The sequence below is a fragment of the Amblyomma maculatum genome, chromosome 7 (assembly GCF_055883805.1).
Source record: "Amblyomma maculatum isolate TAMU_Amacu chromosome 7, ASM5588380v1, whole genome shotgun sequence".
Lineage (NCBI taxonomy): Eukaryota > Metazoa > Arthropoda > Arachnida > Ixodida > Ixodidae > Amblyomma > Amblyomma maculatum.
Genome location: NC_139350.1, coordinates 130,821,650 through 130,893,738, shown reverse-complemented (window position 1 = coordinate 130,893,738; position 72,089 = coordinate 130,821,650). Strand labels below are relative to the sequence as shown.

Here is a 72,089-nt window from a genome sequence, read left to right as displayed (position 1 = left end):
GAAAAAAAATGGTATTCGACTTCTTGTCAGGGGGCTTTAATATTTAGACACAGTGGGCAGCAAAATATAACTGAATAAAATACTGAGGAAAAGCAAAGTAGCCTATTACGTGTGTATGCAGCCTTCACGCCATGCCAAGACTGGCGTTCATCAAGCAAAGGTATCATTTTCGTGAAAGAAAGTGACAGAAAATATTCTTGAATCAATGTCTCTGTGCGCTGGAGGCGACAGCGGTAGAAGAAAGACAAACTCAAACAGCGTGCCCTCTCTGTGGCATGCGAGAAGCGCTGTTATATTATAGATCACAACAGCACCACTGCAAAGGCCGGCAGGTGTTCTGGCCGCAACGCTCTCCGCTGATTCTGCACATTGAATGTCACCCCCCCCCCCCCCCCTTCACACGTCGAGCAAATCGTCAGTCTGTCGTCGCTGTGCCAGCAAAGCGCAGTGTTCAAAATAAGTCATATAGACAGGTCTGATGGCTGGTCAGATTGTTGAAAACCAAGCTTGAAAAAGACAGCAACTCATCAAGCATTTGAACCTTGGCCCTTCACAGGGGTTTGTTGGAGGTTTTCAGTTCATAGTCTCCAGCGGTAATACAAAGCTAGCCATATGCCTAAGTGCATTACTGTACACCAGATGGTCTGGGCTTGCTGATAGCTGGAAGAGCTTCATCCGGTGCAACTCTGTAATTTAATAGGTGAATATACACGCGGAAAATGGGCCATGTGTGGGGCATTACTTTACCTTGCACTACACTAGCGCAGCCCACATATGGCATTTCGAGCTTTAAAACAAGTGAGAGCGGTGTCTGACTGCTGCTCTTCAGTCACCAAGTGGAGTAATTTAACATATTCTTTTGTATCGTTCGACGTGGTCGGCACGGGTCTAATTCTTTACATCGATTTGATCTAAAAATTGCGCATTCAAGATTTATCTCATTTAATCGTCAGAGATTTTTAAACTCTATCAAGCTTTTGCGGCTATTTCAGTTGCGAGATGTTCCAGTCAACAGATGAAAGAGAAAATCATACTCACTTTTGTCTTCGAACTTTCTCATGTGAGAAAAATAAAGCTGTACTAGACACAAAAAAAAACTAGAGCTATGTTTCTGGGGCATGAGGTCTCAAACAGGTCACGCTGTGAGGAAGCCGTTGCACAGGCCTCTGAATAACTTCGGCCACCTGGGGTTCTACAGTGAACACTGACACTGTTAAGTACATGCCTGCCATACTTTCTGCCTCGACCGAAATGCTGCCTCCCAATTAGAATCAGTCTCGGGTATCCCAGCTCAGTACTGAGAGCCTTAATGACTAAGCCACCGCACTGCGGTAATAAGTAAATAGGTCAAAAAGACCTAGCTTTTTCTTAGCATGTACCATGGTTATTTCACCTGTTTCGCAGCTGCGACGTTAGAGATGCATATTTCACTCTGAAAAAGTGTGTATAAATTGGTCATCGGCTCTCCGCGCACAAGATCGAGTCTGGCCCGGGCCCGCATATTAAAGCCTGGCCCAGGTCCAGCAAAAATGCATGTTGTTTTATGGCACATAGGCAACTAAGGCCATCATGCACCAAAAGCAAGGTTTAAAATCTGGACTTTGTTAAGGACTTTAAGAAGTGATTACTGGTTCTATAACTTATTTAAATACTTTGCTTCTTTTAGGAATGAAAATATGCAGGAAATATCAATGAGTGACCTTTCTCCTAAAAGTGAGCTTGGGTGGAATGGTATATGTTCATTGTAAAGTTGTGGGAAGTGCTTCTGTCGTAGATCTTCAAGTCTTGTACAACTAATTAGAATATGGTTGATTGTGAGCATGTCTCCACATTCTTCACAAGCAGGCTGATCATGTTTCATTAGTAAAAAGTTATGTGTAAGGTGTGTGTGACCGATACGAAGATGACATAGAACCACTTCAATGAAACGCTCTTGGTGGTTACATGTTTTCCATTCCTCTACCACGGGCTTCAGTACGTGTAACTTATTGTTTTCTTTGTCCCATGATTCCTGCCATTACTCTTTCAACTTTCTATGTATATATTTTATGACATCTCTGTGAGGTACATTTACTTGTTCTATTTTTGCATTCTGGATGGCTGCAGCACACGCATCAGCTCTATCATTTCCATTTATACCTATGTGACTTGGCACCCAGCAAAATTTAATTTAGTATTCTTGTGTTTCAACTGTCTTATCAGTCAGTTCAGGCGTTCAGTCGTGTCCGACTCTTCGTGACCCTATGGACCATGTCACGCCACGCTTTCCGGTCTCTCACTATCTTCTTAACATCACATAGCTTCATCTGCAATGCCTCGAGAATGCCATATAACCATCGCGTTCGCTGCCTACCCCTTCTCCGGCGACCCTCCACCTTTCCCAACATCAAATCTTTCTCCAGCGACTCCTCTCTTCTCATCAGATGATCAAAGTAGCTGAGCTTTAACTTTAGAATTTGACCCTCCAATGAGCAGTCAGGGTTTATGGTCGACAATATCGACTGATTTGATCTTCTGGCAGTCCAAGGAACTCTTAAGAGTCTTCGCCAGCACCACAATTCAAACGCGTCAATTCTTCGGCGGTCAGCCTTTTTCACAGTCCAACTCTCGCATCCATACATCACAACTGGAAAGACCATAGCACGGGTTATACGGATCTTGGTTGGTAGACTAATGTCTCTGCTCTTTACTAGGCGGTCAAGGCTAACCATTGCTCTCTTTCCCAGAAGCAGGCGTCTCCTAATTTCATGGCTGCAGTCTCCTTCCGAGGTAATCTTGGCGCCCAAGAATAGAAAATCTGTCACAGCTTCCACTTCTTGTCCATTGATGCTCCAGGACTTGATAGGGCAAGACGCCATGATCTTCGTCTTTTTAATGTTCAGTTTAAGCCCAAACTTCTCACTCTCTTCTTGTACGCGCATCAGAAGTCTCTTGAGTTCCACTTCACTTTCTGCCATTAAAGTGGTATCATCCGCATATCTAAGGTTGTTGATACGTTTTCCAGCAATCTTCACTCCAGCTGAAGACTCGTCCAGACTGGCCTTCCTCATGATGCACTCTGCATATAGGTTAAATAGGCAGGGCGACAGTATGCAGCCTTGCCTCACCCCTTTCTCAATCAGAAACCAATCAGTAAGACCATGCCCAGTTCTGACTGTGGCCTCTTGCCCTTCATAAAGGTTCCTTAGGAGACAGATGAGGTGAATTGGAACTCCCATCTCTTGGAGAGCTTGCCACAATCTGCTGTGATCTACGCAGTCAAACGCTTTCGCATAATCAATAAAGCAGAAGTAAATGGGTTTCTGGAACTCTCTTGCTTTTTCCATGATCCAGCGAAGGTTGGCAATTTGGTCTCTAGTTCCTCTGCCCTTGCGAAACCCAGCTTGCACGTCCGGAAGCTCCCGATCCACATACTGCTGCAGCCTACCTTGCAGGATTTTTAACATCACCTTGCTAGCATGCGAAATAAGCGCGATCGTGCGGTAGTTGGAACAATCTTTGGCACTGCCTTTCTTTGGAATGGGGATGTAAACTGACCTCCTCCAATCCTGTGGCCACTGCAGGGTTGTCCAAATCTTTTGACATAATGTATGCAGTGTGTTAACAGCGTCGTGGTTGAGGTTTTGAAGCAACTCAGCTGGAATACCATCAATTCCGCTAGCTTTGTTCTTAGCAAGGCTGGCTAAGGCCCATTCAACTTCACTCTTCAGGATGCCCGGCTCGAGATCAGAAATCACAACCGTCCTATGTTGGGTTTGCACATCCGGGTCCTTCTTGTACAGTTCTTCTGTGTATTCCTGCCACCTCTTCTTTATCTCTGAGGCTTCAGTGAGGTCCTTGCCTCGTTTGTCCTTTATCATGCCCAGCTTAGCACAGAAGCTTCCTTTGATATCTTTGATTGTCTTATACAGAGCTCTTGTGTTCCTTAATTGGCTGTTGTCCTCAACTGCTTGACACTGTATGTTCAGGAAGGCATTCTTATCTCTCCTTGCTATTTTCTGAAAATCCGCATTGAGCACCTTGTATCTTTCTCTTTCCCCCATACCTTTTGCCATCCTCCTTTCCTCAGCTATTTGCAAAGCCTCTTCAGATAACCAGTTTGCTTTTTTGCATTTCTTTTGCTTTGGAACTACCTTAGTAGCAACTTCTTGTATTATATCACGAACATCAGTCCACATCTCTTCGGGCTCTTTGTCTTCTAGATCTAATTCTTGAAATCGATTCCTCACTTCCACAGCATATTCTAATGGAATCTGATCCAGATCATACCTGAAAGGCCTTCTAGTTTTATGCGCTTTCCTCAATCGAAGCTTAATTTTGGCAACAAGAGCCTGATGATCGGTGCCACAATCGGCCCCAGGCCTTGTTTTTACTGCTTGTATAGCGCTTCTCCATCTCTGCCGGCAAATAATATAATCGATCTGATTCCTGTACAGACCGTCCGGTGAAATCCATGTGTACAGGCGCCTCTTGTGCTGTTGAAAATGAGTATTCGCTATGGTCAGGTTGTTTTCTTGACAGAACTCTACTAGCCTCTGCCCAGCTTCATTTGGCTCACCAAGACCGAACTTGCCTGTAATTCCGGATATTTCTTCACTCCCGACCTTAGCATTCCAGTCTCCTATGAGAAAAATGACGTCTGATGATGGGGTGCGGTCTAAAAGGCATTGTAGGTCCGCATAAAATCTCTCAACGTCAGCTTCTTCAGCAGCAGTGGTCGGTGCATAGACTTGGATAACTGTTATGTTGAAAGGGTGACCTTGGATCCGAAGTGAAATCATTCGGTCGTTTTTGGGGTTGTACCCTAGCACTGCTTTGCCCATTCTTCTGTTTACTATGAGAGCGACCCCATTCCTTCTCTTGGATTCGTGCCCACAATAAAAGACATAATGGTCGCCGGAGTTAAATTCTCCCATTCCGGTCCACTTGAGCTCGCTGATACCCAAGATATCAATGTTCAATCTGTCCATTTCTCGCTTGACGATATCCAGTTTACCTTGCGTCATAGATCTTACATTCCATGTTGCTATGTGATATATCTCCTTGCAACATCGGACTTTCCGGTCGCTTCCCGACACATCCACAACTGAGCGTCCTTTTGGCTTTAGCCCAGCCGCTTCATTCGTCCTGGAGCTACTAGGAATCGCCCTTTGTTCATCCCCAGTAACATGTGGGACGCCTTCCAACCTGGTGGGCTCATCTTCCGGCGCCATATCGATAATGGTATTGTGACTGGCCATAGGGTTTTCTTGGCAGGAAATACTGGAGTAGGTTGCCATTACCTTCTCCAGTGAATCACATTTTGTCAGAACTCTCTGCCGTGACCTGTCTATCTTGGGTGGCCCTACACAGCAGAGCTCACGACTTCATCGAGTTTCGCAAGCCCCTCCGCCACGACAAGGCAGTGATCCATGAAGGGGCAACTGTCTTATACAATGTATTATATTTCCTAATAAGGGTTGGTGTTGCATTTCTGGTGTGTAGTGCTTTGATCACACTAAGCGAGTCTGTGTAGATTGTACTTTTTAAGATGTTGGACTTTACTATCTTTTCCGCAGCTAAGGAGATGGCATAACATTCGGCAGTAAAAACTGTTGTACACAGAGGTAGCCCGACTGTTTTTTCAAGTTTTTCTTCCACTACACCACTACTGACGTAAAAAGCTGCTTTAGAACTGTCTGTATAAAATGCAGTTTGGTTTTTCTACGTTTCCTTCAAGGCTAGGAACTCTTGTATTATGTGATCAGGTGGTGTCTGCTTTTTACGAAACTGCGTTAGTGAGAGGTCGCATACAGAAGGGAAGCTGTACCAAGGGGCAATTTGTTTGGGACTATGGACAACGTTTGGAAGTTTATCATATATGTTTAGTTCCTGGCATATCTGTTCATAGCGGAGAATTAGGGGTCTTATTGCTAGCGGTTAATTGTTAAAAAGTGTTCTAGATGGGCACTTTGTGACTACAGAGTGGCAAAAGTGTTTTGGGATGGACCTTATTTTTAGCACGTAAACACACGTAAGCATTGTTTTTCTGTCTGCAAGGGTGGTTCATTTGTTTCAACATGGAGGCTATTTAGGGGGATGTTCTGTATGCACCAGTTGTAAGCCGCAGGCCAAGGTTTTGCACAGGATCTGGACGTTTTAAGTAAGATGTTCTTGACCCATACAAAACACATCCATAGTCCATGGAAGAGCGTACTACTGAGTGATAGACATGCATAAGACATGTTCTGTCAGAGCCCCAGCGTTTGTGTGATAGCACTTTCAGTATGTTCAGGGATTGGGAAGCTTTCTTTTTGAGGTTGTTGATATGTGGTAGAAAAGTGAGTTTCTTGTCAAAAATTACACCAAGAAATTTGTGCTCGTTTTTTATTGGCAGTATTGTTTCATTTAGGTGCAGGTTAGGGTCGGTTTGTAACCCTTGTCGCAGAGAGAATAGAACAGCCACTGTTTTTTGTGGTGAAAACTGAAATCCATTTCGATCTGCCCATGTAGCCAGCTTGTTTAGAGTAAGCTGCACTTGTCTTTCACATGTTGATACATTGGAGGATGTGTATGCTATCTGTAGGTCGTCGACATATAGTGAATACATTACAGATTTTGGGATTATTTTATTTAAAGAATTCATTTTTACCACAAAGAGAGTTGTACTTAATATCCAGCCTTGTGGCACTCCATTCTCCTGCATAAAGTAAATTGAAAGAGTTGAGCCTAGGCGCACACGAAATGTACGATTCGAAAGGAAGTCTTTTAGACAGTTCAGCATTCTACCACGGATGCCCAAATCCGCTAGGTCGCGAAGGATGCCGAATCTCCATGTCATCTCGCATGCCTTCTCCATATTGAAGAAGACTGCAAGACAGTGCTGCTTATGAATAAATGCTTCTCGGACCATGTTTTCAAGGCGGACTAAATGGTCCGTTGCAGAATATGCTTTTTTGAAACCACACTGGTGATGTCTAGAAGTTCCCACGATTGAAGGCCGAAGGTTAGCCTAATATTTAAAACACTTTCAAATGATTTTGCAAGGCAACTTGTAAGGGCTATAGGTCTATAACTACTGGGGGCAGTGGGTGGCTTTCCTGGCTTCAGGACAGGCACAATAAATGCTTTCTTCATTTCAGTGTATTTCGTCCGGGACAGGTGCCGTCTTTTTACCAGCAGCTAAAGCGGTATTTATTTCTCGTACTGTGAGCAAAGAGTTGTAAGCTTCATTTCCACTCCCACTTGTTGGAAGTCTTTGTTTTTCAGCTGAAGTTTTGTATTTTAAGAAGCATTTTGTGCAGTGTAATGACCTTGATACTGAAGAAAAGTGTTCGCCTAAAATGTCTGCCTGTTCTTCTATGCTTGTTTGCTTGCTGGGATCTGTAAGAAATGGAATTGTGAAAGGAGAGAAGGTTCCGTCAAGTTTATGAACTTGCTCCCACATGCTTTTAGATGTGATTGAACTATTTATGAAAGATATATATTTTTGCCAGGAAGACCTTTCAGCACTGCGGCGGACATATCCTGCTTTGGCTCTTGCCTGCTTAAAATTTATGAGATTTTCATCCGTGGGGTGCCTGCAAAAAATTCCCCACGCTTTGTTTTGTTTTCCTTTTACTTCTTTACATTCTCGCGAATACCAGATCTTGTGATTTTTTTGCACAGCTCCTGAGGACTGTGGGATAGCTAAGTATGCCGCAGCTATGATGCAAGTTGTAATCTTTTCGTTCAGCTCATCTATGCTGAGGTGATCTGAATAAATGTTTTCAAGGTTAGCTTTTGATTGAAATAATGGCCAGTTAGCTAGGTGAAGCTTCCACTGTCGTGGTTTGTTAAGTGTGATGGCTGGTGAAGGTGTTAAGCTGATTGTGACAGGGAAATGATCACTCCACTGTGGGTTGTCCTGAACATCCCTTTTAAAATCTGTAAAAATTGATGGTGAACTAAAAGACAGATATAAGCAACTCATTGCTCCAGTACTTGGCGAGCAGTAAGTAGGTTTGCCAGTATTGAGCAGGCAAACATCATTGCACAAAATAAAATCTTCTAAAATGCGGCCCCTGCTATCGGTTTGTTTACTTCCCCAAAAAGTGGAATGTGCATTAAAATCTCCAACACCAGATATGGCTCTGGTAGCTGTTTAAAAAGTGATTCCAGGTCATGAAGTGTGACATTAGAATGGGGTTCAAGGTATACAGAACAAAATGTTAGAGTTTTGTGGTGCAGAATAGTGACCGCAACAGCGTCATAATTAGTTTTGAGGTCAATTTGATGAGTTGCAATTGAATTCTGAATGATAATAGCAACACCTCCAGATAACCTATTTGCTTGCTGTCGATTACAGCGAAAGACTTTATACTTTATTTAGAATGTTTGTGTTTTGGCTCTAGGTTTGTCTCCTGTAAACATAAAGCAACTGGGCCAAGTGAATTTAAAAGATCGGTTACATCACTGTAGTTTCTAATGAGTCCACGGCAGTTCCAGTGGACCAAAAATGCCATGTTTAATGATTTGTGAAGATGGAGCTAAAAACTTAGGTTTCCGGATTATCCGGTCCTGTTATTTTATTTCGCTCTCTTTTTTTCATTCAAGAGAGTGCTGCCGCTGGAGCGGGGGCGAGTGAGGGGTAGTATCCATTGCCTGCTCGGAGGCGCTGGAGGTTCGCAGACGAGCTGTGGGAGAAGAGATTTCAGGCTTCTCCTGCGAAGAAGCCTTTTGGGCAGCTAGTTGAGGAGCCGGCGGGTCCTGTTTCTGCTGCTGTCAGATGCTGCTCCGGTCCGCCTTTTTTGAGGAGGAATCCATAAAATGGCATGCTGTTCGGCCATGGTGCCAGCCACCCACCATGAAGCCCAACAAGGGGACGGGACAGAAAACTCCGAACAAGTCCTTTCCTGCCAGCTGTACACCATAACTATAACCTAATATAGGGTAACACAGGGTAGTTACTCCACACACGGTTAACCCTTGCCACCAGGAAGTAAGGAAAAACAAGAGAGTAGAGGACAGGAGAGTTGCCAGCAAAAATGCTCACGTCTCGGCCCAGACAGGCCTGTGGACTGGGCCGCACCTGGGCTTTTGGGCCAACCCGTGCACATGCAGTGCCATTGTGCAAAGCGCGTGCTACCTTCACCTGACGCTTCTACATAAGGCTCGGCTACCTTCTGTGTTTTTCGGCTCCGGGGGCTGCCTTTCCGTGGGTCGCTTTCTACTTTATGCAGTCTTTGAAAGGTTGGCAAGGCAGGCAGAAATATAGTGGGGACCGCTTCCTTTGCCAGCAACATGCAATGTGGCACACTTTGCAGCACACTCCCATTTTACTCTGCCGGCCATGTTTTGGACATAAACCTAGGCTCGAAATGCCTCTCACAAACATAGTCTCTTGATTGTATATCTCGGTACCTTCTTGGTATGTAGGCTGCCACAGATGAAGCCGTTCGCAGTCTTTTGGCACCAAAATAAGCGCAAATTTTCTTTGCAGGATTTTTAACGCACGTTGCAGCGAGAAGAAAGCACTTTTTTCCATATTACATGAATGCAGAACATACCATGATCAAAAAAAGACATGGAGTGAGGCATCAGCCAATTGCACCATGCAATGAGTGAGGAGAACAAAATGCGTGCCAATGCATGTCGAAAACTGACTGCCATTCCTTACAGCAAAGAGCGAATCTACAGCCACCAAGAGTCATCGCCATTTCTCGGCAGCCTGCGGAAATAAAAGCATCGGTGTCACCACTTGCCTTTCGGTGCGAAGCCCATTCACACACTTCTTTTATTCTAACACCATGATATTCCCATGGATCACTTGATTTCATTTCGGATGAACGCCTATATAGTTGTAACTTCTTTTAGTCTTGGTTTATCTTAGCTGGGGAATGCATAGTGTTGTTTCCTAAGAAATAGTACCGAATTTTGGCTGCAAATTTACTAGAGCTGACATTTATGAAAATTTTTTATTGTGGAAAATATTGTGTCTAAACCATCGATTGTCCACCTGCTATCCTGCTTTATCCTAATCATATCTTCCATTGTGGGTATAATTATCATGCATTGATATCTTTTGTAAATGAATTTACCATGATTTCTTTAAGCTGGAATTTTTTTCTGTTTTCTTCTAAAGTAATAATATTACAACAGTTTCTATAAAAGCTTCTAGTTTAGACATTTTTGGAGTCTAATAAGCCAGTAATATTGTTACGGACGAGGAAAAAGAAGCGGGCAATGGTGTGGGCAGGAGCGCTCGCGCTAGGCCAGCCAGCATTGATCAAACTAATCTCATTGCTGTCATGGCTATCCTGTTCATCACTGCTTTGCCGCCCCGTAATATTACAACAGGAATTCTGACTTAGAATTTAGAATTCTGACAATCTTTATTAAGCATTTGTTGCTTCCAGCACAGGAATAAAATGTTCAGTTAGTACGGATGCATATTCAAAAGGGGCCGAGGAGGTGGAGGGGGCCTTCTCAACAAGCCATTTTTTGTGAGAAACGATAGAAAAACAAGAAAAACACCACTTCAGTGAAAAGGAGACATCACCCCCAAACTGCTCCCTGGAAGAGCTGACCACACTTCAACTCCGGTTAAGCGAGAGCTGCAATCAAGTAATATAAGTGCAAGGCTGCAGAGTTTCACAGGCAATTAACCACGAGTAGTTAAGAAAACGCCATGTCATGTAACTTCTGCTGCATTTAGCTGCATAAAAAATTCATATCATTAGAAAAAGCTTACCTTCAGCAGGAAGCACGTCTTCTTCAGATCCGCTGTTGCTAAGCACGACCCTTTTTCTTTTTTGTCTTGACTGCTTATCTACCTTGCAGTCTTTTGTGTTTAAGTGAGAAGACACATTCGCAGTTTTCAGAACGTCTTGAGTTTTTGGGTGACTCTGTAGAAGATATGCCCCCGCATGTTTTATACATTTAATTTTAAGCAACTGCATTCATTAGAAATTAGTATTAAATTCAAATTTTGCATCCATAATACAAAATTCATGATAACTCATTTGGAACTGCAAATGATTAACCCAAAAAGCAGTGTTCTCAACCTGGGCATGAGATATTTTTCTTTAGATGTTCTCTGAAAGCTTTAAATTGCTTTTTCTCTTTTAATTTGCTTGCAGTGACACAACCCATACTGTGCTCAGCAGTTCTGATAAACGTCGGTCCTAGCTGGGCACGTGATACCGCAGAACTTCACTAAATCCTGTACAAAACTATTGCTGTAAAAGAGGAGGTGAGGAGCTGCTAAAATGCACAAAACAAAGCTGATAGGGTAAGACAGCCAGAAGGGAAAGTACAGGGAAGAAGGAATATCAGGACTGAGCAATATGTTTATGTCACAATATCACCCATGAGTACTCACAGTGGACACGAATTTGAACAGTTTGCTGGCTTGAGCCAAGCTGTAAGTACAGAGAGTATCTGCCAACACAAATGATCTTGGGCTCAAAGGCACAAAGTGTGTTTACAAAGTTAAGCAATGCTTGCACGTTTATGTCAGGCTTTTTCACAAATCAACCGAAATTGGACATAAGCTGCCTAGCATTGTTCCCAGCTGACGGGGACACACACAACCATATCCACACTGCACTTCACAGACATCGAATTAACATTACGGATCAAGAAAATGGCGAGATTGTATAAACGCACATCAAAAGAAGAAATCGGAGAGAAATTTCTTTTGCAGACCCTGCAAAAAGGAAATAATTTACAGCCTGAAATGTGAAGGTGATGGGGTACAAGAAGAGTTGTAACAAGAATATAAGGAAGCCTTTCTCTTCTGTTATCAATAAAAATTTATGAAAGAGATGAGGCTCAAATATGGACAACCTGTTTCAAGCCCACGAGTGTGCAAAGGCCTACAGTTTTTGCAGTGGCGACCAGACTACAGGGGGACCTGATTGCCGCAGTCGATACCAACAGCCTCCTGAGAAACCCAAGATCGAGAGCAAAACAGTGGGCTTTAACGCCAACACAGAGACGCCGCCCAAAGCAACCACTGAAAGTTGCCCTCCTTAGCTGAACAACCATTCCCCTCTGAGCCATACCAAGGAGGTGGCTGCCACAAATCCAAGAACAACCAAGCCCGGTCGCGCTCTGAATCCAAACCCAGAGGAAAAGGCCGCTCTACCTCTCATAGTCGGGCCAACCAGGCAGCACCTCTGCAACAGAAGCCGCCTGCATGGGTAAGTGGGCTTCCTTTGCCTCCCACTGCTGTGATGGCCATGATCAAACAGGCCGTATCCGCGGCTACGGCTAGCTTTACCGCTAGGTTTGAACAACTTAGCAAACAGTAGGAGGAAATTATATGCGAAAAGGACGCATAGAAACACCGCTATGAGGAATCCGCGAATAGAATAAGTTCTACCCCTACACCCGCGCACATTCCTCAACATGTGGAAGTTTCTAAACCCACGTCTGAGGACTGCGATGCTTAAAATCTTGTTCTCAGGAGGTGCGACTTGCTTGAATTTTTCACATGCTGGGCGCAAGACCAAAACAAAAACAAAAAACCAACCAGATCGTCACTAGCATCCAACGACTCGGCACTCAATTCGGACACCTCATTGCCACGGTGAAGAAGCTTGATGAAGACTACTGCAATCCCTACAAACGTGAGCAATCGCACAGTCACGACCCGGAAAACACCAAGAACGTGCGGCGAGCTTTCGGTACAGACCCCCAACGTGGCAGGCTGTAACCCATCCATCCGCCCGGTGGACACCATAGGCTGCTGTGTGTGGCAGTGGAATTCCAGAAGCTTCAGTAACAAATACGACTTTGGAGTTCATATCACCCACTTAAAAAGCAAACCTGGAATCATCTCCAAGAAGTGAATAACACCTCCAAATTGATTGCCTACGATACTCATGTGGATGACAAATTCAAAAAGATGGCCACACTCAGAAGCAATTGGTCATGGCAATCAAGCACAACGCTCCCATCACTGCAATCGAGCACATTCTCATTGAAATTATTGCACACGGGCGATGCCGACATAGCAGCCTATTAATCATAAATCTGTACAGCCCCCACGCGACTGACATACAGATTCGAACCCCTCATCATGAAGGCGAAAGCTCGGGCCAGAAAAAATGACCTGCTCATTGCAGGGGACTTCAATGCAACGCATCGTATGTGGGGGTACCCATGAAACACCACCAAGGGCACCTTACTTATTAAGGCAGCTGAACAAAACCACCTTATACTGCTCACAGACTGCTGCTACCCTACTCGCCAGGGAAATAGCGTTAACAGAGATACTTGCCCCAATCTGGCATACGCGACGGAGGGTCTGGATGTCAATTGGCACAACACAGGGCTGAGCTTCGGCAGTGACTATTATGTCTGTGAAATCACTACTGGAACGGGCATCTATAAGCGAAATCTAAAACAGTCGAAAATCACGGATTGGCATAAATTTCGGCAAGAGGAAACCTCAGTAGCTACTCGGGACCTTCAAGAATAGATGTAGTGCATGAAAGAAAAATACGACCAACACACTAAACTTATCACATCGCCTGATGAAGCACCCAAGGTGGATCACCACCTCCTGAATCTATGGGAAGCTCGACGGAGCCTCACTAGACGCTGGAAACACCAGAAGCATAATCACCGTCTCAAACTCCACCTAGCCCAGCTAAACAAAATTCAAGCCTATGATAAAGAGCTTACTATAGTAGTAACTGGTGTCAGATTTGCAACAACCTGAACGGACAACTTGGAAATGGCCGAAGCTGGAACCTAATCTGATACCTCATCAACCCCGGTCGCACTAAAGGCGAGAACAGCAAGATGATTGAATGAATCCTACACGCTGAACCTGCCACAGACGCAGAGATCGTAGACAAAGTGTGGGCCCAATATGCTGGTGACCCCACTTCGCCCCAAGTTACTCTCCCCGATTACTCGGGGCCAGACAACCCCCAGCTTGACGCTCCCATAACTGAGGCGGAGGACTTCAAGGCGGTTCTATCCTTCCACAAGAATACTGCCCCAGGGCACGACCAACTCACGAACACGGTCATTCGCAACATGGGAGACGAACGGATCAAAGAAATGACTCACTACTTCAATGAGATCTGGGTGACTGGAACGATACCCCGGGAATGGAAGCATTGCAGATATAATAAAAATCTTCAAACCAGGCAAGCGCCCACACCCAGAGAACCTCTGGCTCATTTCACTCCTGTCATGTGTGGGTAAATGGTTTGAATGAATCGTACATACCCGACCGACAGAGCATTTGGAGCGCGAAGAATTATTTCCAGACACAATGTTCAGCTTTTGGAAGCATCTTTCAGCACAGGATATGCTTCAGCTCAAGAAGGAAATCTTAGACCATATTTCATCCAAAAATGAGAGAATTATACTAGCCGCAGACCTCAAAGGAGCCTTTGATAATATCAATCACGAGGCTATCTTCAGCAGCCTAGGAGACCTGTGATGTGGACAAAAAATGTTCTGCTATGTGCAAAATTTCCTCACTGACCGAACAGCCATCATCAGCGTGGGCGGGCTGAAGTATGACAAACGGCCCTCCCCGCGAAAAGGCCCCCCGAAGGGTTCGATATTCTCGCCCCTGCTGTTCAACGTTGCCATGATCCCCCTAGCGTGCATGCTTGCTGATCAACCTGGCATCCATCATGCACTCTATGCTAACGATGTCATGGTCTGGACAGCCACTGGCTCGGAAGGCAAGAAGGAAGTAAAATTATAACAAGCCCATCCAGGACTTTGCCCAACACTGCGAGATGAGCTGCACCCCAAAAAATCAGAATACATCAGCGTCCATGAAAAGGCCTTCAAAAAGGAACAAATCAGCCTTCACCTGCAAGACCAGGAACTCCGAGAGGTCCAGACTATCTGTATTCTTGGCATGTGGATCCAGAGCCGTGGGGAACGCCAATACACCATCAGAGAGCTCACCCATGCCACAGACCAGATCTGCGGGATGATCCGCCGCATCACCAACAAACGGGGCGGTTTAAGAAGCAGGACGCATTAATGCGTGGTGACAGAGCTCATCATTCCACAGTGGACATACAACCTACCCTTCCACAATACGACCAGGATGGAAGAGAAGATAGAAGCCCAAATCCGTAAGGTTTACAAAATCGCACTCGGTCTTCCGAGCTCTGTGCCAACCGATGCCATCCGTGCCATGGGCGCCTTCGGTACTTATGCCGAGCACAAGGAAGCCCTCATAACTGCTCAAGAACGCCATCTGCGCCTCAGCTGTACAGGCATCAGTACCCTTCCCTGGCTGGGACGTCACCACCACACAGAAAACGTTGACACACCATGGATCAGGCTACCCTTGGCCACCCGCAGAGAGTACCATGTCCTCTCAATTCTAACCAACATGGACCCCCTACACCACGGTGGACAATGAAAGGCCCGAATCAAGTAAATTCAGCAAAATGTCATACGATGCAGAACAAACATTCTGTACACTGATGCCAGCCCCTACCAAGGTCGGGCGGCTGCAGTAGCAACCGTCACAACCAACCTCGGAGACGACATAGCCAGTGTCATGGTCAAAGCTGAAGCATAGGGAATGCTGATGAAGTCACAATCGCACTTGCCATCAAGCACGCTCACACCACCGATAAAATAAATACAATCTTGAGCGACTCTCAGCAAGCCTGCAAAGCGTACCTCAATGGAGAACTCTGCTAAGCGGCCGCTCACATCATGAGAAATCGCATTCCTTGTAGGCACACTCACCACAGTATTGGATCCTGGCGCACGAAGGCATAGAGGGCAATGAGGCGGCTGAACAGGATAGCTCGAGGTCACACACTCTGAGCCCCGTCGCCGTCCACCTCCGAACCATCGTCTCTACTAACATACAGCGAAATAATAAACTACCATTGACTTTATCGCAGAAAATATGCAGATCCCCACAAAGACCTCACTCATCAGGAAGCCACTATAAGGCGAAACATGCAATCCCGCACACTACCAAATACATCCTGACACAATAAGATTTGGCTCACATAATACCCCACAAATGCATGTTCGGCCTGCGGAGAGGTGTCCGACATCCTCCACATGGTTTGTAACTGCCCTGAGCAACGTAAATTATACGGTTTACAGAAAATTTGCCACAAGCAGTGGGAGGCGAAGCTGGCTTACAGAGCTCCCCCTTCAGTGTCAGCTGATCGGTCGGGCCTGGAGGGCCGTATTTGATAATGGTTTCCTGGACCTGGGTGAACCACCCGTGAATTACTTTGTATAAATAAAGTTTATTCTCTCTATCATGCTTGTATGCTACCAATATAATACCGAACTATGCTTTGCCCCTTTTTCTGATTGTTGTGAAGACCCCACATGATTACTCAACAAATGGAGCTTTCATTGTTCAGTTTGAGACAACCACTTGCATTGAAGGAGTACTCATGAGACTTCGTGCAACGTAATCCAAGATTAGATACCGTATTTACTCTATTCTAAGCAGCCACTTTATTTCAAGATTGCAATGCCTAAAATGAGGAAAGGAACTAAGATTAAAAAAATCTAAAATATTTCCCCTCCTCCCCATTTTTTCGTGTCAATACTTTGACGTGATGGGTGCAAAAAATAATTTAGTTGACAAACTTGGTAAACATGTTCTGCAAACATGATCACAGTGCACTTGAAGTTCAAGCTGTGAAAGCCATCATCAATTTCTTCCAACTTCCGTCAAGCATACCACAGAGTCTATAGTGGACAATGCAACACGGGCCACGACGCCTGCAAAACATGCCAAAATCCATCAAACGGCTGCCGTTCTAGATCCATGTGATAAAAAGCTGATAAGAGTAATCGGGGTCAGTTTCAGTCGGCTTTCGCCATCCAGTGCATTCAGCTGTTGTGTAGTGTCAGAATGCAGCTACACAAGAAACTGGAGACCATGTCGCAGACACTGCATCACCTTGGACAGGTGGCTCAAGAGAAGAAAAAACCGTGTGCATTTGAAAGGTGCTTTACTCTTAGTCCTCTGCCAACTCAACTACTGAAAGGCAAGGGCAATGGAACATTGACGACATAAAGGACTAAGAACAGTGGAATAACTGACAAGATACGCAGAAAAGTATTGACTGAATGCTGTAGAGATACGGATGGTACCTTACAGGCTAGATTTTAACGTTATAGAAACAGCAAACACGAGGTACACGGTCACAGAACAGACGTCGAAAGCACAAGTATTTGAAAAGTAATAAAAAAAGAAATAAAAAATCCTGACCACATTAGTATCGGTTTCTTCAAAAAAAAAATTTACAAGAAAAGCAACAGGACTGTGTCATCATTAACAGGGTTTACAGACACTACAGTAGAACCTTCTTAATTCAGTCACTAGGAATGCAAAATATTTTTAAATCAGCCAGATTTTACAATTCGTCAAACATATGAAAAAACAGAATAAAGGTCACTCCCAAGTATAAAAAGTCACTGTGAAAAATGTGCTGCCCATAACTCCCCCCCCCCCCCTCTGTTTCCCAGATGGTATCATCGAATGAATGGATCTTCAAGCAATAAAATTTACAGTCGAGCGTGGCACGAATAGCAGTCGACAAATCTGCATGGCTGCATAGTTTTGGATTCCACAGTGTATGCACACCCCCTATATCCCCTTAGATTATAAATGGTTGTTGCTCTCACTGCTGGTTTGAGGCAGCCACTGCCATCAAGAACCAGCCATGCAAACTGTGCACAGTTTAAATTTCTGGCATGAATAATTTGCATACAACATTTTGAAGTATAGATCCCCCTCATAATTATGAGAACAGGCACTATCATGGGGCAGATACTTCCCACCAATCACTCAAAAATACTGTACATCTTGCAAATAGGACGAATACCAAATTTTGGATTTTCAAGATAGTTCGACTTTTTGCGACAGTACCTATGATAATCAACATGCCGTTAACCTAACTCTCAGCCACAGCACACTATTAAATGAAATAGCACAGGCCAGTGTAGCAGGCAGCCAAGCCCCCCTGGGCAGAATCCGGAGCAAGAACGGCTGCATCATGGAACATGCACTGTCACCGATTTGGGTGACAGTTGTCGATGCCAGCGCTTCTGTTATGCGCTGCTTTCACCACGATCGGGACAGGGAGGAGCAACAAGTGTGTACAACGCTACTCTGGTTGTGTCCTGACATGGTGCCAAGAGCATGCTACCGTGAAATTGGTATCTATGTTGCATTGCAGTGAAGCATATCTTCTCTGCAGGCATGCACTTTGGCTGTCCGCAAGCCGCACCACAAGTATTTTGTTTTTCTTGCATTTTTAGGGCTTGGATACTAAGCATATCAAGCATTGGCATCACTACATGATACCACGTATCAGCTCCAAAAGGCTTCAACTGATTTATTTATTACTAAATTCGGACCTGTCATTTCGGCACAGTGCCCCGATTTTCCAATTAACGGGGCTGGAATGCACCCCAGCTTCACAATTTCCACACAAATTTACACCAAAAGTATAGGATTGCAGAAATCCACTGAATCATTCTTAATTTCAAACTAACAGAGTTTGAATTATTCAAATTTTACTGTATCACATAACAGACCTTCCTCTTTTGTCAAACGCACGGCGCAAAGCATTATGCAAAACAGGAATACAAGCAGCACAGACGTGGTTGGGCAGTTGACATTGCGATTGCAATCTTCCTCTGTCTGGCACATGGGAAATACGTTTCCACCATAGTGTACGTACATGGACTCCAAGGTGATCGAATTTCTCCATAGGCACTTCTTTGCTGTGTTCCAGCTAACAGGAAACTCATTCCAATGATTCCCTGAGAGCTATTTATATAGAATGTATATTTCTGTAGCAAATATGCTCGCTGCTTTCAAACCAGGCACTCAAGCAGAACATGAAGAGAACGACTAGCAAGAGAGTGAGTGACCAACCAAAGCATAACAGTCAGGGTGAGGTATCAGGGCTCACCACAGCCTCATGCTCCTTCAATCACTTAAGAATCAAGCAAAAACAATCTTGCAGCCTTGCAGAAAAGTTTTCAAGCCTTCTTTACTACTGCACCGACTCTTTGGCTTTGAATGGGAAGCTTGAGGCAGCTTGTGCTTCTCTGAATGCACTGATTCCTTCAAGTAGCTTGCATGTCCAAAATTATCCTACAAAAGGTTATTCAAAAATAGGCCACATTCTATGCAAAAAAGCAGATGCTGAATAAAAACTAAGATTTCTACTGCCAGCAGAGTGAGTAGTGAGCCCCTGCACACTAGGGGTCGCCCTGACAAACATGCTGAGCACTTGCACAAAAATATAAACGTTGAAACTTCTCTGTCAGCAAGCAAATGAGGTGGCAGAAGTAACCAGGAAATGCATCACATTACGATGGTCAGGAAGTACTCAGAGGAGAGTGTCAACATTTAAAAGTGGGCATTATGAGGAGACATTACTAACATAACTGCTGTACAGTATAACCCTCAATTCAAAGAAACTGCGTGTGGCTTAATTAAATATGTGAAGTTATCCGGTTTCACAATTAACAGCTGAAAGGTTGACTGGGCTGTGTTTTTTTAGTTCAGAATACTAAGACGAAACCTATTTGCATGGTTAATTACTTATTATTGTTTTCATGTGCAAAAAAAAAATGGCGTGGGCTGTTACCCTTCTTGATCTAATAAACTCAGTTCATGCTAAACTACATGTTAAACATGAATAAATATGCATGCGAAACACTGCTGTGTGTGCCAAAACTTGCAGGCATCCACCTGTTAACCTAAGAAACTACAGCTTTCCCTACCGACTTGTTTTTCATTTGATGTAGCACACTTGGAGCAGAACACTGACTGCAGCAGCGTTCTTGCCTGGCATCCATTCATTACGGAAGCTTATGTTGTTCCAATTTAACCTAATATTAATGATGCAACATTTCACCATCTTTCCATGATGTTTTATTTTGCAGCTGCCAAAACAACAGCTGCAGTCACAGTAAATGCTGTCCCGACTGCACAACCTCATCATCAAATCTGTGCATAAAATAAAATGTACACACTACACAACAGTGATTTGTGGATTTTGCTAAACTATGCATGCCTTGAGAGCATCTGGAACGAGTAGAGGAACTAGGATGCTCCTGGATGAATTCGCCATGCACGGCCTGTGCTATCACTTTAACCTACCCCACAAAGTAACCTTTAATTTAGGCGATTGTGTGGTATATTTTCGACAGCAGTTGGAATCAATGCAAACATTCTGTACCAGCATGGATGACGGAACTGCAACTTTTTTGAAAAACTGGCTGCGAAAGTGTAGAGAGCTCCAACACCTGCGCTATAAGTGTTTTTCCATCGTAAGATAGAAAGTTGGATGAGTTGGTAATTAGACATGGTTGAAAAAATGCACTGCGCTAAAAAAGACGATGAAACACTCATAAAGAATGTGGCTGATTGTTACAGGATTAGAGTGGTTTTTTCTGCACCCTTCAAATTGGCCAGATTGTGTCCCAGTGTCCAGCGAAAAATTGATTCACACCAGAGTACTGACCCATTTCAGTGTACTAGTACTAAGCACAGATCACGGTATGTCCCCTGCGTGTGCGCGGTTGTGAATGAGTTGCCTTTCTCTTGCAGTAAGGTGTATGTTGGCCAGATGGGTCGATGTATAAATGTACGACTGAAAGAGCATTTGGGGGCCATTTCATCCGACACTTATTCACACGTGGCTGTGCATTGCAGGAAATGCAACGAAAGAAAAAATCAAGAAGGTAATAAAGATAGACAAAGCTGCTACCCGCTGTTCTCACAAACTAGAATTCTTTTCCATCATAGAGATACAGTAATGCGAGAAGTTAAGGAGGCCTAATGTATCATGAAACAGGGTGATAGGTGCATCAGTCTCCCTTGCAGAGTGTGAATTTTTATACCTTGATAAAACCTGAAACGTAATAGTTTTTTTTTACAATCTGGTGCTTCCATGCAGGTGCATCTGTTAGCTTATCTGTATATATATCTCTTCTGTTTATTCGAATAAACTTAGTTGTGAGACTGCACTTGTCCAGTTCTTTAAGTGTTTCGTTGTCGTCTTGTTTAGCGAAGTGTATTTTTTCAACCATGTTTTTCACCCCACTCCAATGGCCACCAGAGACACATTGGCACTAATTGCTATTTGGCTGACTGTAGCTTTTTTGCTGGTCCTTTAATGAACACCAGCACGCTTTCAACCTTGTCTTTTGCTTCGCTTCAAGTTTTGTGCTAGTGATGGCAGGATTGAATCGGCAAAGTGAGCGCCTAAAAACAGTTTAACTCTTTCTCATTGTCATTTTAATGTGCGCATTATGACAATGGTGTAATATTTGCGCATCATCATAACTGTTTATTATCAAGTGGACCGAAATTGTGGTCAGGTAATGAGCAGTTATTGCATGCAGAATGCACATGTGTATCGAAAGGAGCAACACCACGTTCACTGCAGTATGCTGTTTGTGAGGCTGGGTTAGCTGCATAGAGCTAGTATTCCTTCAAGTACAGCGTGCAATGCACATGGGCTTTTAGAGACCGGTGTTGGTTTGTGCTATTTAGCTTAATTCTAGGCCCAAGTGGATATTATTCAGAATACTTCAAGCAATGCTGCATTTGTTTCTTTCATTTACCTCGTAGTTGTAATATTCTCGCAATCTTCCCTACTACTATGAAAAGCATTCTTGACAAATTAGCATGTGGCAGTTGCTGTGTGAGCTTAACCGTGCGTGCAGGTGAAGTCTTAACGATTTGGTTACTCCCTACATTTCACTTGTTCACTACCAGGGTTGCACAAAGCGGGAATGGCTTTGTTGTGGAGCAAGCCATTACTGCTTACCGCAACAATAATAAAACTGAATGGCTTGGAGCATTTTCCCTATACTGTTATACTTTACAACATGTCTCAAGGCCAGCACGTTAAAAAACCAATTAACCATTTTCTCAACTAACTTGAACCAAAGAATTAGCGATTCTAGGAACTCTAAAAAAATTAAACGGCAAACATGAGTGTTTTTGCACCAAACACATAGCGAACTAAGCCTGACTCAGTGTGTGGTTGAGTCCTCACAACATGACCGATCGCGATTTGTGGCTGGAGCGCACTGAGAGCATACCAGCCTGATATGGCAGTAAACTAATGATAACACTTTTTTGGGTCTGGACTGCAAGCTTGAGCAGTACCGGCATATGCCAGCTAAAAAAAAAAAGAAACTTCAGTGTGTTTACATGTACCACTGGGCAAATATGCTATACCAGAGAGTTGACAGGCAAGTTGACTCCTCTTTTGGTTACATGTAACAAATACGTACGCTGTAGCATATTTTTCACGTGAACACCTACAAAGGTTTGTGGAAAATTAGCGCAGGGAGTAAATGCTGCTTTTTGGATGGCATGTTTTACATGTGATAGCTCGCAATGCATTTGGTAAACGGTCGAGCTCAGTAAAGAAATAATAAATGCAACATTCATCATAACGTAGCATTCTCACAGAGTGCACAGCATTGCATCTGGATTTGCTTTCACATGAAGCATAGCTGTTTACCTGGCGTAGGGCAGCGGTCTCCCCTTTTCACCAAGCCAAGATAACAGGCGTAGTTTTCGGAGCTCCGCATTTTATGTATTGTCTATTGACCAGCTATTTGAATCTTTCCCTGGGAGGCATACAATACCATCAGGACCAGCTGTATTTGAGTAGAGTTCTGGCTAGAGGCAATGACACAAATCTGAAGCTGGAGTATTGACCACCTCATGCAATATACGGCTGGCGTGTCACTCTGACGGCTGCTCTCGTAATAGGGGAAGGATTGTGCCAAAATTCTGCCTTGAGTTCTCACTTCTCATCTGTGAGGAAACCAGATGAGCTCTGTGGAAAGGATGCATGGCTGCACTGAATATATGAATGGGATCCAGTTTGTTGCACTAGCAGAATTCACATCAGCTTTAAGAGAGTGATCAGCCTTGTGGAAAGTGCCAGGTCTTAAGAACCTATGCACGTTGGCATGCCTGTTGGAAGTTGGTTCTGTTTAGTGAGCACACGACCTTGCTGAAGAGGGGCCAAGGTGCCATGTTCCCAAATGACACCAGGTGCTCACCAGTGTCAACAGCGCCAAAGGAACTCATTTATGGGAAGAAAATCTGAATGCTAACCCTACCTGCGGTGGCTGTCATCACTTTTTGGAAAACAGAGAGAAAGAATGCTACAGAGACAAGTCAAGGAAGCAGCAATGAAATTCCTCAAATGAAGCCCTCCAACCAATGGCATCGACAGAGATGAACGTTCCCACAACTGAGGCACAAAAGAATTTTTCCCATCCCATGCCAGTAGAATGACATAGGGCACTGTGTGGGCAATAGTGTTTAGACCCTACAAGAAAAGAAAGAAACTGCTCAGTCTATGAAGATATGAGCAAGGCTGGTGTCCTTTCTTTCGGAGGGGGACCATAGCTCTGCACTGATTCGGGTGGCTGAAGAGCCTCCCCTTTGATGGATATCTGCTGCCGCTTTCTCCATCTGTAAAGTACCATAATAGAAAATAGGCAAGGGCCAGTACCAACTAAGGTCTCTACACTCCACAGGATGGGTAGGGAGTATAAATAAGGTAAGGAAAGAGTAGCTCGTAAGAGTTGGTTCCAACACACTGCCAGGACAATGGGAAAAAAGTCGACAGAAGATTCCAGGTGAGTGCAGTACAGCACGCAACTTCGGCACTTAGGCCCTTGAACCCAAGCACTGCTGAACGGGGGAAGAGAAGAACAGCTACCTGTCATGAACTCATGCTGGCAATGTCAAGGCATCTTTTTAAATCAGGCACTACCATCTCCACTCCAGTTGGTTCTCATATGCCGTCTGAAAAAGGGCAGACGTTAAAGAGACCTTCAGACTGTATTTAACAACAGACATTCAAAGCTCACATGTTTCTTACCAACCTTTGTACTGCTGACATGAGTCAATGGTCTGTGTTTGCTGCAGTTGCTGGGCCGGTCCGTCTTGCATTCATTGCAAACTGCAAGAAGAGTATCCAGATTGATGTCTCAGAAAAGCCCGGGAGTAAAGCCATATTTTGAAAGCCATGCTCGATGATTGAAGGGAATGGTGCAAGGCACAAAAGAACGAGTATACATGCATGTGAAATAGCTGAGTCTATGTGTGTCCACGTTTCATCATGTCATGGTTTCAAAGTATTCGTATTCATGTGTGTCCACGTTTCATCATGTCATGGTTTCAAAGTATTCGTATTCAACAATAGACTCCTTCAGAGCGTGAGACATAAACGTGATGACAGAGGTCCCTGACTTCACCCCTGGCTGCGACAGCAGTTGAAGGAGTGATGTAAAGCAACTGTCACGCTATGCACTTTTCTACGGTATGCGACTGAGTTTGAGAGATTGGCTACAGTAATGAGTTGTGACTGTAGTGAAGCTAGCGAGTTGGTTAGACTTCACCACTTAGGCAGGCACAGCGTACGTGCCCTCATACCCAGAGTCACTTTGGGACATTAAAGGGCCCCTGAAACGCCATTTACGGCCGTATTTTGATGCTACATGCGTTTAGAGGTGGTCTTAGTGAGCATCGAGATCACATTCAAAAAGCTCTGCGTGTTAGCTGTAATTTACAAATAATTTTGGAAAATTGCCGCTCGCAGCCGATTTGGGCGACTCACCACCGTGCGTTTTCAGCCGCCCAGCCCATGCGACGTCATTGGGGTTAGCGTTATCATTGGCCATGGCCATATGACGTCACGTGTAACTTTTGCAATTATAGATTTTAAAATTAGCACTATTCTTCCTGAAAGTAGTATTTTATTCGTTAGTTATTATTGTACATTAAAGAAAGGTAAGAATTCTGCGCGCATCTTGATAGAAGCGGAACACTTCCGGCCGAGAGAGATCCGTCTGCTCGCAAAAGCACGTGTTGCCCCGTTGTCAGTCTGGAAATCTCGCGATCCCAACTGCTGCTGCTTTTTTTTCTGATCTGCAATGGACCACCATTGCTGTGTAGTTGGCTGTAAAGCCGAGGACAGGAAAGATGTTATAATGCGACATCGTGTCCCTACAAAGCAAGGTGTCACGCGGGAAAGCTGGCTCCAACGCGTCGGGCTGTCATCGTCGGACAAGCGCCAGGAGCTGAGTTTGTGGCTGCCACTTTTCCCATGACGCATACCAGTATAATCCCAGTTTGGCGCAGCAAACTGGCCTCAACGTGAGACGTCAACGCCTCAAGTCCGACGCTTTGCCGACGCAGTTTCTCCCTGGAATGGTAAGTTTTCTGGGTTGCGAGTTATTGTGGAAACACGCGTAGCATGGCTCGGAGTCTCGCATGGAAGTGCATGAAGCCTAGCGCAAGTTTTGCAGGCGCAGATTCCTTGCGCGCAAACCGCTCTTGCGAAAGGACCACAACAAGTTAAGGCGCTGAAAATGTATGAAAGGGAGCTCTCGCCCTGCGGCGCGCGGATAAGGGAAAAAAAAAAAAAAAAAAAGATAAGGCGCCCTGCGCACATGGAACCATGAATTAACATACACTAACGTGTACGCGATCACAACAATCGCAGTATAATTTGCCTGGGTGGTGCAGTGGGTTAGGGCGGTCGACTGCTGTGCCCAAGGCACAGCGGCCGCTTTTCGACGGAAGCGCAAGCAAGGTGCCCGCGTACCGGTGCGGACAAAAGTAAACGGAGCACGCTTTTTCTTCATTTTTCACTCGGTGCATATTTGAAACTGGTAGTCGTGGTATGCGTGGACCGGTAGTAGACGCAAGTGCCCTTTCACGGACAAATATTTCCTGATCTCCAGTGAGGAAGGCGTTATTTTATATTTGACTGAAAAAGCCTAACTGCTCCGTTTACTTACGTCCGCACCTGTACATGTGCTGGCGATGTCACTCAGTGCTGTGCGGCGCCTCGTCTGAGTCGAATTTGGGGCGTTGAACCCCATAAACCAAGCCTGACTTGTAATAAAAAAATACCAGCACACTAATAACAATACAGACCAACTGCATCCCCCCCTCCCCCACCCCCCATCCACCTAAAGATATGCTTATTTTACAGTGCGTTTAGTCTACTCTTGATCTTTGCCTTTTAACACCTGTATATGCATGTCTTTCTCATTCATGAAGCGGAAAATTGAAGGGGAAATTGGCTCGTTATGATACAATTAATGAAAGGAGCCAACAGTCGAGTCCAAGGTAAATGTAGGTTTTTTTTTAATACTTTTGTGGTTGATATTGATCAGAATTAGTCCTGTAACGATTTTAGGCAGAAAGATAATTAAATACCATGTGGAAGGGAAAATAACATGTGGTATATAGATAAAAAAAAAAGAAGGTATCCCCTATGACCTTGCACTTGCAGACTGTCTCCTTTCATTCTCATTCATGTGCAGAATAATAAAACTGCCATTAACACAATGTTGATTACGCACAAATTTTCTTTCTTTTCCTAGCATGGCAAACCATCATCGCCAGGAAGCCCGAAAGACCTCAGCACTACACAGGTTTCCTTAGGTTAGTACTGTTATCATGGTATTAATAACAATGTATATATACTTTTATATTTATATTTATGTATATTTAGGCCACATATATAACTTTGGAATATGTTGCACACATATATGATGGCTCTATTGCTAGAAGCTATATAAACTAGCACAACTGTTGCTATGTCACTATGCTTTCATGCAGTTAGATACGTGTTCAACCATTGCTTCAGGCACCTACCAGAGGTGATCCAAATACCACAGCTCTTCCTGTAGAGGTGAGAATATTTTGGATAGTTCATTTTGTCCAGTGGATGATGCAAGTTGTTTGACATATGTACATGCTGAATTTTCAACTGTACTGAACAGCTTTGTATTATATTGCATATGATGGCTCTATTGCCCGAGTAAGTAAGCTATGCAAATTAGTGCAAATGTTATGTCTGCTTCCATGCACTAGCTCGATCATTGCTTGAGGCACCTTCTGGAAGCAATTAAAATGTAGCTCTTCCTGTATAGATGAGATTATTTTGGAGTTCAAATAGTTAATTTTGTTTAGTGAATGATGCAAGGCTTTGGTGTGCACTGGCACACCAAAAAAAAGAAACTCGGAGCACATATATTAACTGGATTAACATGGGAGACCCGACGTTCAAAAATAATGAGCTGCTGGATTGGTTCATGGAACAGTGTATTAGTCGACTGTCCTGCACTGTGTCTTTTGTTAGTGCTGCTAACATGCCTCCAAATTTTTCAGGGCTCTTGAAACTCCACAAACTATAGCTTGTCTGTGCAAATTTTTTAGTCATATCAGTTCTCCACTTTCAGAATATTTGTGTATGTGTAGCAAGTTGACAATGTTTGCATTTTGTTACAGGCAGTTCACTCTATACAGCACCTGAAAATGAAAGCATGAAAAATTTCAAATCTGCAACCATCATTATAAATATGAATATCTGTCTGCAGGAAGCATAAACCAGCGGGGCCTTCAACTACTCGCACGCATACTGTAACACAATGTGGGAGTGCCATTCTGTTGGTAAGTCATTATTGATAAAGATGTTGTAGTGTTGTGAAAATGTATTAAAGAGCTATATGATTGATTACATTAAACGTAGATGGGGTGCTTGCGAATAATTTTAAATATATGAAATTTTTCCAGGCACACAGGTGTCTATTGGATTTAAATCTCTAGTCAGCACCAAGGTTCAAACAGAGAAGCCTGCCACCAGAGAAGTCGGTGGCAGGCTGCTATCACTGGCCAGTTACTGCTATCACTGGCCGCTCGTTAGAAGAGAACTTCTTTCATCAACTTTTGTGCATTTGCTGGCTATGGCAGGCAAGAAAATTTGTCATTTAAGCACTGTTCATTAGGCAAAAAAAAAAAAAAAGAAAACTTGACGAAATGCGTCACCTATGTGTCACATATTCACTCATTCAAACCTGCAAATATACCCTCCCTGTGACACAGTCCATTCGAATGATAGCATTCATAACTCTCATGCATGGCTTGACATAATTAAGGATGTGGTAATACTCACAATGGGTCAACAAATATTGCCTTGATGAGTCTATAGAAACCACGCCTCATACATACCTTGCACACCACTAATCTCGGACGTGGTGTTAGGATATTCACAGTTGCGTCAGGTAGCAAAAGGGCAATTTTTCCTTACATAATATGGTCATGCTGTGTCTGCCTAGTGTACATTAGTGCTGTCTTTAGAGCTACTACGGAGCCATCACATGCACTTTGAAGTTTAATTTTGCACAAATATTTGAACAAGTCACTAAGATGCACAAGGATATTTGATTCTGTGGTGAAAAAAATATAAGTTGCGTAGCCCTAAAGTGTACCTAATTTGCCATAGCATTTTTCTGTTCCCTGTTGATAGAATGAAAAAAAAAATGCATACCTACTATAAACTTTGACAGCAGCTTTATTTAGCACATTTTACAGCCAAGACATTCCGAGATGAACATCCACGGCTGCTACGTATTAGTTCATAATATTAACAATCACATGGCACCAATCGCTGACATCACTGCACTTCTTTTTCAGCGACCATCAGGATGAAACGGCTCAGTCAGCGATTGAGGAACCCCTCTACAAAGAGCGAAAATTCCTTGTGTTCGAGGGTTACCTGCGGCAGCTTCTTGAGACCTGAACAATGTGCGGGCAAACAAGAACCCTTTACTTTAGCATAGCGGGAAGCCTTGTGACTGCGAAGGGGACATGCTCACTGCAGCATTCTTTCCTCTGGAAAAGCCAACCACTAGTTGAAGGAAAAGCAGCAAGAAATGTCCTCCTGGCTGCAGGCATCTTGTTCTCTGGCTGCGGTATAGCTTCAGTTCTTCGGTTCCTGCAATCCATTGGGGTGCAAGGCATCACAGAGAGGACCTACTACAACTACCAACGGGCATACTTGCTACCTGCCAGAAATGAGGTTTGACAATAAGGATATCTCTCATACAACATTCAAGTCAAAGTATATGTCATTAACTCGATAACTAGATGTCGCATCCTTTCATGACAACAACTTGAAGCTACAATGCAACATATAAAATGCAGCATATATGCAACAGCGGAGGCATTGCAGTGCAATGCACCTGCTACTGCACATCTCTGTTGCCTTTGGCTACATGTTTAATAGACCAGCTGCATGCTCTAGTACTGAAGGCATAATTTTTGCAATATTTTTTTTTTAGTAAATGTGCTGTGAGAAAAGTGAAAAGCAATGCAGCATTTGAAACCTGCCCCCCTCATCCTAATATGCATTAAGGCAACCACATGACTGCAAGTTTGTAGCCTCTAAATTGAACATCTCCTTCTTTGCAGCTTTTTCAGCAAAGGCAAGCAGAACTTGCTAGTGAGCTTGTAGGGACAACAACAGACCTGGCAGGGGATGGTCGCTGTGACTCGCCAGGCTACAGCGCAAAGTACGTGACTTGCAGTGTACTAGCTGTGCAGAATGGAGCCATTTTGCACACTGCACAAGTTCAAGTCGGTGAGGTAATGCGACTCATCCTTTCCGACAACTGAGGTTCCTCCTAATATCACATCCTATCTTACGGCATTTCAACCCTTCTACTCCAACTTCAGTGCACACTGACGCAAGTGGCATAGGCCTCAGTGCTGTCCTCGTTTAGCGCTATGACGACTGTGAACATGTGATTGCTTACGCCAGTCGGACTCTAAGCAAGACTGAACACAACTACACCATCACCGAGCAGGAATGTCTCGCGGTTGTTTTCGCCGTGCAGCGGTTTCGCTGCTACCTGTACAGAGAGCCTTTCGTAGTAGTAACCGATCACCATTCCCTATGCTGGCTACTCAATCTCTGTGATCCGTCTAGTCACCTAGCCCGCTGGGCACTTCGCTTGCAAGAATACGACTACAGCATTTCATACAAAAGTGGCCGACGGCACGCAGATGGAGACTGCCTCTCCTGGTTGCCACCTGCCACGACGGAATGCGACGCGGACAACTTTGATCATTACGTCACTGCTTTATCTCAGAGATTTCCAAATACTCATACCTTTTCAACCGAGGAACACACCGATCAGCATCTGGAGTCGTTCTTAGCTGCTGCTCAAGACCCAACCTCGAACAGCCAGTTTTGCCTATGCCTATGTGATGGCCTGCTATACAAAAACGTTTACTCTCGTGGCTGCTTGCTCTAGGAAAGTGTCTTGTTTTTTTCACCGAGCCCACGTCCCCACTCCCTGTACGGCCGCCGCTACCGGCCAACTCTGCGATTACGATACCTCATTAGATAAGAAGGCTGTGAGAATCCGTTTTGCTACAGACTGTCGGTTAATTGAATATTCTTTTTGCCTTTGTTTAAACCTTGACTTGGCTTAGTATTTTACGCTGTGTTTTTGTGTAACTCTCGCCCTTACTTACTATCTCTGGAATACTTGCTTTGTTATTTTATAGTCTTCTTTATCGCAGCGTTTGTTCATTGTCGGTTTTTTCTCGTGTCATTTATTGAGTCGTTTTTTATTACTATCATGTCCTGGTGTTTAATTTTTTTTATGCAGTGTAATTTGGACTACTACCTATATATGTTCCCATTGTGTGTTAAAAAAGTGACGCATAAATGTATTCCTTGATCACACACCAACACACGCACTTCACTGGTTGACCGGCCTAACTTTTAACTGTGTTCTCAAACCTCATAGAGGGACGACGGGTAACCGTAAAGTGGATCCCGCGCCTCTGTTAATCGTTAAGGCGGGGTTTGGGACAATATAAAACAGACCAAAACTGCAGGAAAGGTATTACATATGCTAAAAAATTACAAAAATTACAAATAGGTCAATGAGCTCCAAGGATTCATGGGATTTGCCAACTTTGAGAAAAATTTGTGGCACAACCTGCATACTCTAGTGCAGTGAAAAGAACTGCTCCCCCCCCCCTCCAAAAGAAATTGCATGAGTGCACTCAATTCTGCTTAGGTGCAGTAATGTGAAAGCACTGCGAATTATGTCACACTGCTTAAATTGGTCCGACATTATGCTAGCAAACCTCGGCCGCACTCGTCCAGATGGCGTACGTGTATGCCATATTTACCCAGGTTAAATGAAGAAGTGGTGCAGATGGTACTTCATGAAGATCACAATGTTTGCCGCACAGCTGAACAGTATGTTGTAGTTTGAACTTGAAGAAGAGAATGATGCTTACTGCACAGCATGAGAGTGTGTTGCAAAGTGCATTGCTCGTACCGTAGACTGGGAATGCCTCAGCCCACATAACCAAAGCAGAAGCCAGTGAAGGCCGCTTGGAACCGTCAAAGCCGACAGCCCACCATCACACACCCACGTAACTGGTCGGAATGCTCTGCCCCAAGGCAGGTGACCTCTTCCCCTTGGATAAGTGCTCCCTTCTTCTCTCCTTGCAAATTTCATCGTGGTCTTTTTCTGCAAAGCTGTAAATTCTTCAGTTCTGCTCCTTCTATCTGGTGCTCTGTTCTATACTGCCTTTCATTTTCCTTTGACTATCCTGCACAGATGAATAAAATGTAAACACCAACAATGGAAAAAGCGACCATGAAAAGAAGCCACAGAAGAGGAGATATGCGGATAGAAAAGCGACAGTAAAAACTAGAAACATATTCACAAATCTCAAGGAAGCAAGATAACAAGCCAAGCTGTCGACAAAGCTCAGGCCCCAGAAATTGCAAGAGAACAAGTTAAAAACATCCTTATCAACAGTGCCAAATGAATGAATTATGAAAGAAGCTCCTCGCTCTATAAAATGCCAGAGGGATAAATATTAGAACAGGCAATGACAAGGTCTCCCAGCCCAACTAAGTGATTCCTGCGGTATAGGCCACAAAATGAGAAGCAGTGGCTACCTTAGCTGGCAGAATTTGTGTATATATATTCACTGTGAAAGGAGAGCGATAAAATGCACAGTTAGATACAGCTGATAATCAAGAAATAGGGGATTATGTCCAGGCATGACAGCTGGTGATAGCCGAGACAGCTAAAATAAGGCTTTTAGAGCATTCGCTCTACTTCTCCCGTGCACAAACCTCAAAGTGAATGCAATGTTGACTTTGAACTCTCACGCTGTGCAGCAAACAATGTCATCTTTATAGCTTAGACATGAGAGCACTATGCTATTGCCACAACCTATCACACCTCGTAGTAAAACTACAACACACTCTCCTCTGTACAGTGAACATCGCCTCCATCAATTTCTAATTGCAAGACATTTTCGTGCTACAATGATCATCGTTTTAATGTTTCATCTACTCCTTCTCCTTCATTAAACTTACGGAAATACACCATGCACATACGCCACCTCATTATAGACGGAGGTTGCAACCGTGCCAGACAGCCTGCCGAGACCATTGAACAAAGAGAAGCCAGACTAGCCCATTGCCAAAAAGCTGAGCAAGAGTGCAAGCGAGCCAAGATCGAAGTGGTAGCAGCAACTGTGACTGCGGCCAATGGCTAACGCTCATGAAATTTGGTTCAAGGACAGTTGAACCTGCACAACGTTTTGAAAATATGCAGTGCTGGCCCTACACTTTGGCAAACACACCTGAAAGGGACCAGCTATTACTGCAGCTTGGAGATAAGAAATGTAACACTCTGCAAGCGTATTAGACTGTAAATAAATTCAAATTAATAATTCAGATCAGCAAATGCAGGAACAAGAGTTGTGGTTTGATCTGTGCTTCACCTGTATTACTCCACTGCTGGAATGGATGTATTCTGCGATCTGTTGTCATGTATTCACGGCTAGGAGTATCAATAAACAAACCTTCAAGCACTCATTTCATTGTGTCAGTATTAAGCACTCACACACTCGGTACCAATCAAAACACAGAATGCTTGTGCTGCCTCGGCACAAGCATTCTGTGTTTCGATTGTAATTTTTTTTTCTATAAAATTCCATTCCAAATAAATGAATGTTTATGGTAGATGCTTGGAAGCATGTGCTCAAGCAGACTTGGCGATGCTCAGCATTGTCCTCCATTCTGGATTGTTTTTGGATGTGTATCTTTTTTTTTACTAGGATTTGAATTTTCTTCCCAGGCTTTATTTTTCACTAACTAACCGTTCTACACCTTTCTTGCTTAGATATCTACAAGTTCTGGCACTTTAGAGGAATGAGATGTCTGTTCTTAAACAGTGCCACAAAACAGACACTTGACGCAGTGCATAACTTGGCGTTCATAAAATAGCATTCTCTATTTTTCCACCTTAAAAATAAACGCACTTCCATGCACCACTCGAAGCAGTGCGCCTGGCACACGTGATAAATTTTAGAATACAGCATGCAGTGAAGCGACAATCACCTGAGATTAAAGGGGAGGGTGCCTGAATCCCAAGTAGCTCGCCGACGGAAATTCACGCCGAACCCGGAAAACGACGCAGGCTGGCAGGACCACCCTGTTGCCTTCGCCCAGCCTGCCCCAAATCCACTTGGTAAACAAGCGGTAGGCTATGAAGCGGTGCTGTCTGAAAATACCACGCTTTACAGTAAACGGATCATACGCACACACAAAAAATAGTAATAATGCGAATCTGTCACCTGACGCTTCCGCACTACCTACTTGTTTACATCTCCGTCTCCATCGATGTTCGCTCCCTCCTCCTCTAGCGCAATGTGCACAGCCCGAAGGACTTCGGGCGTTAGGCACACGCTTTGGAAAGCTGGGTGGATCGTAATGCAGCCGCCGTCTGCTGGCACACCACCAGCACCTCCGGCATGCTGCGGCAGCACACATCTTCAGGTGTGGGCATGCTTTCGCAGCGGCCGCAGCGGCACCTGCGCATAAGTAAAATGTGAAAAGGCCGCGAAGCAAACACGAAACGGCATTTCGTGAAATAAGAAAGTTGTAATAACTTATGTGCAGTGGCGCGTGCGCCACGGAACGCACCATGGTAGGCCGTCGTCTCCGTTGCCAGCGGGTGGTTCAGAAGGGCCAGTCGATGGCGTGCTGCTGTCGTCGCTGTCTAGCGGATCACGAAACGGAGTATAATCATATGGATCAAAGTCCAGCTCGGCAGCGGCTTCACGCAGCCTCGCTTCGAGCTCGGGATCCATGCGATCCATGGCGACCGACACGCGAACCGCCGCAAACACGAAGGGGAAGAAATCTGAGCACAACCGGAAGTAAACAAACTGAGTCGGTGGCGTCACTTCGTGAAGCATTATGGGCGGGGCGTCGGCCCAGACATTTTCTTTTTTTTTGGCCGGCGCATCGGCGTGTATGAGTTGAGGGCTACAGTGACGGGAGAGGAGGAGCGTCATTTTTAATATGGAATATCTGCGCTATTAAAGATGTTAGCCTAAAATTTTTTTGCGCTTTGCTGACTAGCGAAGGCACGCCGACCGCTCGTGCGCCTTTCTTAAGCAGGGCTTTAAGCTTTTCATGGGCCCTTTAAATCCCATTAACTGAACCAAACCTTAGCCTACTTTCCTAACCACTACTGTGTGGAGCTTGTTTTGTGAATGGCAATGAGGATATGTAAGACACTTTTTGTCCCTGCCATCACTCAAGGAATAGAAAATTTTCTGGCCATGAAATAAATTGTTACCCCACATGACAAAAATAATTACCAGAGGGCAAACAGATCCACCCATGAAAAAAAGAGACGCCGCGATCATGTCTATCACCACACACTAGTTATGCCTCAGAGAATAAGCTCGTGCATTTCACATTCACTGCTGCTAAATCGAAGTGGTGGACTTATGGTAGAACCTCCGGCTCGCATTCAGGAGACACCAAGTTCAATTCCCATTGCTGCTCAGCGATCACCGATTTGCAATGGGTACAAGACTTCCCCCGGCCTGGTATTGAGCTCATTTGGGGTGAAATGCTTAAAAGAGGGATCACAGACAAAAAAAAGGACCACATATGGGCTTTTGCTGCATGAGGTGGACTTCAGGTTATCTGATGGTGGATGAATCACTCAGAAATCTGTATAATGAGCTACGTTATCGTCACAAGTTTGCCAGCACATATAGGCCTTTGTCAAGACAAATCTCCTGCTGATTCTAATCTTAGTGAGTGTTGCCTTCAGGTGTGGCTATTTCCATAACATGGATAAAATAGCACCTTACAATTCATCCTAAGTCCTCAGAGTTGGGAGAGCCAAGTGAGTTCTCAAGAGTGGAAGAGCTTCAGCAGAACGACATGCTCGACACGAATTTTCTATGATCGCCGATCTTGCATTGCTTGGTAGCTTAGATCGCTAATGTGAGCAAGCATAACGAAGAAACCTGTGCATTCGATATTGCAGCTCCTGGGACAAAGCACCTTTCGGATAGGCGTCCACAGCAGCAAAAGGTGTTGCTGGGTGTGAGATATCCTTGCACGTGAGTCATGGTTAGCGCGGCTTAAAGTGATCTTATGAGGGATGGTGCATGCTCGGTCGAGCCCGATGGGCTTCTAGCGAGACAGAGGGTGCTTGCGATAGAATTCCTGGTATGGAGAGAGAAAGGTATGACAGCACTGAAAGAGCTTCAAAGGCCATAAGGAAGAAAAATCGGGCAATACGCCACACGCTATGAAAAAGGGAGCTTCATGTCTTCCCAGTTCTTGCGACGAGAATTAAATCAACGTGGCTGGCGAGTGTGGTTTGCGAGTTCAGAAAGGCCATTTGTGTAGGGGTGATTTGGCATCGAGTGACGATAACTTTGCTGGGCAGCGTTGGGATAATGAGGGACCCAATGATGCTAACGTGTCCTTCCCTTAAACGAGAAGCTCAAATGTGCCCCAAGTGTCCAAACTATCGCAAGCATTGCAAGATATTCCAAGCACTGTGAATGCCACTAGCCCCTGGAAAGAGAGAGGCGAGTAGCAGCAGAAAAGGCAATGTGCAAGTGTAAGGTGGAAAGCGGAGGAGGAGAGTGTGCCACCGCAGTGGCGTTTTGAGCATTGTGAGAGAAAAATCACAAGCATGCATGTGGCATGCGGGAACTGACATGGATTGTAGGTATGGAGGTGGTATTAACTGTTACTCGAGTTTGGTTCAGTGTTTAACGTCCCAAAACAGCAAAGGTTATGCGAGACACCGCAGTGGAGGGCTCCGAAAATTTAGAACACTTGGGGTTCTTTAATATGCACTGTCATCACACAGCATATGGGCACCTTGCTGTTCACCTCCATCAAAAAGGGGCCACTGTGGCCAGAATCAGGTCCCACATCCCTGGGCAATAGTCGAGCACCCCAACCACTGCACCACCATGGCGAGGGCTACTCAAGCGGTCAACTGTCAATGAAGCAACTGCCAGATGGGAAGGTGACATGGAAACTGGAGCCAGAACCCTTGGATCTCAGTTTCACTTAACCACTTCTGGTTAATTCACACATGGCCAGGTACGAAAAGGAACCATCAAACTCAGGAATACCAATTAAAGCAAAGATTGCACATAAATTCGCAGCTCCTCGTATTGCTGAGCAAATAATTAAAACTTGGTTACAATATAAACCAGCACACCTACATTTAGAGCAAACAATACAGGCTTCATATGTTCCTCAGTGCCCTCCAATGAAGCACCTTTCTATGTCATTTTAGTTAATTTATAGTACCGCAAGGAATTTCAGAAAGCGGTACCTTAAAAAAGAAACAAGTTCTGTTGTGATGTTATCAGAGGATGTAAGAATTACATTTCACCAACACCAGTATTCTAGTCAAGCATCATCAGGGTTGGTATACTGTTGACCTGCATTTAAAGACTCTACTATAAAGCATTGATGCCACGTTTCTTCAACTTACATAGGAGACATGTTTTACACATATCATGTGTTATATATGTGACGAACTATACTCGAGCTCTTAAGACAAGGAACTAGTCAGCGTGAACACAGCAAGTTACGCATATTTAAGAAGAAAAAATAATGTAATGAACAACACAGGCTTGCAAAACATAGCTAATACTGGAATCGAAAAATACAAAACTCTTGAAGATATATCTAGCACACGGTGAAGGGAGCACAGCATTCCACAGTTATCGCATTCATTCATGTGAGACTGAAGGCATCAGAACATAGCTAATATTTTTACTCACCTTTCTAGTCAACGTATATCGAAAAAGAAATGTCAGCCTGAAAAACTAATGTGCCTACACCAGTCTTCCATAGCCTATGAGCTGATCCACTTCCATTACCTACGTCCAAATGTAAAACTCACGGCTGCATGCCATATTCAGCTAGAACAAGTCTTTTATAAAAAGATTCATATTTAAGGGACTCGATACCTGCCAATTTTTTTTTTTCAGGTATTTATTTTATGCTTGGCATGACTGTTTAAAAAACATAGGTGACTCCTTTAACCTGCTGATTTCAGCCTGATAATACATAATTTGTGCTTTACAAGACCATGATTCCATTAGGTGAACCTTTGCTGTATAGTTTGACTGAGAACCTGATTTTAAACTGGGATGATTTTATAGGTTTTCAATGCTCACTGACTTAATTGACATCTTTCTTGCTGTGTACACCTGGTTTGTTGCTATGACAAACTGTGTATATTTAACTGGAAGGAACCTTTGATCGATGCCTTAGTTAATCTGTGTCCTTACAAGACTTTACACTCTTTGAGTGAGAGATAATTTAAATGTATGTACTAATATATCTATACACAATCATTATTCTAATGACAAATGCACAAGTGTAAAGCAAATGGCCATGGTAACAAATGGTAAAGAAAGAGCAAGTCAGGGAAGCCTCACAAAAAACAAAAAATTGGGGGACACTTAAGCTCTACCTTTAGGGGCATTAATTAGAATATCTCCCAGTCTCAATTTCGCCAACAAAAAATTAAGCGTAGCCTCTCGAAGCCGTGAGGTAGCATGGTCTCCAACTCTTCTTGTAGCTCCTCACTGTCATATCTCAGACCATTACACATTATACTTTTGTATTGCTTGCAAAAAAAGCTGCTCTCTGATGCCTCTTTTTGGTATAGGCTTATCAAGACCTTGGCATTTCCTTGATCCAGAGGGCTAATTCTATTTTTATGAAGTGCAGTCTGGATATGGTGGCGTTAGTAGGGAAGAATCCTAGGCAGCTTGTGTCCAGTTTTAGTCTATTTCCAAAAAAGACTACCCTGACATAAGAGTCCGAGACTGGTTAAGTGTATGGACACACGTGCCATGGAGCACAAGATCATGTATCTCGACAGACACTATTTGTACTTACAGCTTGGCTGATACCTGGGTGATACTGTGACGTAAATGCTTTGGTTAGTCCTGATATACAATCTTATCTGTATTTCCTCTGTTGCTGTCTTATCAGTGCTTATTCTGGTCGTCTTTTCAATCCCTTTGCCATCAGAGATGTGAACCTAAAATGCAGAATGATAAAAAGGAAACAACAATTATTTGATGTATACATTGCTCACAACAGCAAATGCAGCAACGTTTCGTTAATCCAGCTTTCAAGGGACCAGGAAAAAATGTTCTAATTATCTGAAAGCTAAAGTAATCGAATATCCTTCAAAACTGCCAAAAACTGCATTACAGCAATTTTGCCCAGTGATCACCTGAATTATGTTTGAAATGAAAGCTAAGCAACAACTTGCGCTTTCCTGTCAAGCACTTTGTTTTGTGCACAATACTGGGAATGTGAAAAGATTGCTCCAAAAGGGTAAGAGCCATCACGCCCCTTTTGCCAGAGCGACAAATTAGCAACGGTGCCTCTCCACAAATGGCCGCGTCATGTTTTGAAGATGCTTCATGACATGGACCAAGGACTCTGCACTGAAGATTACAACTGAATATCCCAACTTTCTACAGCATGCTAAAGCACTTAAACGAGTACTACACCTTTTTTCACATGGCCACTATAATAGAGGAAAAATTATCGAGGCATGCGAGCATAATGGATCCACCAGCCCACCTTTTTTATCAAAACTGGACACCTTAAATATATAGAGGGCATTGAATAAACATCTTCATCTGAAACTTCCCTTAATGAAGCCACAAGATTCATACGTGCGAGGCAAACTCCCAACCTGTTGCCTCTGTCGATTCCATGCAAAACTGGATGCAAGCAGACCCAAGTTTCTTTTCTAACTCTTCAAGATGCTCGTCGGACCCAAGAAAGCCAGTCCAATAATAGTAATTTCCTTAAAACATTACGTAGTAATAATGACAAGCAGGATCACAACTCAGCTAGCCCAGAACATATGCTTCTTGGATGACTTGCATCTTAGTAGAGAAAGGGATTAAAGAAATATGCTGATTTATAACTTTTGACAAAAAAGAAAAGACAGCGAAACAACTGAATTCACAAAGATGGGTTGCTAACCGCCAAAAAAAAACAGCCGTCAGTATGGATGGCATTATAAAGGCGTTTGGTCGGCCAAGTGCAACAGAGCACCCTCTTTAGTAATGCCTGACAAGTAATACACACTGTAAAGAAAGTAAATACCAAAGACATAGTGTTAGATGCCATAAAGAACTAAAGAGCTGGTGTAATTATTAGTGGTAAAAGAGTACACCTATCTAAAGCAAGCAGTGATTTCAGGTCAACATCTCAAAAGGGATATAACATGGAGAACAAGGATGTGGTATTGTGCATTTGACAGGTGCCCTCAATCAGGAATGGCACCTTATAATAGTGTCCTTGAAGAAGGAAGGATCCAACTGTCTCATCTCACTTTGCAAGTGCTGACATAAACGCAACTAATACAACTAGAGCATAAACTTGGTGGATGCAAAAAAGATGGAACCTGAACTGGGGGCACCAGCTCAAGCTATGCAAAAGAAAGAAAGAAGGGCCCAATAAAGAATAGGAAGATAGAGGAAAAGAGAAAGAAAAGGACAAGCAAATAATGCAACTTTGAAGACAACTGCTGGTTCCTCAGGTGTACCAGATCGGACTGGAGAAAATGCAGGCATAATGGGGAGCAACAGGAAGCTACTTGGACAGTTGAGATGAGGAAACCTGTGCGGCAGGGTGAACACGACTAGGGGAAGACAGAATTAGACTTATGATTGGAGTGAGAGGCCTTTTTCCTGCATTTGATGAAGCTGGGCTGTTGGTGATGGTGGAAACTGTATAAAGATGCACCTTTTAAATAAGAATGCACACCACAGACAGGGAAGAGAACAGCGCAAATTTAGAAGAAAGAACTACCACATAGAGCAGTCTACAAATGAATGGCAGCATGAGATCAGGTCAAGTAAGCAATGCAAGTTCCAAGTAGATCCCTGTCTGCAAAAGGATGATGAAGTCTTTGTTGCATCGAAAAACCAGCAACCAGATTCCAAGTGGGCACAGGAGCTTCAGATAACATCACTCTGAAAAGTGCCACATGCAAAGCACCAAGTTATCTGGAGCATTCTCACACTACAAGAGAACGTGCAAAGAAACGGTCAGTGCTACAAAACGAAAATGCAGGCTAAATATTGGAGAACCCTTTGAAAGAGCAAAGGTGCTCCAATGAGCTTTTGGATCTTGACAACCACTACATACCCTTATTTCAAAGAGGCATGGATGAAGAGTAGGGACTCACATAATGGTCACTGCCTTAGCACAGCTAAATTTGTGGGTTGAGCTGCGACATCATTACGGGTGACAGGTTTCGTCAACTGCAGTGATGTCATTTTCGTTCCTGATTCAAACACAACATGCGTCTTCAAAACAAAAACAAAGAATACATGTTCGTGATCTGCCAAGTGCTTGCAGACAAACCTTGACACTTTGGAATTCACAGCCATCCCTCCACAGTGCATATAGTTTCCTGCATGCCAACAGAAAATAACAGGTAGTGACTTGTGGTGCAAAAGTAATTTCTTTCATGAAGCGCGTTATGTACAGCCAATTAGGGTGGGATTTTTTATTTCAATTAGCAAAAATGCATCTGACAAGGATAAAGGGTCCACTGCAACAAGTGCTCGAAGAACTGGAGTGACTATTTTCAATGCAAAAAAGAAGCCGAGAGACTCAGAATAAGCTTTCATCAGAGTGTCGATGAAAAATTATTATGCATTCAAAGCATTCTCATCAATAGTGCTAGGTGGTTGCTTGCCTGTTGACTTCACATGAGAGATTAATTTACTGGTACTTCACCCAGCATCGACAATCAATTATATAAGCTAGTATGTTCCTATTATCATTTGGATTATACAGATGGCTACGTTTGCCACTTGTTTGGCAGTAAGGAGGAAATATTTCACAATTCAACCCAGACACCATTTGATGTGCTGAAAGGCAGAAGTGTGACACGGATGTAATAATGACATTTGTTCTAGAAATAGCAGTGGAAAGTTACTAGTCGAGTTTGCAGAGCACACTAATTTAAGGATCATGAATACCTTCTTCAGCAAACGGAAGAACTGGGAGTGGAGATGAAAAAGCCATAACATGGAGACTAAAATGAAATTAACTTCATACTGTGTTCTAACACCGCAATTATGCAGGATGTAGAGGTAATTGGGAAAGCACGATGCAGTGACCACAGGATGGTAAGGTCTCGAATTAGTCCAAATCCGAAGAGGGAAGAAAACAGACTAGTAAGAAAGAAGTCCATCAATGAACTAGCACTGAGGGGGAGGGTAGAAGAGTTCAGGATCTCACTACGGAATAGATATTCAGCTCAAACTGAGGATAGTGACATAAGCCTAGAAGAAATGAACAATAACTGCAGAGATATAATTACTGAGTGCACTGCAGAAGTAGGCAGTAGGATAGTTAGAGAGGATACCGGTAAGCTGTCTAAAGAGAAAAAAGATTTGATTAAAGAACGACACCACAGTATAAAAGGTTCCAACTCAACAGGCAAGATAGAACTGGCAGAGATATCAATGCTTATCAATAGGCATAAAGTGGCCGATATAAAGAAGTATCACATGGAGAAAATTGAGCATCTTGTAAAGAATGAGGGAAGCCTTAAAGCAGTGAAGAAGAAATATGGCGTAGGCAAAAATCAGATGTATGTGCTAAGGGACAAGGTGGGCTATGTCATCACGGATATGGACAAGATAGTTAAAGTAGCCAAATAGTTCTATATTTATTTGTACAGTAGCCAAAGTAGTCAGGACAATAATGAGATTGACAGTAGGAAAAAAGCAGTCAGACGTTCCACCAGGGATGAAAGACGAGGTTAAGAAAGGAACAATGGAAATGGGGAAAGCAGCTGGAGAGGATGAGGTAAAAGCAGATTTGTTGAAGGATGGGGGATATCATGCTAGAAAAACTGGCCACCCTGTATACGCAATGCCTGATGTCATTGACTGTACCAGAACCATGGAAGAATGCAAACTTTATTTTAATTGATAAGAAAGGGTATGCTAAGGACTTGAATCTGGTTTTTGCCTATGCCCAATTTCTTTACTGCTTTAAGGCTTCCCCCGTTCTTTACAGCATGCTCAATTTTCTCCATGTTATACTTCCTTATATTGGCCATCTTGCGCTTATTGATTAGCTTTGATATCTCGGCCAATTCTATCTGGTCTGTTGGATTGGAAGCTTTCGTACACTGGCGTTTCTTAATCAAATCTTTCATCTCCTTAGACAGCTTACCGGTATCCTAACTATTCTACTGCCTACTTCTACAGCGCACTCAGTAATGATATCTCTGAAATTATTGTTCATTGCTTCTAGGGTAATGTCGCCATCCTCGGTTAGAGCTGAATATTTATTCTGTAGCGAGATCCTGAACTCTTCTTCCCTCCCCCTCACCGCTAATTCGTTGATAGGTTTCTTTCTTACTAATCTGTTGCATTCCTTCTTCAGATTTAGGCTAATTCGGGACCTCACCACCCTGTGGTCACTGCATCGCACTTTCCCGATTACCTCTACATCTTGCATAATCGCGGGGGGTGAACACATTATGAAGTCAATTTTATTTTTAGTCTCTCCATTAGGACTTTTCGATGTCCATTTCCAGTTCTTCCATTTGCTGAAAAAGGTATTCACGATTCTTAACTTATTATGCTCTGAAAACTCAACTAGTAACTCCCCCCTGCTATTCCTATAACCAATGCTATAGTCACCTACTGCCTGGTCTCCTGCCTGCATTTTCCCTACCTTGGCATTGAAGCCACCCATTAGTAGAGTATACAGCATCTTTACTTTTCGCATTGCCGATTCTACATCTTCGTAGAAGCTTTCAACTGCCTGGTCATCATAACTACATGCAGGTGCATAGGCCCGTACAACCTTCAGTTTATACCACTTATCAGACCTAATTACGATGCCTGCCACCCTCTTATTAATACTATAGAATTCATCTATATTACCCGCTATATAGTTATTGACAAGGATACCTACTCCTAGTTCTCGCCTCTCCGGTAAACCTAGATAACACAGTACATGCCCATCCTTCAGTGCTGTATATGCCTCATTCGGCCTCCTAGCCTCACTAAGCCCTATGACATCCCATTTCATGCCCTCTAGTTCCTCTAACAGCACTGCTAAACTAGCTTCATTAGCTAGAGTTCTAGCATTAAACGTTGCTAGGGTTAGTTTCCATTGACAGCCTGTCCAGCGGAGCCAGGAATTCTTAGCACCCCCTGCTGTGTCACAGGACTGACCGCCGCCGTGGTCAGTTGTTCCGCAGCCGCTGGTGACTGAGGGCCGGAGTGTTATGGAACAAATCATGAGAGGTAAAGAAGAAATTGCGCATAGGCAGAAACCAGATGTATGCGGTAAGGGACAAGGCGGGCAACGTCATCACAAATATGGACAAGATAGTCAAAGTAGCCAAGGAGTTCTATACAGATCTCTACAGTAGCCAAAGTAGTCAGGACCGTATTGAGATTGCCGGTAGGGAAAAACAGTCAGACGTTCCATCATTGACGAAGGACGAGGTCAAGAAAGCATTAAAAACTATGAAAAAGGGGAAATCAGCTGGAGAGGATCAGATAACTACAGATTTGTTGAAGGACGGGGGTGTGGGGGATATAGTGCTAGAAAAACTGGCCACCCTATATACGCACTGCCTGATGTCATCAACGGTACCGGAAGCATGGAAGAATGCAAACATTATCCTCATTCATAAGGAAGGGGATGCTAAAGACCTTAAAAATTACAGACCAATCAGCTTACTGTCTGTTACGTATTAGGTATTTACTAAGGTAATCGCTAATAGAATCAGGACAACCTTAAACTGCAATCAAGCAAAGAATCAAGCAGGTTTTTGGAAACGGTACTCTACTATCGATTATATCCATACCATCAACCAGGGGATAGAAAAATGCTCGGAATATAGCCAGCCCTTATACATAGCATTCATTGATTACAAAAAAGCATATGGCTCAGTAGAATCCTCGGCGGTGATGCAGGCATTGCGAAATCAGGGGGTAGACGAGCCGTACGTGAAAGTGCTGGAAGATATGTATAGTGGCTGCACAGCACCAAGAGTTCTGCATAAAGAAAGCAACAAAATTCCCATAAAGAAAGGTGTTAGGCAAGGAGACACGATCTCCCCAGTACTATTCACAGCTTGCTTAGAGGAAGTATTGAGACTTGGAATGGGAACAGTTAGGGATAAGGGTAGATGGAGAATACCTCAGTAATCTGCGATTTGCTGACGACATTGCCTTGCTAAGTTACTCGGGGGATGAACTGCATATAATGATTGATGACCTAGACAGGAACAGTAGAAAGGTAGGCTTGAACATCAATATGCAGAAGACTACGGTAATGTTCAATAACCTTGGGAAGGAACAGCAGTTTACGTTAGGTAGCAAAGCACTGGAAGTAGTAGGCGAATCTGTCTATTTAGGATAGGTAGTAACCGCAGATCCGCACCATGAAAAGGAAATAACAAGAATAAGATTGAGATAGAGTGCATTTGGCAAGCACTTGCAGATTATGAGTAGCAGTTTACCGATATCGCTCAAGAGGAAAGTATACAACAGTTACATCTTACCTGTACTCACCTATGGGGCTGAAACGTGGAGGCTAGCCAAGAGGGTTCTACTTAAGTTGAAACAATGCAGAGGGCTAGGAACGAAAAATGGTAGAGGTAACATTAAGAGATAGGAAGCGTGCAGATTGGGTCAGAGAAATAACTCAAGTTACTGACATTCTAGTGGAAATCAAGAAGAAATGGGCATGGACAGGACATGTAGTGTGAAGAGAGGATAACCGATGATCGCTTAGGGTAACAAACTGGATTCCAAGGGAAGGAAAGCGTAGCAGGGGGCGGCAGAAAGTTAGAAGGGCGGATGAGGTTAAGAAGTTCGCAGGGGTCAAGTGGATGCAGCTAGCATAGAACGGAATTAATTGGAGAAATATGGGAGAGGCCTTTGCCCTGCAGTGGATATAGTCAGGCTGATCATGATGATGATGAATTGAAAAATCAGAGACCAATCAGCTTACTATCTGTTACGCATAAGGTATTTACTCAGGTAATCGCTAATAGAATCAGGACCACCTTAGACTGCAATCAAGCAAAAGATCAAGCAGGTTTTCGAAAGTGGACTCTCAGTTCAGTCGTTTAGTCGTGTCCGACTCTTCGTGACCCTATGGACCATGTCACGCCACACTTTCCGGTCTCTCACTATCTTCCTAACATCACATAACTTCATCTGCAGTGCCTCGAGACTACCATCTAACCATCGCGTTCGCCGCCTACCCCTTCTCCGGCGACCCTCAACCTTTCCCAACATCAAATCTTCAGCGACTCCTCTCTTCTCATCAGTTGACCAAAGTAGCTGAGCTTTAACTTTAGAATTTTACCCTCCAATGAGCAGTCGGTTTATAGTCGACAATATCGACTGATTTGATCTTCTGGCAGTCCAAATAACTCTCAAGAGTCTCCGCGAGCACAACAATTCAAATGCGGTAATTCTTCGGCGGTCAGCCTTCTTCACAGTCCAAATCTCGCATCCATACATCACAACTGGAAAGACCATAGCACGAGTTATACGGATCTTGGTTTGTAGTCTGATGTCTCTGCTCTTTACTAGGCGGTCAAGGCTAGCCATGGCTCTCTTTCCCAGAAGCAGGCGTCTCCTAATTTCATGGCTGCAGTCTCCGTCTAAGGCAATCTTGGAGCCCATGAAGAGAAAATCTGTCACAGCTTCCACTTTTTGTCCTTTGATGCTCCAGGACTTGATAGGGCAAGACACCATGATCTTTGTCTTTTTAATGTTCAGTTTAGGCCCAAACTTCTCACTCTCTTCCTGTACGCGCATCAGAAGTCTCTTGAGTTCTACTTCACTTTCTGCCATTAAGTGGTATCATCCGCATATCTAAGAATGTTGATACGTTTTCCAGCAATCTTCACTCCAGCTGAAGACTCGTCCAGACCAGCCTTCCTCATGATGCACTCAGCATATAGGTTAAATAGGCACGGCAACAGTATGCAGCCTTGTCTCACTCCTTTCTCAATAGGAAACCTATCAGTAAGACCATGCCCAGTTCTGACTATACTCTGATGTGTACTCTACTATTGATCATATCCATACTATCAAACAGGTGAGTGAAAAATGCTCGGAACATAACCAGCCCTTATACACACATACATTTAATACGAAAAAGCATTTGCCTCAGTAGAAACCTTGCCAGTAATGCAGGTATTGCGAAATCGGGGTGTAGTCGAGCCGTACGTGAAAGTGCTGGAAGACATATATTGTGTCTGCACAACAACCATAGTTCTGCATAAGGAAAGTAACAGAATTCCTATAAACAAAGGTGTTAGGCACGGAGACACGATCTTCCCAAAGCTTGCATAAAGGAAGTATTCTGACTTGGAATGGGAGCAGTTAGGGATAAGGGTCGATGGAGAATACCTCAGTAATCTGCGATTATATGATGACATTGCCTTGTTAAGTAACTCATGGGATGAACTGCAAAGAATAATTGATGACCTAAACAGGAACAGTAGAAAGTTAGGCTTGAAAATCAATATGCAGAAGACTAAGGTAATGTTCAACAGACTTGGAAAGGAACAGCAGTTTACGTTAGGTAGCGAAGCACTGAAAGTAGTAAGCGAATATGTCTACTTAGGACAGGTAGTAATTGCACATCCGGACCATGAAAGGGAAATAACAAGAATAAGACTGAGATGGAGTGCATTTGGAAAGCACTCACAGATTCTGACTAGCAGCCTACCAGTATCACTCAAGAGGAAAGTATACAACAGTTGCATCTTAGCGTATGGAGCTGAAAAATGGAGGCTAATGAAAAGTGTTCTACTTAAGCTGAGGATAATGCAGGGGGCTATGCAACGAAAAATGGTAGAGGTAACGTTAAAAGATCGGAAACATGCAGAGTGGGACAGAGAAATAACTCGAGTTACTGACATTCTAGTGAAAATAAAGAAGAAATGGACATGGGCAGCACATGTAATGTCTCTTAAAGTAACAAACTGAATTCCTAGGAAAGGAAACCATAGCAGGGGGGGGGGGCAGGAAGTTAGGTGGGTGGTTGAGGTTAAGAAGTTTGCAGGGGTCAAGTGAATGCTGCTAGTGCAGGACCAGGTTAATTGGAAAAATATGGGAGAGGTCTTTGCCCTGCAGTGGGTATAGTCTGGCTGATGATGATGATCTCTCTCTTAAGGCATGATTGATGAAATAAGTTGGATCAGTAACACAAAGCCTAAGCCAAAATGAGGAGCACAGGAGGTGACTTAGGTTCAAGGCAAAAAGGCAAAAACAAGCGTCCATGACTTTTCACTCACTTTCTCAAGGCATTCATGCATATTTAATAGTCGATATTTTTTTCTGAACCACCGTTTGTAAGGCATACTTACAACACAGTAGCAACTGACTCATAGCATGGAATGAGGCAAAAAATGAGCAGCGAACCCTTCTAAAATCTGCAGACACTGAGCTGCAAAGGCAGCCTGTCTTGCAATGATATTAACTGATGCTTCCTTAGATGGCAAGAGTAGTTTCAGAGAGACCTAGGCGGCAGCTGAGAGTTGAGTAAGCTTACGAGATTAAGAATCGGTGGGGCACAGCAGCAGGTGCAGGGATACTGGTGGGAGGCGGCTCCCTTCCATCATGAATATTTAAGCTGATGGTAACAATGCAGTAGCATTACACATGACGCTACAGTAGGGACAGCACATGGTTCCTCATCGATGCCTTTGTCCCAAACGATGCACTGTCCTGCACCCTTCTTGCCTTCTGCCTATGTTTCGAATTCTAAATGTACAGTGAACAACTTTAAATTTGTGCTGCACAATCCACATCCCTGTATGGCCCCTTTGCATTCACAGCTTTGCTCATGCAGACTTTGTTCAGGGTTATCCATTGCAGTTGATACTGCTCTATTTAAAGCACAAAAAATGTCTCAGTGCAATTCAAATCAGAAGTTGGTACATCAGACTTAGTACCACTTGAACAAACGGAATTGTATCCTGCTGCCATGTCAGTTGCCAGCTGCCACCTGCGAATGCCATCCGTGCCCATGGGTTTTTAGCCCACAATGCCATTGCTGTTTTCGATGCTGGATTTTAGGTATAGCGTGCCTTTACTGCTATTGCGTTAAAATTTGTTCACTAGGCAAATCAGTCCCAGGTGGAGCTGCCAGAGGAAAGTGGTTTATCACTGTAAACAGCCATTTCCCAGCTACTCTAAAAACCTGTGCTGCTCAGGTATTAAAAAGTGTTATTCCTCGTCTCCCTTTCAAGAGCTTTTCAGGAGTTAGTGTAAAACCGGTAAAAAAAAAAAACCTGCTTTCCCTTTTGAATGGTAAAGACATTTCAACCACAACTGATATTAGTGCAGGCCAACATGCATAAACACATAATTCAGTAATAAAAGTTTACATTACCCTTTGCACAACAATCATTTCATTATTTTCATCATTCAGGGCGTGGATCCAAAGCACATCACAAAAAAAGTTAATTTACCTAAATGGTGTTATGAGGATATGCAAGAATCTGCACCTCCCATCTGTTGTTCCAGATCATAGTAGTGATAGCATGTATAGACTGTTCGCTTTTAACACGTGCAAAGGCTAATTTTTGTAATTCGCTGGCCTGCATGTGGTGTTTCTTCAGTGAGCACATCTCTCAAGATAGAAAAGTAGAGAATATAACTGCGCGACACCTTACCGCAGAATGCATGTTAAATGAAAAAACAACAATTAAAAATAAATCAAACAGCAAATTACAAGCCTGCTATTGTTCGGTGCTGCCTCAAGGGCTAAACAAGGAAAAAAAAAAAAAGCTCCACATTTCACCGCGACCAGTCACAAGAAAAAAAGTCCGCTCCTAGAAGCTAGAAGCTCCTGCTCGCACCAGCAATCGAAGCGTTGTAGCGTCAGTACAATACTGAGGTCCAGCCAGCAAAGCAATTTGTATTTTTCCCTCGAACAAAATGTTCTACTAATAAAAGATCGCCTGCATCAGGTCGACTGCGTTATACCGGTTAACGCAGAATCATAAACACCGGTTTTGAAGGCCTGCTTGAGCATTTGAATGAGCGCTTGCAATTAAATGAACCATAAGCACGCGGTTCGAACACGCGAACGGTTGTCACGCGCGACGAAGGACGGGTTAATTTCTTTTCATGACATTACCCATCACTTCAGGCTGGGAAGGCGCACATATCCCCCCCCCCCCCAACATAAATCTCTAACAAAGGCGCAGGAATGTTACCTGGCGCCGACTACAAACACGCTCTCTCCTAAATCCGGCGGTGCATGCCTTGATGTACCCAGGCCAGTACAACCCAAACTGCAGTAAACGCGGCGAAAGAGCAACATACGATCACATTCTCTGGAACTGCGCAAATGATCCACCTGCGGTGGAATTAATACAGCTCCCTTCTCCCGAGCAGTGGGAAGCCGTGCTGATCATCTCGTACCCGAAGATTCAACTACGGGCCATCCATCGAGCGGGCTAATAAGGTCGCCGCCAGCCATGGACTAGCGGCCATCTAGTACATCTCTCCCTAGACCTGCTTGAGCGACGAAATAAATGTTTTCCAATCCAATCCAATCATTCGCTGGCGCTATGTCACATGCTGCAAAAGCACGGTCGACAGCTGTCAAATCTCACCATTGTCTTTGTACGATTCAGAGGGCATAGGAACCGCGTTGTAAGAAAACAAAATTAATCGAATCGGTCTGTCCGCAAAATAGCGAAAATCAGCTGGAGATATTGTAGTATAGTGCCTAGAATATATTGCCAGTATATTCTAGGCACTGTAGTAGCACCCAACGTTTTTAGATTATAGCCATGAGCCTGTATATCGACGTCCGCCGTATCTTTACAACATTTACCTAGAGGGAAAGCTGTGCTGCCGTCTATGGGCGTTTACATGGAGTTTCCAGACGGCCAGTTCAGCCACCATGGGCGCTCAAAGCATCATGGGCCGGTGAGCTACCGAGTGCAGAACTACAACTTTTGGCCAAAACTAATGCAAAGATAAACGTTGTTCTACCGTAAGTAATGCCCTAAGATTGAATATTGTGACTATAAATTGTAAAGAGAGAGAGAAACAGCATGCCAGTGTGATATTTATCCAATATAAGCGATGGCTCTTTCTCCTATTGGCTTAGTTTTGAGCAGCACAAATGCCAATATTTCGCACTTAATAGGCAAACTTTGAAATAAAAAAAACGTTATGAAAATATTTATGGTTGTGCAATCACTTACGGAAGTTTTTAGTGGCATTACGGGAAACAAACCATTTATTGGCGACGTCTGCTTTTGCGCCTTCGCTAGTATGTCTTTCGCGGTCTATGTACGCACCTTCAGATGATGATGACGAGGAAAAAGAAACATCGCAGTAACGCCACTCCACGTACCCGAAAAAAAAAACCGACTGTGCCGCAACAAGTAGCACACCGGCCCATGATTCTTAGCGCGCCCATGGTGGCTGAAGTGCAGCGCCCTCAGCTTTCCCTCTAGTTAGTGTAAGGAACTCTATGCTTTACAAGAATCGAATAGGTACGTCGGACGTACCTTTAACACTTCGTAAAAAATGAGATGCACTATTAAATTCCAACAACATAAGAATGTAAAAATGTTATTTTGTTTTTGTTTTTTAGTCAGTAGTTCTAAAATTTACAACCCCATTTAAACATGTACTTTAAGCATAGAAATAATACCATGATAATACACAAACTTAGCTCTATGCCTTTAAGGCCCTGGCAATGGATCCTTGGCCTTGGCCCATAATCCAGTGAAATTGAAAATAAAATTATTGCAAAAAGACATCGTTCAAGCAAGCAGCATTTTTTAATTTTTCCTCATATGTATTTTAGTTTTTAATTGGACAGAAAATGTGACCCAGGGGATTATTGGATTATCGCATTATTATATATATCATCATCATTGCAGCTGCTTTTTGTTTTACGTGTGCACAAGACGTTGTTACGTTGTTAGAACCGCGTTTGTGGTAAGGTTTGCATTTGCATCAGTGTCTGATTTCTGTAAGTGAGCAGTGAACTTTCATCTCAGTCGCAGAGACTTTAAAAATTTCTGTTTGGTACGTCGTAGGCGTGACGTTTTCGCGATGGTGCCGGTATTGAATGCTGTGGACCAACGCCTGGACACTTCGCGCATCACTATGTCGGTGCCAGCGATGTATGCGTGCATTCAATGCACAGTGGCACACAGTGGCACTGTGTGTGAAAATGTGCGCTGCCATTCGAATTTCCAGTGGAAAAAGGGAATGGACTGGGCATCTTGGATGCTGAATATCCACACTCGTAACCGCTCGGAACCTTTCTATAAGCAACCATCTCGTCGTCCAGCCATTAAGAACTTCGGCTGCTCACGAGACGAAACTGGACTATTCCGTCCTCGCCGTGTGGCGCGATTGAAAGCAATCGATGCGGCCCGAGTGGACCAGCTTATGACCTCCAAGTTTATGATGCACGATTTCCTGGACTATGAATTTAAGAGCAACGAGAAAATTCGGAGCGCCGACAGCCGTTTGACAATGAAATCCGAGGAAGAGCGGAAAATTTCAGTTTCGGTCTGCGTAGGTTCAGCAGACTGGTATGCTAAGTTGAAAGCTGACATCATAAACGTAGGACGAAACTGCGAGGAGAAGTACGAGGAGCCGGACCCGGCAGCCGCCGTCCCCGGCCAGTTGGTACTTCCCGAACTGACAGAAGGAATGATTGCAGAAGTGGAGGCGGCGTTGGTCCCTGCTCCACAGGACGAGGTGCTGGCAACTGGCTTCAACCTTGTGGTTAGGCGGGCAGACTTGGTCACGCTGAGCGAAGACCAGTGGATTAATGACACAATTATAAACTTCTACATGAGTATGCTCGTAAACCGCTCCGAGGAAGGGCACATTCGCGTTTACGCATTCAACACTTTTTTTTTCACCAAGTTATGTCGTGACGGCCACGCTGGTCTGAAGCGCTGGACGCGCAAAATAGATTTGTTCAGTTATGACATAATATTGGTACCAATTCATATGACCTGGCATTGGTTCTTAGGAGTCATAGACTTCAGGAAGTTTCAGATTGCTCTTTATGATAGCTTTGGAGCGCGACATGCCAACTGCATCTATGTGCTGCGGGATTACCTAGAGCAGGAAAGTCAACACAAACGCAACCATGGTATCAATTGGGATGCCTGGAAGCTTCTTGTAGCAAATGTACCACAACAGCAAAACATGAATGACTGTGGGATGTTTACTTGCCAGTTTGCCGAATGCATTTCACGAGACGCACCCTTTCAGTTCACACAGCAAAACATGCCGTATTTCCGAAAACGTGTTGTGTATGAAATATTACACAGCACGCTCCTATGAACCTACATGGAGCAGCTGTTTTTTTTTTGCATCTTTCAGTTCACACAGCTGAGTGCTGTATATAAAAATCTTAAAAAGACGCCTGTAGCTTTGGTTCTTTCAGAGTTGCTTTCTGGTTTCGGTGTGCGGGCCAGCTACTCTGTCTTCTCCCTGCACCCATTTCAACAGAAGCTACACGGAGCTCTCATCTATTTTTTGTTTCATATCGAGAAACTGTGAACATTTGTTTTCTTTTATTTAATTGGACATTCCTTGAGTTCTAGATCATTCTGCATTATGTATATATATATTTAGAAAAGTGATTTCATTAACTATCTGTTCATATAGACATTGTTGTTATTGGAGGAGTTTTGCATGCTTCTCATGGTAACCCCAGCTGAAATTGCTTGTATGATGCAGTGACATCATGCACGTTTTAATTTACTGTTCATTGCTTTACACGTACAGATATCTCTACTGGGCCTGAGTGCTTTTATTTTAACTTTGTTGGTGCCTGTAAGAAAAATATAAACAAACTTGCTGTTTTGAAAGTTAAACTGTAGACGCCATTTGAAAGGCAATTCATTATGTTGTGTAATTTATAATTTTTATGTGGTACCGAAAGGTAAATGAAATTGACAGACGTGCTCTGCTGGTGTTGGTTGGCGAGGCAGTTGTGAGCCTACTAAAGTCTGAACAAGTTAATGTGGATGGCCATGTTCCTCTGTTACTCTGTATATGTAGTTTGCAGCAATGTTATAATGGCTGCTATGCTTGAGGCCAAAATCATACCAAAAAGATGCACATTTTTCTACTCCACTTATCGCTGCTTGCTCTTAATATGCACGATGGAAGCTATGCTCCATGTTTCGTCATTTCACCTTAGGGGTTGCATGCAACACATTTATTGTTAGGCAGAATTTCAAAATATAGCAAGCTTTGAACCTATGTTGTTGTTATAGGACAATGGTTTAAAACAATATGGACTTAAGTTTGTGGGGCAAGTTCTGATGGTTCTCAGAGTGAGATATTGCATGGATGTTAACAAGATAGACTGAGAGGCTAGTTGATCAGAAATATATGAACTGCAAAAATAGTGTTAAAACAACCCAAGACAAGGACGGGATGTGTGATATGTCCTGTCCTTGCCATTTTGTCACATTTAGTGCCATTTTCAGTTTTAAAAGCACTGTATGGAGCTTGAATGCTTAATTGTAAAAGCTTGAATTTTTTTTCATGAGACTATGTTGCAAGTTTAACAAACTTTCCTGCTGACAAAATGATGCAGAAGATGTTGTGGTGTCTACTCTCTTGCATGTCACTTAACAGGCTTAGCAGATTGCTAACAAATCTTAATAGGGAAGCATAAGTAAAAAAATATAAATTTTTAAAGCAAAAGCTTTTCTTGGCTTATGCGTGCTATGTACAGAAATTGTGATCAGAAAATGTCCTTTTCACTAGAAAAAACATCTGTCTCCACCAGAAATCGAACCACCATCTCTTCGATCTCCAGGCGAGTGTGCAAACCACTAGTCCATGCTGGGCTTGTGGGAAATAGATCGTAATGCTCCTTGTTTAATGACAAGCCTTCCATCTGCATGCCAACGTAGGAAGCACTGCTGTGCCTCAGCGGAGGATATGAGGGGGCTGGCGGCTCTTCAGTCAGACTCTTCCTGAATGCGGTAGCTAAGCGAACTATGTCTCCAAGCAGTGAATGAGCTTGTGCCGCTGAGAGCAAGCAGTGGAAACGTTGGGAATGACTAGCGAGTGGTACTCAATGAGCTCTCCAATCTGACAAGGAAGGAGAACTAGCCTCAATGGCTTTTGCCTATTGCTCTTAAGGGGCCAAATGCCTGTACTGAATTTTTCTTTAACCAATAAGAACTATGGAAGATACATCTGTGCAGTCTGTTCTGTTGGGTTTTGCTGCAAGGCAGACATCATGCACGTGATGGAGCTTGGTGATTAGACAATTAACTAAAATAACTATACCTTTTTACTTTTTAATTTAAGGGGCAATATGTTCATGTTGGAGGCCTAAGTCGCACAGACGAGTCTCGTTTTTAAATTTTTGTTGCAGGCAGTGTGGCTCAATTTAATGAACATCAGAAATAAGCATTTGAAAGCTGGTCAAGTCGGCTTTCCCACACTGCATAATTAGAATAATTAGATAATGACATCATTATGTGTGGCAATGCTGCTAAAATCATGTTAACTTCAACATTAATAAATACACAGTGTATATTTTTATCCACACGAAATGTTATAGATGCCCTTTTATAAAACTGCAATGCCAGACACCTGAATACAAGTCTCATCTTTGATGTTGACCCCCCAGATTCCAACTTCACAATATTTCCCTAAATTCAAAAGTAAAGAAAGCTGATTAGTAGTTCATTTTTGTATATTGTCCAAGTACCAAGCTTTACCTCATACAGCATTTGCCATTAGTTTAGAGCCCAAAGGGTCTGCTCCTGAACCACACCATGTATTCCAAGTATTCTAAATCTACTGAAACTGATAACATTTTGTGTTCTACTTTCTCGAATAGGAAGGACTTTCATGAATGCTAAAGAAGCTTCACAAGCTTAGAAGCAGACCCCTGGGCTCTAAACGTTTGACAAATACTTACATGATGTCGTCCTTGCTGCAAAACTCGCCAGCAGAGATCGCACATGTACCTCATAACTATTTAGATATGGGTTTGTAAATGGGTTTAAAAAAAACTTGCCGACGATTACGTTACTTCTTAATGCGAAATTTTAGCGGAGCTCATCAGCTGTTTCACCTTTTTCGATAGATTGATGCAAAAGTTTCGAGCAAGACATGTATGTAAAATTACAGATAACTGCTTTAGTTTTCACATATATTCCATCAAGAAACACTCCACTAACAGCTCTTGACTATCATTAAGGAAGCTTTGTGGTCGGAGAAATGAAGAGAGCAATTAAGTTATTGGGAGGTTGCGGGAGGCAGCGCGTGGGTCCATGGGAACGTTGCATGACAAGGAGACTAATGCCACAAACTGCAGATGATAAGAACCTTCGCAAATATCTTATAATCCACATTGCATAAGGATATCGAACGGTAGCCTGCAACAGTTTTTAACCGACATGCGTCTGTGGTTTTTGGAATTAGTATGGTGTGATCAGAAGAGATAGCAGTGACTGACTGATGCTGCTGACGCCGCTAGGGGTCAAGACAATGTGGCTCTGCATTTCAGTTGGGATGCACGCATCATGATGCGCTGATAGCGAGCCGGTACTTCGGCAACCAAACACCGTCGCTGTCACGGAGGAAGAGGGAAGGAGCGCATATTGCCCCAGCTGGTGGAGCTAGTTACAAGGGACAACGGCGACAGCGACGCGAAACCCAGGAACAGGAGCCAAAGAACTTAATGCTGAAACGATGCCATTCGAGAAATGTTTTGAAAAGTGAACATTTTTTTTACCGTGGTGAACTATCTGTAATTACGAAAACTACATCAAAATGTGATGCTTTTGTCTGTGAGTGTGTGAATTCTCGGTTACTTCACATGTTACCCTGCAGTTCGGTTTGGGTGCTCGTATTATTTATGAATTATTCAAGCAAAAGCCTTTATTGCCTTATCGTTGTTGTCAGCAAAATTGTCACGCTTTTGCGGTGGCTGATTGGTCGAGACGAGATGACTTCATGGAGGTCTCGACCAATCACAGAGCACCACCACAGTATGCCCGAATGCGTGCCTAATATGGCCTCATGCCCGTCGGGGTGGTGCGGTGGTTACGGTGCTCGACTACTGTTCCCAAGGACGCGGGATCGAATCCCAGCGGCCGCTTTTCGATGGAGGCGAAAAGTAAGGTGCCCGTGTGCTGTGCAATGTCAGTGCACGTTAAAGAACCCCAGGTGGTCGAAATTTCAGGTGTCCTACATTACAGCGTCTCATAGCCTGAGTCGCTTTGGGATGTTAAACCCCACAAACCAACCAACCATTATATGACCATTAGACAATCAATAATCAATTAGTAATAAATGACTAATCAATTGATTGAATTATTACTAATTTCAAATAGTGACTAATAATTAATTACTAATAATAACAACTACTAAATAAATGATAATTACTATTTTTTGAATGTTGCATAATTAATTACTAATTATTGCCGCAAACCCAGTAAAATCAACCACACAATAGTAAACGTAGAACAACTGCGAAGATACAAGGAGCACAATCTCGTCGCTGCCAAGCAGAATTCACTGAATAAATGCACTCGCAGAATGAGGCCGATTGCTTTACTCGTTGTAGCGCTCATTTCTACATGCGCAACAGTCACGTAGCTGAATGCAGCGCTCAGGCTTGTGCCTTTCATCACTTTAGTCGCCAAAGCGTCCTCAAATTTTTTATCTTTGCAGTGTGTACCATGTGGGGTCATGTCTTCCTCTTGAGCTCTGAAGTGTGCCTTTCATAATTGGTTCACAAGAAAGGAAAGGCTCAATATCTGTCACACGTGTTGTTTCGGTGGACACCTGAATCACGCTGTAAGGAAGGAAGGAAAGTGTAATTGTAAGTGAAGCTGGTTACGAGGGACAACGGCGACGACGATGTGAAACCAAGGAACGGGCGCCAAAGAGCTGCGCTCTAAAAAACAAGAAGAAGGAAGCCATGTATATAGCTTCACCATAGGTGATGCATGGCTTTGCTCCTGTTGACATCTATATTATGCCCACTGCGTGCAAATTGTCATGACTATCAACCCAACGCAGTTACTGCAGTAGAGAGGCCTCTCCCAATGATCTGCATTGCAACATCGTGTATAAGCATAAGCCTACGAATTGTGGTATGTCGTGACGCTGGGTGTAAGTCGACCCGGCCTTCACTTGGTAGCGTGCAGAGACTCCGGGTTGATGAAGGATTGAATCTTCAAAGTTGGTAGAATATATACAAGCAGGTTTAATGGCACTTTGAGAAAACCTATTTACATGAAAAACGGTATATCAGCAAAATGGCAAGCGTTAAGAGTTCATAGCGAGAAGCGTCTCGATGAGCCGTTTACCCAGGGCTCAGAGCGTCAATTCGGGCTCTGCAACGTCCTTAAATCCCCTATGTCCAGCCCCTCTCTGAAGATGCTGACCAATCATTTCCAGGGCACATCCCTCAGATATCGGCATCCACTCGAACACATCACTGCACTGATGGTCTGATGCACTGACTGGTCCAGTATTGTTTCGTCGGGCGTGGTCACTTGTCGGGTAGAGCTCGGGAACGGCGAGGAGGTAAATTTCGATTCTTCTGTAGAGATCCGCTATGTTGGTTTCGGCAGGTGGATTTCCTTCTCAGAAACCCAAGTGTACGTGCGCGCCACGAATACTGCTCCCAGCATTGTCTCTTTCCGACAATTGCAACTCTTTCCTGCATTCGCGGGAAATCCTCTAATGGCCGTAATCCTCATGCTCCTTTCTTCTCCTGTACGTCAGCTGACGTGTCACTCCGATCATCTCCTTTGGACAATAGGCATTCCTCACTTGACAATAGCGCCTCTCGACGGGAAGGGTGAACAGTTGAACAAAAGCACTTCCGGCTATTTCTCTCAGGACGACGTTTCTTTGTATTTTTCTTGACGTTCCCTTGACAGGGCCAACTTGGCAGTTGTAGGGTCACGACAAAGCAAAGCATGCTCACACAAAAAGTTTCCTGTGAACACATTCACTTAGTGCCCTTGCACCAACAGCACATATCAATACCATGCCCACAGGCGCACAATAGTGCGCGCAAGCGCGGACCATGCACGGTCACAACAGCCTCCTACCCCGCCAGAAGAGTCATGGAGGGCAGCAGTCGCAGCTGCTGCATGAAGAGACGACTTAATGGCCTGCACATGAACGCTTGAAGCTCGCTGTCGCTGTCGCGTTGTCTTGATTGTCGTAGGCCAAATTGCTTGAGCTGTCTCTGAAACTCAACCACATGTCTAAGCAAGCACTCGGCTCCCGTCTGAAGAGACCAGGTCAAAATAAAACTGCCATCGTTGTCCGAGAAAAGCCCACACTCAAGACGCTCAGCACCCCCGTATGCCTAGAAAACCAAATGTGCTGCTTTACATAGTCACATATATACAAGTGCACGAAAAAAAAAGAACCTGAGTATCAATTTGGATACATGGTGAGGAGCACCTCGGACCGCTTAGAAACAGCGGCTAAGCGCGTCCGCATTCCCATTTAACTTCCCCTTTTTGTATCTTATTTCAAAATTGCACTGCTGTAAAATCAAGCTCTACCTCAGAAGGCGACTGTTCTTCGATGTCGCAGTTTGCAGCCAAGCCAGGGGACAATGGTCCGTCTCTACGGTGAATTTGGCCCCTCCAAGGTAGCACTGCAATTTTTTAATGGCCCATACAATGCAAGCGCACTCCTTCTCTGACGCGCAATAAGCCCTCTCTGCTCCGTCTTTTTGAGAGGCTCCTGAGTGTTGCTTTCTTCTCCGCTGAGGCAAATCAAGTTGTCGCCTATCTCCTCGGGAAGGTTTAATGTTAGATTTACCACGGCTTCCCTCTGCACATAAGGTTTCATAAGACTTCAATGATAAATGCGCACTTCTTTACGCCTACCAGGGACTTTCACTGCGTAGTTAGTGTTAGAAAGCTTTGCAACGACTTCAGCAGGTCCTTCCCGCTGTACTTCGAGCTTATTCTGCCTTGAGCCTCTCAGCAACATCACCTGGTCCCCGATACGAAACGTCCTTTGACGGGCTGACTTATCATAGTACACTTTGGAACGAGCCTGGGCTGACTTCATGCTGGCCTCAACGAGTTCCTTAGTGTTATGTAAGCGATTCAGGAGGTACAGAATGAATTCTACTACTGTTGGGTGTTCACCGCGCACCTCCGAGGCTTCGCGCTCCATTCGCAAAGGTGAGCGCAGTGACCTTCCGTACACCGACTCGGCTGGGCTAAATCCAGTAGATTCGTGCGGCACTGACCGCAAAGCGAAAAGTGCTGCAGGCAGGCAGGTATCCCATTCGCGCTTGTTTTCATAGCACAGTCCCCTCAGGACGCGTTTGAGAACAGAATGCCATCTTTCTATCCTGTTGCTCTGCGGATGGTGGATCGAGCTGTGCGCTACCTTAATGCCGCATCGCTCGAGAAATGAGGTGGTGAGGACACTTGTGAAAACGCTACCCTGATCACTTTGGACCTCGGAAGGGAATCCAACTCGTGCAAACACTGACAGCAGCGAATCCACTACATTCTCGGACGTCACCTCGCGCAGCGGAACAGCCTCTGGAAACTTTGTGGCTGGGCATAACATAGTGAGGATATAATGGTGCCCTGACTCTGTCACAGGAAGTGGCCCAACTACATCTATTACTAACCGGTGAAACGGCTCGGTAATGATTGGTACTAACACCATCGGAGCTTTCCACTTATCTTGTGCCTTTCCAACCCGCTGGCACGTGTCGCATGACCGTACAAAATGTTCCGTGTCCTTAAAACATCCAGGCCAATAGTATTCTTGCAACAGCCTCTGCTTTGTTTTCCTTATTCCAATGTGACATATGACCACGAGCTGCCATGGGAAAGTCGCAGTAAGTCTTCGCGGTACTTTTGGGGAACGACTTATTGGCCCCGCTCTACTTCGCGCTTATCCTTGAATAAGCGATACAGCACTCCCTTTCTCATCTCGAAAGAAATATTCTTTGATGTCTTAGTGGCGCGGTGGCGCTCCCTTATCTCCTGTATCTTGGGATCATTGGCTCGCTCCATAGCTAAGTCCACTCGGGTTCCACTTAGAAGTCTCCGAGTTTACTAGACACTGGCGGCAAGAGGTTACTCTCAAGAACGTCCTCATTCCGCGTCCCATCAAGCTCACTTTCAAGTTGACTTATCTGAAATGGCTCGCTCTCAAAGTTTTCTGACCCGCTATCTTCCGCATCGACCACTGCTTTAACTGCTGTTTCCTCCGCTGTGGAATTTTCTGGAATGAGCAGTGTAGCTAGTTCTCGCGCCTTTGAACGTGTTAAGGCTTGCACAACTTTGTCTCCGAAAAGGATGCCCCTCTTTCGCAGCAGCATGTCCGATTTGTTGGAAAACAAATACGGATAGCACTTAGGAAGCTTTCCTGAAACGGCAGCCTCGGTTGTTAACTCGCCGAAAGGGCCCTCGATGACCACGTTCGCGATAGGCAAGCACAAACTCTGTTCCTCCACTACCTGGCGGATCCATGCACACTGTCCTGTATAGCCGGAAGGCGACGCATACGCCGGACGGACAACATCCATCGTTGCGGCCGAATCGCGCAGTACCTTGCAAGGCTTCCCGTTGACTACCATGCATGTAGGGTTCCAAAAGCTTCATGTTTTCATCGCAGTCACTCACATACGAGAAAGCAATCTTTTCTTTCCGGCAGTTGACGGCAATGTGACCCTGCTCATTACACCTAAACCATGTGAGCGGCTTCCTAGCCTCAAGCTTGTTCTTTGTGTTCTGCGCGTTGGTCACTTCCCCACTTTTCTCACTGCCGTCCTTTCTAGGGAGTTTGCCTGAAGAAACCTTCCTTTCTTCGTTTGCAACTCTAACAAAGTGCCTTTCCTGACGGTTATTGACACTCGACTTGGGATTGCGGGGCCTATTCACTGCTGGGTTGCTGAATTGCCGGCGCGAAGCGTACTCCTCAATGAGTTCGGCAGCTTCAGTTGCCGACTTAATGTCGCCTCGGTCCTGGAACCAATTTCTTTCTTTTTCTGGGAGGCAGTTATAAAACTGCTCCAAAAGAATTCGCTCGACTACAGCGTCCTTATCACTGTAGGAATCAGTGCTCTTTAGCCACTCGCCCAAATTGACTCTTAAATTGTACAGGAATTCAGGGTAACTCTCGTCCCTGGACTTAGTAGCGTTCCGAAAACGTTGTCTGAACGCCTCGGCGCTAAGCCTACACTTTCTCCGAAGGCAAGCCTTGACCTTCTCGTAGTTGTCCGCGTCCTCCTTGCTTAGCCGCGCGACAACCTCCGCTGCCTCGCAGGGCAGAACCGTCAATAAACTCTGAGACCAAGTGTCTCGCAGGAAGGACAGTTTTTCGCAGATTCGCTCAAAGACAGCCAGATACAGACCGATATCCCCTGATATCATATATGGCTGCATCTCCTTTGACATCTTGAAATCTGCCTTCTTGTTGAGAAGAGGTACCGCTAGCTGGGGACAATTGCCGACCTCTTGCTCAACTCTATTTCTAATTTCCGGAGCTCAATTTCTTGCTCCAGCCTTTTTGCTTCTCTCTCAATTTCACGCTCACGCCTCTTTTCCTCTTTTTCCCGCGCTTTCTGCTGTCTAAGCTGCTGCTCCTTTTTTTGTCCGATGAGGTTCCATGCTTCACTGAGCTCCTCAACATTGGTTCCCAAATCAGTGATTGCCTTTAAAATCAAGGGTTTTCGCGCCAAACCACTTGTATAAATTCCCAATTCCTCACACAAAAGCAACAGTTCCGGTTTCTGCAGCTTTTGTAGGTCCATGATCGCTCCGAGTGTCGGCTACTTCCAAAACAACTGTGCAAACTACCAAACTTAAAGGCGTTTCAACACTCTTTACCAGTTCTAAAATCTAACCCTGGTCTAGAACCTGGTCCACATCAGAAGAAAAGCCAAGCACACACCCACACATGTGATCGATGTTCCGAGCTGCTCTCTTGTTGGCCGATTGTTGCTCCTGCTTGTTGCTTGAGATGCCACCTCCGATCACCAGATGTTGTGGCTTGTAGCTTCAGATGCCACCTCCGATAACAGATGTTGTGGCTTGTAGATTCTGATCAACCTCCAATCACCAGATGTTGTGACTTGTAGATTCAGATCCCAATGCTGGTGACCAGTTGTCGTGACGCTGGGACTAAGTCGACCCGGCCTTCACTTGGTAGCATGCAGAGACTCCGGGTTGATGAAGGATTGAATCTTCGAAGTTGGTAGAATATATACAAGCAGGTTTAATGGCACTTTGAGAAAGCCTATTTACATGAAAAACGGTATATCAGCAAAATGGCAAGCGTTAAGAGTTCATAGCGAGAAGCGGCTGGATGAGCCGTTTACCCAGGGCTCAGAGCGTCATTTCGTGCTCTGCAACGTCCTTAAATCCCCTATGTCCTGCCCCTCTCTGAAGATGCTGACCAATCAGTTCCAGGGCACACACCTCAGATATCAGCATCCACTCGAACACATCACTGCACTGATGGTCTGATGCACTGATTGGCCCAGTATTGTTTCGTCTGGCGTGGTCACTTGTCGGGTAGAGCTTGGGAACGGCGAGGAGGTAAATTTCGATTCTTCTGCAAAGATCCGCTATGTTGGTTCCGGCAAGTGGATTTCCTTCTCAGAAACCCAAGTGTACGGGCGCGCCACGAATACTGCTCCCAGCATCGTCCCTTTCCGGCAATTGCAACTCTTTCCTGCATTCATGGGGAATCCTCTAATGGCCGTAATCCTCATGCTCCTTTCTTCTCCTGTACGTCAGCGGACGTGTCACTCCGATCGTCTCCTTTGGACAATAGGCATTCCTCACTTGACAATAGCGCCTCTCGACGGGAAGGGTGAACAGTTGAACAAAAGCACTTCCGGCTATTTCTCACAGGGCGACGCTTCTTTGTATTTTTCTTGACGTTCCCTTGACAGGGCCAACTTGCAAGTTATAGGGTCACGACAAAGCAAAGCATGCTCACACAAAAAGTTTCCTGTGAACACACTCACTTAGAGCCCTTGCACCAACAGCACATATCAATACCGTGCCCACAGGCGCACAATAGTGCGCGCAAGCGCGGACCATGCACGGTCACAACTGGTATGATATGACAGTGAGAATAATAGCCTGCATTGCCTGCACCACATACTGTAATTCTGGTAGAGCTGCCACAATGTGGCCTCTTCCCTGCAGTTCTCTTCCTAGTCATCAGGAGTGGTTATGCAGAGGCGATAAAAGTTGAAATGGAAACAGCAGTACAGGCACAGCATTGGCAACCTACTTTATTTACGAGGCAGCAGAATATAAAGGGAGCACAGGCAGTGGTCTATGAACATGCAACATATAGAAGACACAATAACAAAAACATGGGGTGACAACTGTTGTGCAGCAAAGTAGTCATGCTGCATCGTATTGTACTTCTCAGTGACTAAACAAAACAGATGTACTGTGTCGTCCACTCTTGTAGGGTGAGCACGCGAGTGCAAAGCAACTCTCTTTGAGTGCCAATGTGTCCAACCTAACCGAACTTCGAAGCCAAGTGGTAGGCCATGCGAAGCACCACCTACAGGTGCATAAGTGCATGTGCCATTTTGATTATGTGCAGCTGTGTAGGGCGGAACGACTTCTGAAAAAGGCACCGCTTGCTTGTGTGTTCATCGTAACATTGGACGATCTTTATTGTATATAAGATTAGCAGGTCTGTGTTGAAGGTGCTGTGCTGGTTTGATGTTCTTGTGCTAGTGGGGACATGGTAAAAGTTAGCTAGCTTTGAAAAAAAATGCTAGCTTACTGAGCTTTGGAGCCAGCATGGTGAAAGTGGCTGGACAAGTTAAAGGCTGCAGAGCAATAGACTTTCTGCACAGCTTACACCATATGCATCTTTTGTAACACAATAGCTAAGTGGGCGAGCTGGTGATACATAGTTACAAATAAAACAGTGCAAAACACGCTGACGAGAATACTAGCCTAGCGTGTTTCGCACTGTTTTATCTTTTGTAACATTGCCATGATAGTTGCCAGATAAAGCACTAGCCTTGATCGTGCTCATTTTATTTTGCATTTGCAGAGCGTTGCCAGTGCTAATTTTCATCAGTGCAGAATGAGTCACATTTTTGCATATGGCATGCAACTGACTGGTCAAGTTTACATAGCTCATAACACCTTCTTACACAAAACCCTTGAAATGAGCATCATATTGCTATATGCACCTGTGTAATATGTGATGAAAAACAACTACATTGCTTGCAACTGCTCATAAGTGTTGGTATATGAGAGACCTCTGAACTATCTCAGTTTGACAGATTTTCGTCTAATTACTGTTGCTTATGTTTTTGTACTGTAAATGTTCTTGGCAACCTGCATCAGCTTTTAGGTCTATCTTTGTGGCTGCTCTGAAAAGTTTCTACAAATTGGTGCCCCCAATCAAGTTGATACAATGACAATCACTATATGTGTTAAGCCACATCTTCCCTGTTTAAAAAAATTTAAATAAAAGTGCCAATGTACACTCTGGTACCCTGTCCTTAAAAAAAATAAAACTATTCTTGTAGGTATACCAGTTTGCTTCAAAAGGAAATTTAAAAATTCTAACTGATTTCAAGAAGTTAGATGGGAATCCCTTTAGACTGTTTAAATTACTATAGGCTGCATCTCGTCTTGGTTTTACATATGAGGTGCTTTACTCCCATTGTGGAAATCAGATGTTCCTTACAGATGCCAATTAGACTGCTATGCCAAGTGGAAATAGACCTGATGAGAATATACGCTGCGGTAAACATAATTTGACATATCAAAAGGGCGTTGTTTGATGGGCAAAATCGTCCACTTTCTCTTAAGAACCAGTTTTTCTGGTGACAAGCGCTCCCCTAGCTACCACCTTTCTTCTTTCCTTTACAGCCTCTTGGTACGTTTCATGTTTTGTTTTGCTCATTGGCCCACGAGATGTGCCCTGATGACATAGGCCAGAAGATCAAGGTCTATTAGACACAGTGGCCAACCCTACTGGCCTTTTTCAGCATGGAAAACAATTATAGCACAACGGAGGAATAGTTTCGCTTGTCTCCCTAGAGGGTAGGACAACTGGAAGAGGAGTTACTCATTTAATCTCAGTAATAATTCATAATGAAAAGATACAAGTGTACGGACCTTAAGTCAATACACTTATTTATATTTCTTATTTTCTTTCAGAGCACACATGGAATCTCCAAATTAAAGTAAGTTTTATTTTTTTTTACAGGACTTTGTAAAATGGCCTTGGAAGGATTATAGCAGTGAGCTAATTATGCCCTTGCAGAAAGTTTTAGCTTAGTCTGCTAAATTGTTTTATCCATCATTATGGTCTGGAATTAGGTGAAATAATAACTATGCTCAACATGCAAAAAAATGCAACTGGCTCTAGCATGAGAGTCACATAAATGGGTACATAAACTGATAGAAAATACATCCACTTGGCCCACATTCTCATTTGTGTCACCTCTTCGATAATACAACAGGGCTGCCAGGGCACTGCCACATTGTTCACCGATAAATGTCTTGTGAACCTCTTACTAGCATGAGGGCAGCATGAGCCGCAGCCACCACAGATTTCAACAGTCCACAGAGGCGTTTCTCCGCATAGCAGGAAACGAAATCAGTTCTGGAAATATTGCCATATCAAAACAAGCCAGAGGCACTAAAATTCTAGAGCTTATAATTTGGTCTGGGGCTATAGCTCTTGAAATTTAGATAACCAGAGATACTTTAACAGTTAGCGGACTAACCTTTCCCGTGAGTTGTATATATCATACTACTCGTTGCATATCATTTTGCTTAGGTTCGAGACTACAGGATAAGTCAGGCTTCAAGCTCAGATCAGCGAAATAAGTGACTGGTGGTAGTACGTGACGTGAAATAAGTTACTGGAGTGAGTGTGGTAGTACGTGTGCCTTGATTCTCAGCACGACAGCGATTAGCAAAGTCGGTGACTCGAGTTTATCGTCTCTTGTCGCACATTTCACTACTCCAACCGATGACAAAAAGGGAATCCAGAAATGCAGACAGAAAAGGACCGAAAGGTGTCTCATTATCACACTTGGGCCAAAGCAGCAGTTTCTTTGACTTTTGCGCTGCAAAAGAAGCGAAAGCGTGTTGTTTTTATTTGTTTCTGTGAACAGGTGAACGAGCTATCGAACACATGAAGATAGAGATGAACGCGCCCACTATTTAACTCACACCTGCCTCCCTTCCTTTATGGCGTGGTACAAGTGTCCGCGGAGATCTGTGACATATACTGCGCCTTTTATATCCTGTAAATCAATTTGAATTGCCGCTGATGCCTGCTGTTCTAAAGCTCACTAGACACGTGGGTCGGCTTCTGTTTGGTACGTGGTGTACTCCACCGGCGCCGCCACGCGCGCTCTCGTCAGGCCGAGCAATGTTACTAGACCATTGAGGCCGAGAAGTGGCGATCAGCGTTAACGTTGGTGGTGATGTAGTGTCACGTGGGAGCAATGAGGGACCGCCATAGTTGTGCTATCACTATCACTGTAGCTATGGGTCTAAGGCACGGTGTAAGAATAGACTATTCTTACCATCGTTTATAAATTCTTTTCATTTCTGAAACTGCGCCTCCAAAAGTGGCCGCGCTTTGCGCCTAGGCACTGAGATGGCGCTGCGGTCGAAGCTTGCTCCACGCCAACTACGCGCCGATACGGCAGCGCGAGCGATTCTGCAGTAGCTGCACGCACTAATTTAGTGTTTTTTTTTTCATACAAATATCCCGTTTCTCTGTGTGAGTGTCTGCGGTTCCTCAGTTGTACCGCACATGTTACCCTGCAGTTCAATGTGGGCGCCTGCATTAGCCATGAATTATTAATCAATTTACAAGTAACACGCGCTGCCGGACGTTTATCGAGCACGGCATTTTGAAAATAATCATTCAGAAGGTAGGTCGTGTCTTTAAGTTATCTTTTTCAGAATGTGTCAGGACTGAGGAAACCTATATGGCGTTTTGAGCCATAATATTTCAGCAGGAACCGGCGTAACTAGGAGAATTAAGAGACACTTCTCTCCACCGCCAAATGGCCGTTTGCCTTGCAACTTGGAGACAATGGTACCTCGGAGAGCTAAATTGTTGAGAACAACATGAAGCGTGTGCAACACGCACTTCTGAGGAAAGGATATTTTGCTAAATTCTACAAACATGCGTTCACCGAAGAAGTGGTCAAAACCTGGCGAGTGGCATGGTCCCTTAGGCATCATGAATTTCCTGGCATATGACCTAATCATCTATATTATACATCTGTCGGCATCAGGAACAGCATTGGATTGGATTGGAAAACATTTATTCACCGGCAAAAAGTGGTTCAAGGTAGTTCTTGGTCGCGCTAGATGGCCGTCCGCCCGTGGCTAATCGCGACCTCGTTGGCCCGCTCCACTGCCCGGAGTTGGATCTCCGGGTCGAAGCTGAACAGCACGGCCTCCCACGGCTCGGAAGTTAGAAGCTGAATTAGGTCCGAGGCAGGTGGATCCTACAGACAGTTCCACAGGATGTGGTCTAGTGTGGCTCTGTCGCCGCACTTGTTGCACTGGGGGGAGTATTGCCTAGGGTACATGAGCGAAAGTACCTCCGGGTTGGGGTGGGAATGGGTTTGCAAGCGACGCCATGTCGTCTCCTAGGTCTTCGTGAGCGATTTGTGCGGTGGAGGGAAGATGCGTCTTTCGAGGCGAAAGTGGTGTGTTAAGTTGTGAAACGAGGTCCGGCCATCGTTTGAGAAACTCGGGTCAGAGGAGCCCACTGCCCCGCCCACGAAATCTCGGGCGTAATCGTGGGCTGCCTGGTTCCCCAGGTTGCCCGAGTGGGCCGGAACCCATAACAACTCGATCTCCCTTGGGGGGTGGGGTGTGGTGGCTGCATGTGAGGCATTGGAGGGAGGTGGGGGAGACGCGGCCCCTCGCAAAGTTGCGTATGGCTGCTTTGGAATCGCGGAAAATAATGTCAGCTGAGGTGTTGGCTATAGCTAATGCAATGGCCGCTTCCTCCGCCGTCTCGGAGGAGGTGGTGTATATCATGGCGGCTGTTAGGGGCGAACCGGTCGCGGTCACTGTGCCTATCGCGTACGCTTTGTGCGGTGTTAGATACTCCGCCGCGTCCACATAAGCGGCCGCGGGGTAGTCCTTGTATGTGGCGTGTAAAGCACGGGCTCTCGCCTTGCGCCTTCCCTCGTGGTGCGTAGGGTGCATGTTCTTAGGTAGGGGTTTAACAGTGAGCATTTTGTGTACTTCGGGGAACAGTTGTTTCGAGTCCTTGGTTAGGGCTTGGGCGTTGATCTTTATATGGTGCAAGATGACCCTACCTGCTTTGGATCGCGTGAGACGTGCGTATTCGGAAGTGAGGTGTGCTTCGCACAGTTCGAGTAGTGTGTTGTGTATGCCAAGGGCTACCAATCTCGGTAGGCGTGTAGTGCGGAAGACTGAGCGCTGTCTTGTAAGCTTGACGGATGAGGCACTCTATCTTGATCTTTTCCGCTTGATAGAGGTGCAGGTGCGGTAGAGTGTACACGAACCTACTGAGGACGAATGCCTCAGTAGGTTCTCCCTCATGCCGCGTCTCTTGTTGGCTATTCGTGGTATGAGCCGGGTGGTTTGATTGACCGTGGCGGTCAGTTTGCATGTTGTTTCGGTATTGCTGCGGTTGCTCTGAATGAGCATCCCGAGAATTCTAACTGTTGATACTTCTTTGATAGGCTGTCCTCCGACAGTTATGTGTAGTGGAGGTGGGGGTGCCTGGCCTCTGTGGCTGCCTCTCGGACTCTCTCTAAGCACAACCAATTCTGATTTGAGATGCGAGCATTCGAGCCCCGCGCCAGAGGCATAGGACTCGATTACGTTGATGGCCTCCTGCAGCCTCTCCTCTATTTGGCCGTCACTGCCGTGGACATCCGCAGAGTGATGTCGTCCGCGTATAAGCGGTGTGGTAGACCCTCGATCACGGCCAGTTTCGCGGGTAGCGTGACTATAAGGAGAGGTTGAATAGGAAGGGAGAGGACCGAGCCTTGCGGCGTGCCTCTGCTTCCTAGGGGGATGGGATCCGACGTGAGACCTCCGAGCGATTGCTCTGCCATTCTCTCCGAGAGGAAAGAGCGAATGTAATTGAACGCTCTCTCCACTGGGTCGATGCTCGAGAGGTTTGGGAGAATGGCTTCGTGTGAGACGTTGTCGAAGGCCTTGTTTAGGTCTAAACCTAAGATGGCCATCGTGCCTTTCCTGTATGTAGGGTCTAGGACGTCTCTCGAGAGTTGGAGCATGACGTCTTGAGCAGATAGGTTCGCTCTGAATCCTACTATCATGTGTGGGTTCAGTTCGCGGTCCACCGCGTAGCTTTGTAGCCTGTTGAGGACAACGTGCTCCATGAGCTTTCCCACGCACGAGGTTAAGGATATGGGGCGGAGGTTGTCCATAGAGTTTTTTGCCTGGTTTTGGGATGGATGTGACCCTAGTGTGTTTCCATATCTGCGGGATGTCGCCTTCCCTCCAGTACGAGTTCATCAAATCTGTCAGTGCCGCCACCGACGTCGAGTTAAGTTCTGAGTGTCTTATTGGTTATTCCATCCGGTCCCGCCGCTGAGGTGGAGCGGAGTTTGCCGAATGCGAACCACACTTCGGCGTCCCTGATGTCGGCGTCTAGGGTCTCGTTGTGGAGTCGCTCGTATGCCGGAAGCGGGTCTGTGTGTGAAGTGTTAAGGTAACGGTTGCACAGGTCTGCAAGCAGCTCTGCGTCCGTGCCCTGGTATTGGTGGATGAGCTGTGCAAGTTGATCACGTTGTATGGACTTTGTCCGCGTGGGATCTAGCAGGTGTCGGAGCAGGAGCCATGTTTTCTTGCTTCCCAGTTGTCCGATTAGACCGCCGCAGATTTGTCCCCATTGTTGTTTCTCCAGTTCCAGCGTGTACGCTTCGATCTGTCTTTCTAGCTGAGCTGCTCGGCGCCTGAGCTGTCTGTTGTGACACTGGGTCTTCCAGCGTTTGAGTATGCTGGCGCGCGCCTCCCAAATGTGCAGGAGTTTCGTGTCCGTGGCTTGATGTGGGTCCGTGGTTTGCGTGTCTACCGTGGTGGCTGAGACGTCCCTTTTGAGCGTGCGAGTCCACTCAGCAAGGTCGGTTATGTGCGTGGGTGCGGTTTGTTCCCGGAGGCGTCTGAACTTGTCACAGTCTGTGATTCTGGTGCGCGCGGGTGGGGTTTGTGTAGCGTGGTATTAAATTTTGTGGATACGATGTAGTCGTCGCTGCCTAGCGTGTGCCCGGTGCTTGACCATTGCGCTTCGCGCACGTTTGTGCTGAGGGTGAGGTCTGGCGATGTGTCCGCGCTAACACCATTGCCGATGCGCGTCACCGCTTGGGGGTCGTTTAGAATGCTGAGGCCTAAATTTTGGATTGTCTGCCACAGCCTGGTGCCTTTGGGGTTAGTATTGCGATAACGCCAAGCCGAATGGTGAGCGTTAAAGTCGCCCACCACTAATAGTTGTGCTTTGGCAGCCATGCGCGTGACTTTACGGCGGAGGTCAGGCATTCCCGGCCCGCTGTCATTTGGCTAGCTATACAGATTCAGTACGAAGAAGTTGGCGTCCCCCTTCTTTCTGGGTACGATTTCGAGGAGCGTGTATTGCGCACTTGAACTATCTACTGTGTGTTGTATCGGGGTTATGTTCCTTTGGACGAGCGTCGCAGTGACCGGGGCTAGAGTAGCCGTCGAGTCTGCGGGAGTGAAGGCTTTAAAGCCCGGTAATTTGACCGGGCGGTTAGATTCCTGGAGCGGTATAATGTCCGGATTGTGTGCCGAGTGTTGAATGTGGAGCTGCATGTTGCCTCGCTTGTTGCGGAACCCCCTGCAGTTCCACTGCCATACGTTAATTTGAGGCTGCCGAGGGGCCATGTTGCGGCACTTGGGGAGTTAGTGGTTGAGGTGGGTTTGGGTTGGGTGGGAGTGGGAGTCGAGAAGAAGCGCAATCAGAGGAAGTTCCGCGACCGATCGACATCCTATCCGCCGCTCGGTTCAAGTAGGGATTCGAGTGCCAGCCGAAGGAACGCTGACCACAACCGCTCCGACTGAAGCAGAAGCAGCAGCCGCTCTAGAAAACAGGTGAGCTGGGCGGCCATGGCCTCCAAAGCCACTGCTCGGGAACAGGAGCTGTTAGGTAAAATACGCACACTAGAGGAGGTAATTGCATCCATGCGTCGAGAAATGGCAGAACTCAAAAACTGTCTCAAACCTACACTCAACCTAACCCCCTTAAGTAAACCTACACCTCAACCACCCTTACAGCAGACGCTCACCCGCAAACCGCAGTCGCAAACACCGAGCTCTCCCACGAAAGCGATGGAACTCGACGCGGCCGCCAGCCTTAAACGCCCCGCCCCCACTGAAGTGGAAGCAGGTCAAAAACGCACCGCCGAATCCTCCCATGTGGAGGAATCGCAACCCAAAGCCAAACTCACCATAATGGGCAGTCAGTGCAAAGATTACTGCCTCGGAAGCGATCATCAAATCCGAACTCAACACCGAGTTAGACATGCGATTAGCGGCGTTTGAGGCCAGATTTGCGCACAGACTAAATGAAGTCTTCTAACAATTCTCGGACCACTTGACGGCCGTTGAATCTCGACTTTCACTCCCACCCAACCCAAACCCACCTCAACCACTAACTCCCCAAGTGCCGCAACATGGCCCCTCGGCAGCATCAAATTAACGTATGGCAGTGGAACTGCAGGCGGTTCCGCAACAAGCGGGGCAACTTGCAGCTCCACATTCAACACTCGGCGCACAAGCCGGACATTATAGCGCTTCAGGAATCTAACGGCCCGGTC

The 72,089-nt window shown here is 44.8% G+C and overlaps 1 protein-coding gene and 1 pseudogene across 1 annotated transcript; one reads left to right on the top strand and one right to left on the bottom strand.

The window, feature by feature from the left end:
• Positions 1-28,351: 28,351 nt before the first annotated feature.
• On the bottom strand, positions 28,352-34,019 carry LOC146184737 (uncharacterized). The gene is made up of 3 exons (XM_084609487.1): positions 33,828-34,019; positions 33,243-33,715; positions 28,352-28,790 (listed from the first exon to the last, which is right to left on the bottom strand). The coding sequence occupies exons 1-2, from the start codon at positions 34,001-34,003 to the stop codon at positions 33,580-33,582; spliced, it is 312 nt and encodes a 103-aa protein (XP_084465613.1). The 5' UTR covers positions 34,004-34,019; the 3' UTR covers positions 28,352-28,790; positions 33,243-33,579.
• A 17,735-nt stretch (positions 34,020-51,754) lies between these two features.
• On the top strand, positions 51,755-52,579 carry LOC146184736 (sentrin-specific protease 1 pseudogene; annotated as a pseudogene).
• Positions 52,580-72,089: the final 19,510 nt, after the last annotated feature.

Excerpts from the sequence above, each read along its gene's own strand:
- LOC146184737 (XM_084609487.1), bottom strand. The coding sequence starts at position 34,003 with ATGGATCGCATGGATCCCGAGCTCGAAGCGAGGCTGCGTGAAGCCGCT. Across the intron at positions 33,716-33,827 it reads GGAGACGACGGCCTACCATG|GTGCCGCTGCGGCCGCTGCG; the intron begins GTGCGTTCCGTG and ends ACTTATGCGCAG.